General features: G+C 41.3%; 1 long non-coding RNA gene across 1 annotated transcript; it reads left to right on the top strand.

Annotated features, from left to right (window-relative positions):
• The first annotated feature begins 39581 nt into the window (after positions 1 to 39581).
• Positions 39582 to 66591, top strand: LOC130357815 (uncharacterized). The gene is made up of 3 exons (XR_008889285.1): positions 39582 to 39714; positions 63815 to 63851; positions 66224 to 66591. It is a non-coding gene; the product is annotated as an uncharacterized LOC130357815 (long non-coding RNA).
• The last annotated feature ends 5498 nt before the right edge of the window (positions 66592 to 72089 follow it).

The following is a 72089-nucleotide window of genomic DNA, read 5'->3' as shown; positions in this document are numbered from 1 at the left end:
CTTACCGTTCTTGTGATCATTTTGACACCATGGCTGAGATGCTGCATGGAGCCCCAGATCGAGGGAGATTATCAGTGGTTTTGTATTTCATCCATTTTCTAGTCATTTTGGTTTTGATGGGACTTTTTGTTAGGTTTTTATAAAAATTTTTAGAGTATACTAAGTGACCAAAAATAAACAATTTTGGACTATGATTTTTTTTTTTACATATATGCCATTGACCGTGAAGTTTAATTAACATTCAATATTTTTAGTCGGACATATACACACGCCGTGATGCCACATATGTTTATCTTTTATTATGTTTTTATATTTTTTTATATGGAATTTTTACTTTTATTAACCTTTTTTTTTTTTTAATACTTTAATAGTCCCCTTAGGGGACTTTTAGGAGGAATCATTAGATTCCTCATACAGATCAGTGAGGTTCCACATTGATTTATGTGATCTGCGCTCCATTGATAAAGCCTGGTCCTGCAAGGCTTTATCAATGCGAGAGTTGGGAACAGCAAGAAAGCAGAGTTAAGCCCTCTGGCTACCTCTGCAGTGTATGCCCCCTCCCCACTATCGTGCTGTGAGGGGGAGTGATCCACCCCACTGGACTACCAGGGAGTGCTTACAGGGTTCTTTAGATGCCGCTGTCAGCTTTCATAGCGGCGATCTAAAGGGTTAATAGCCGGCCGCAGCGATCACCGCATGATTAATGCCGGCCCTCAGCTACAAGAATAGTCGGGAGCCCACGTCATACCCCGTTAATCGCACAAAGACATGTATACACGTCCTTGGTCGTTAACCAGTTAAGGAGCTTAGCCACATGACCTGCAATTCATGTGCCTCACTGCACAGAAGAAGATAGAGATAAGTCTCATCATCCAGTCATCTCCAGAGCTGCAACATTTTACAACCAATTTTTAACGTTTATGGATGACTTTTTATTATGTCCATATTTTACCCAAAATCTGCCAAAAAATAAAGAACATGCTGCTTATTTGGCAGGTGAGAAAATTATGACCATTTGTTTTACTTTTGTTTTGCACTAATGGCTGATTTATCATTAATAACAGTGGAACATAAAATTATATTTAAAAAATCTGCAGATTATTTACACATTTTTAACCAGAAAAATTTTCTTTTTCGGCTTAATTAAAAAAAAATAAAAATGAAAAATGTTACTGTGTGTGAACTGAGCATGTCTGTATCTTTGGAATTTGATGCAGTCACTAAGGTACCTGTTTGTTTTCCGAGCATTACCCAATTTTAGAACATGTATAGTAGTAATTCTTTTTAACCTGTTGGGGACAAAGGACGTATGCATATGCCCTTGCGTCCTGGTACTTAAGGACGAAGGGTGTATCCATACGCCAGTGGGAATTTAGGTCCCCGCCGCGCGCCGGGCAGGGACCGGACCGGGGTGACTGCTGATATCTATCAGCAGGCACCCCATGCAAATGACCAGGGGGGTCATTAGACCCCCCCATGTCGGCGATCGGCGCAATTCGCAAGTTAATTCACACTTGCAATTTGCGCCGATTCCGGGTCATTACGAGTCCATGGTGACCCGGTGACCCGGAATAGAAGGGGGATCGCGGTTGTCTAAGACAACTACGATCCCCCTGAAGCGATAGGAGTGAGGTGGCAGGGGTGCCACCCCTCCTATCCCTGCTATTGGTGGTCTAGACTCGACCACCAATAGCAGATCGGGGGCGGAGGGGTTTACTTTCGTTTTCCCCGTCCTGCCCACCCACAATAGGCGGGCCAGAACGGGGAAAACGAAGAGGACCCCCCACATGTGACCCCATTTTGGAAACTACACCCCTCACAGAATTTAATAAGGGGTACAGTGAGCATTTACGCCCCACATGTGTCTGACAGATTTTTGGAACAGTGGTAAATACTCACTGCACCCCTTATTAAATTCTGTGAAGGGTGTAGTTTCGAAAATGGGGTCACATGTGGGGGTCCACTGTTCTGGCACCACATGGGGCTTTGTAAACGCATATGGCCCCTGACTACCATTCCAAACTAATTCTGTTTCCAAAAGCTCAATGGCGCTCCTCCTCTTCTGAGCATTGTATTTCGCCCGCAGAGCATTTTAAGTCCTAACATGGGGTATTTCCATACTCAGAAGAGTCGGGGTTACAAATTTTGGGGGGCATTCTCTCCCATAACCCTTTGTAAAAATTGTAAATTTGGGGAAGAAACTGCACTTTAGTGGAAAACATTTTTTTTTCATTTACACATCCGATTTTAACAAAAAGTCGTCAAACAACTGCGTGGTGTTAAGGCTCACTGGACCCCTTGTTAAGTGCCTTGAGGGGTGTAGTTTCCAAAATAGTATGTAATGTGGGGTTTTCTGCTGTTCTGGCACCATAGGGGCTTCCTAAATGTGACATACCCCCAAAAATCCATTTCAGCAAAATTCACTCCAAAATCCTATTGTTGCTCCTTCCCTTCTGAGCCCTCTGCTGCGTCCGCCGAACACTTGACATACACATATGAGGTATTTTCTTACTCGAGAGAAATTGGGTTACAAATTTTTTGGAGGCTTTTTCTCCTATTACAACTTGTAAAAATTCAAAAACTGGGTCTACAAGAACATGCGAGTGTAAAAAATGAAGATTTTGAATTTTCTCCTTCACTTTGCTGCTATTCCTGTGAAAAACACCTAAAGGGTAAACAAACTTACTGAATGTCATTTTGGATACTTTGAGGGGTGCAGTTTTTATAATTGTGTCATTTGTGGGGTATTTCTAATAGGAAGGCCCTTCAAATCCACTTCAAACCTGAACTGGTCCCTGAAAAATTCCGATTTTGAAAATGTGAAAAATTGGAAAATTGCTGCTGAACTTTGAAGCCCTCTGATGTCTTCCAAAAGTAAAAACATGTCAACTTTATGATGCAAATATAAAGTAGACATATTGTATTTGTGAATCAATATATAATTTATTTGGAATGTCTATTTTCCTTACAAGCAGAGAGCTTCAAAGTTAGAAAAATGAAAAATTTTCAAATTTTTCATCAAACTTTGGAATTTTTCACCAAGAAATGATGCAAGTATCGACAAAAATTTACCACTAACAAAAAGTAGAATATGTCACGAAAAAAACTATCTCGGAATCAAATTTATAAGTAAAAGCATCCCAGAGTTATTAATGCTTAAAGTGACAGTGGTCAGATTTGCAAAAAATGCTCCCGTCCTTAGGGTTATAATGGGCTCCGTCCCCAAGGGGTTAAACTAATCAAATAGATTTGATAATAACATTCTACATATTATTCTGTGAAATGGAGATTTTTATCTTATAATATTTTGAAAGCATTATAACTGATATGACATTGTGAACAAGAGAAGAGGTCCGAGAGGACAAGTTTTTATTAATGTTTAATGGGCTTTTCTATTTGAATTCTAAAATGGATTGGCAGGGAGTTTTGCCTAATTTATATGCAGTGCCTACCATTCCATGACTTTTCGTGTAAAAATAGAGAATCTGATTGATGTTACAGTCTATTTATTAAGAGTTGTCCATCAGAGCTGCTGACTTTCTCTCTGATTATTTTGGCTATGTAGCACTTCATGCGCCTGTTATTCTTAAATCCATAGCTATTTGCGGCCTTCTCACAAGTAGAAATAAATAAAAATATTACTCTATGCAATCATGTGTTTCTGATCTTGTCAAAGCCTCTCATTAGCATATTCCTTCTAAATCCTGAGGTAACCCAATTTTTTTGTTCCGTGGCCTAATCGTGAATAATAAAATTGGTTGCTTTAATGAATAATAATTAAAAAAACGCTTGCTTTAAGTATCCCACTGCTTTTTTATTCCACAAGTCTACTTAGATTGTAGAATATTGAAGGACAGATGTGTTCATCATCTATTTCAATATGGTTTTAGTTAACTTCACTTCACAATTTTTTTATTGTGCTTAATAATAAAAAGTAATTTCTGATGTCAGTGGATTAGGCCCTGAATTGACTCCATTAGATCTTCTGTTTATAAAATAGTCTGATAAATTTGCTGGCTTAATCCCTCAAAGACACAGCCCAATTTCTCCTTAGGAAACAGTCAGTTAACTTTTTAGCATTTTAGTTTTTTCCTTTTAAAATGCATAACTCTCCTATTTTTCCCATATGAGAACTTGATTTTTGCACAACCTATAGTACTTTGTAATGACACTTTTAATGTTACCATAAACTGTTCATCACAACCAAAAAATATTATTTGTTGGGGGAAATGGCAAAAAAATTTAATATTGGAGGGGTTATGTTTTTGCGGAGAGAACCTTACAATAAAAATAAAATGTAATCTTTATTATGTGGATTGTTACGCTTAAAATGAGGGCTCGCATTTAAAGGGGTACACCAGAGGAAAACCCATTCTTTAAAATCAACTGGTGCCAAAAAGTTTAACAGAATTGTTTAGTTTAACAGATTTGTAAATTACTTCTATTTAAAAATCTTAATTCTTCTAGTATTTATGAGCTGCTGTATGCTATAGCTGTATGCTATATGCTGTCTGACCACAGTGCTTTCTGCTGACACATCTGTCCATGTCAGGAACTGTCCAGAGCAGGAACAAATCCATATAGCAAACCTTTGCTGCTCTGAACAGTTCCTGACATGGACAAAGCTGTCTGCAGAGAGCACTGTGGTCAGACAGAAAAGAACTATACAACTTCCTCTGGAGCATACAGCAGATCATACATAATAGAAGTAATTTACAAATCCATTTATCTTTCTGGCACTAGTTGATTAGAAAAAAAAATTCCATCGGAGTACCCATGCCATTTTAATAGTTAGGGCATTTATGCATGTGGCAATATTAAATATTTTATTTAATTTTCTTTTACACTTTTTTGTAAAATGGGGAAAATTGATTTTTATTGGAGGACTTTTATTAGTAGTCAGACTATACAAGAAGATACCCAAAGCGGCATTGAGCAGGTATGCAGAGCTCCCGGCTGCCTTTTTCACTCATTCAACCCCTGCAATCGTGGTGGTGGTGGGGGGGGGGGGGGGCTGGATTCAACTAGTAAATACAAGCACCTCAACTGCTTTAGATGATGTGATCAGTATTGGAAGGATGTGTAATGTCTGTTTATTTGCTTTTGTATTGTTTTTGTGTGCATTCACGCACTAGTTTGTTCTGAGCAGTTTGCCATTCTCCCTGGATTGGGAATGGTTAATGCTCAGAATCAATGAGATCTCAAGTGTGTCTATTTTAACCAGAGTTATCCTGCATTCTAGTTGCTGGATATTGTACAATATACTCTGACAATGTCTGTTTGTGCATGCACTTTGTATTTATCTTGTTATAGTATCTGAGTTTTAGCCCTGGTCTTGTATTTTGAAATATATCCTGTTTTGAATCTTAAGAAATATCCTGTCTAGTATCCTGACCAGTGTTCCTCTACATTGTAGAGTTTGCTTTTTTTTTTGTATCCGTTTTCATGACGTTCATGTTTGTTATATGTGTCCAGTGTGAACAGTGTCCTATGTTACCTGATCAGTTTAGTGTTTTACCTTTCAGTTCTTCCATCCATCCCCTGCATCTTGGATTTTGCTGTATTCTAGTTGCATACCTAGTCTTGATCATTTTATCATGTCTGCTGTTTTTCTGATATCTGGTTTATGAACTGTTTGTTAATTCACTATATTCTGGCCTGTTAGTATTTGTATCCTGTTTTATAGATCTGGTTGTCAGGAAGTTTTCTGTTTCTGGTCTATGACCGACTATGTGTATTATTTGTATCTACGCCACTGCACTGTAGTGCAGGGAGGGACTGGCTCCAAGTTGTCGATCCACCGCTTAGGGTGTATGGGCAAGTAGGTAGGGAGAGTGTTTTTAGGTTCAGTTTAGGGCTCACTCTACCTGTCCCCCCAGTCGGTCATGAGAGGATGTTTTAGAAAGTGTGTTATAGCTATCATCTTAGCTGCCATGCATTTGATAGTACAGCATTGACAAGTTGCATAAGAAATCTGCCCCTACATCTCAGTTAGACCTTTGCAACACATTTCTCTGTTTAATGTTATAAAAGAAAATGCTTATATTGTAACTGGGAATAATTTGTTCTTTATGCATTGCATGTATAGTTAGTTTACATTTCTAAGAGCTTTTCATTTTATTGCTTTGGAATTTACATTAACGTATTAAGAAAAAATCATGTTTAAAGATAACTTGTCACATATACAGTACATCGTTATTTAGCCATGGCATTAGTATTTGATATAAGTGTGAAAGACAGTCAAAGAACCAATATTTAGTAACCAATTACCAGTTACTGATATAGAAACAACTACACCTGTTTTGAAAAAGTTTTAGGAAAACAAACTAAATTGCTCATTCTAAAATGGTGACAGTAAAAAGTAGCATATTTATAATTTACTTTTAGACAATATGAAATGATATTTATGTTGATTAAAGGGAATCTGTTGGATTATGTTCGTGATATAAACTGCAGACTTCTTCTCATAGGTAACAGGACAACAATATTTTACGTACCTTTGTAAGTGTTTGTTACAACTTCTAAAATTATAATTTTCTCCATAGGCTCAAGTGTCAAGGATGTGGGCCAAGCTGCTTAATTGATGCAGCATCACACCCCTTCTAGACTCCCCTCCCTGCCCTGGATTGATTGATGCCCAGGGCTCAGCTTACAGTGCTGAGCCCTATCTCAATATTCTATGTAATGCTGAAGCACTTAGTCTGATCGGCCACTCTTTCTTGACACTTAAAGGGGTACTCTACCCCTGGCATCTTATCCCCTATCCAAAGGATAGGGGATAAGATGTTAGATCGCCGCGGTCCCGCTGCTGGGGACCCCGGGGATCGCCGCTGCGGCACCCCGCCATCATTACTGCACAGAGCGAGTTCGCTCTGTGCGTAATGACGGGCGATACAGGGGCCGGAGCAGCGTGAGGTCATGGCTCCGCCCCTCATGACATCACGGCACGTCCCCTTAATGCAAGTCTATGGCAGGGGGCGTGGAGACTGTCACGCCCCCTCCCATAGACTTGTATTGACGGGGGCGGGCCGTGACATCACGAGGGGCGGAGCCGTGACGTAACGATGCTCCAGCCCCTGTATCGCCCGTCATTACGTGCAGAGCCATCTCGCTCTGCGCAGTAATGACAGCGGGGTGCTGCGGCAGCGATCTCCGGGGTCCCCAGCAGCGGGACCCCGGAGATCTCACATCTTATCCCCTATCCTTTGGATAGGGGATAAGATGTCTAGGGGCGGAATACCCCTTTAAGCCTGGGGAGAAAATAATCATTTCATTAGCTGTGGCAAAGCCATAGACACAAACATGATCAAGTATGCCAAGGTATGCTTTAAGGGGTATTCCGGCCTTAGACATCACGCCCCCTTCCATAGACATGGATAGAGGGGGTGTGACATGATGAGGGGAAGTGGCGTGACGTTGCGTCTCTGGAGCAGCATCCGGCACAAAATGCCAGATGCTGCACGGAGATTGTGAGGGGGTCCCAGAGGTGGTACCCCCGCAATCACACTTTGTATCCCCTACCCTTTGGATAGGGAATACAATGTCTAAGGCTGGAATTGTCATCCTGTCACCTATCTGATGAATTTTGCAGCTCATATAATAAAAATGAACTAACAGATTCTCTTAAAAGCTATATTATATAGTATTTAGGAATGCTAGTATTTTTACATGCAGTTACATAAGCAGTACCAAATTGCTGATCCATGTAGCATGCTTAGTGTATTATTCAATTTGTAAATATAAATCCAGACTTCAAAGAGAAAAATTGTGCCTTACACATATTACATTTTTAGCTTTCATTGTAACTTTTTAACAACTACAACAACAACAAGAACATTAAGAACATCAATACATTTGTTTTGCAAAATGATCTGGCTTTCAGCCATTTGTATGTGATCATATGTTAATATTCCTAGTATCTAGCAGATGGTGAGTAGCAAACCACAGCAAATGTACTTTCCTCTATTTAGTATTTTAATTTTGACCTAAATAAATCAGTTTATACTTAATTTTGGCATCTTTGGATGGACATAGTATAACCGTACATGCCTATTAAATTTTTTTCTCACCAATGTGCATTTTATAATAGATAGATAGAAAGATAGATAGATTGATAGATAAATAGATAGATAGATAGATAGATAGACAAATAGTGTAATGTCGGGCAGGGATAGGTACAGTTCTGAGATCACCCGTACCCATTTTCCCTGCCAATTTGAGTATTTGCCCTAAACAGACCCTAAACTGCACGACAGTCTCTGTTCTCCATAAGTGAAGGGGCATAACAAGGCCCAGAAGTAAGGAATCTGGTCAGAACAAAATGGGTTAATCTAAACACAAAGCAGGGTGCACAAACCAGCAAACAAACAGACAAACAAAGCAGAGTCAAACAGGCCAGAGTCAAAACCAGAAAGTAACACAGTACAAAAGCACTAAGCAAAAGGAAAGTCAAATGCATACAAGTGTCAAACCAGATAGACTACAAGGCACAGAATGACAGGCAAAACAATGGTCAATAATCAGGCAGGAGGTCAGAGAAATGTATAAGGCAAAAGCAGACAGAAAGCTGGAGACCCTTAATACAACAAACCCAAAAACATCTAATAGAACAAAAAAAGCACATGTAAAATCTTTTTGGGGGACATTTATCAAAGCATTTAGTAGTGTTTATTTTATTTTTTTTGCTTAACCCCTTAAGGACCGGAGGTTTTTCCGTTTTTGCATTTTCGTTTTTTGCTCCTTGCCTTTAAAAAATCATAACTCTTTCAAATTTACACCTAAAAATCCATATGATGGCTTATTTTTTGCGCCACCAATTCTACTTTGTAATGACGTCAGTCATTTTGCCCAAAAATCTATGGTGAAGCGGGAAAAAAAATCATTGTGCGACAAAATTGAAAAAAAAACGCTGTTTTGTAACTTTTGGGGGCTTCCGTTTCTACGTAGTACATTTTTCGGTAAAAATGATACCTGATATGTATTCTGTAGGTCCATACGATTAAAATGATACCCTACTTATATAGGTTTGATTTTGTCGGACTTTTGGAAAAAATCATAACTACATGCAGGAAAATTAATACGTTTAAAATTGTCATCTTCTGACCCCTATAACTTTTTTATTTTTCCGTGTATGGGGCGGTATGAGGGCTCATTTTTTGCGCCGTGATCTGAAGTTTTTAACGGTACCATTTTTGCATTGATAGGACTTATTGATCACTTTTTATTCATTTTTAAATGATATAAAAAGTGACCAAAAATGCACTATTTTGGACTTTGGAATTTTTTTGCGCGCACGCCATTGACCGAGCGGTTTAATTAATGATATATTTTTATAATTCGGACATTTCCGCACGCGGTGATACCACATATGTTTATTTTTATTTTTATTTACACTGTGTTTTTTTTTTTATTGGAAAAGGGGGGTGATTCAAACTTTTAATAGGGGAGGAGTTAAATGATCTTTATTCACTTTTTTTTTTCACTTTTTCTTTGCAGTGTTATAGGTCCCATAGGGACCTATAACACTGCACACACTGATCTTCTATGTTGATCACTGGTTTCTCATAAGAAACCAGTGATCAACGATTCTGCCGCATGACTGCTCATGCCTGGATCTCAGGCACTGAGCAGTCATTCGGCGATCGGACAGCGAGGAGGCAGGAAGGGGCCCTCCCGCTGTCCTGTCAGCTGTTCGGGATGCCGCGATTAGCCGCGGCTATCCCGAACAGCTCGACTGAGCTAGCCGGGAACTTTCACTTTCACTTTTAGCCGCGCGGCTCAGCTTTGAGCGCGCGGCTAAAGGGTTAATAGCGCGCGGCGCCGCGATCGGCGCTGCGCGCTATTAGTGGCGGGTCCCGGCTTCACTATGACGCCGGGCCCACCATGATATGACGCGGGGTTACTGTGTAACCCCGCGTTATATCAGAAGAGCAGGACCAATGACGTACCGGTACGTCATTGGTCCTTAAGGGGTTAAAATTGTTGCAAAAAAGTCGCACGTGCGCCTACACTCTTTTTTCTGCGACTTTTTGCTTGTTCAGTGTCCTAAGCAAAAATAAATAAATAAATCTTGCTTACCAAAGCAAAAAGAGATTTTTGACTTGCAGTGGTCAGAGATTTATCAAGTGCGAAAGTCGCAAAAAAGTTGCATCACATGAAAAAAGCTACTAAATTTACTCCAGCTGAGACATGGAGCAGAAAAAGCCTCTATCAAAGCAAAAAAAGAAAATTTGCTTACGTGAAAGATATTTATCAACAGGCTGAAAGCAGTTGATAAATAAGTCGCACATAAGCAAAAAAATTGTAAGAAAAAAATAACTAATAACTAAAAAAAGGAATACATAAGCAAGCATTTATAAATGTCCCCCTTTGACGATTTGTTGTGTTTGCAGTGACAACATAACATTTTACTGCAACTGGATGTGCACATTTATTCTAATGTTCTCAATTACTTTTAATCTGCATTAGATAGATAGATCGATAGATAGATAAATAGATAGATGCACACCTGACCTTCTTTAACCTTAACCCCTTATGAACCCAGCTATTCCATGTGCATGTAAGGCCGTCAAAGTAACTTTTTTTCTGACTTTAATGGCCGTTCTCTTTATGGGGTGCAACGGCAAACAACGGGTCTGCTCTCATTTACTATTATGGGGGCCTCCGGGACCCGTTATGAATAGCGGGAGAAAAAGACAACACATGCTGTAATTTTTCTCCCGCTATTCTGCAGCGGCCGTCACACTGCTGGGCACCAACGGCAGTGTGAAAGGGGCTTAAGATGATGCATAGACTTGGGGCCTCAGTAAAGTATGACAATTCTTACTCCAGTAATATTTTTATATACTATACTTTTTATAAAAACCCCATGCCATTAAGCATAACATGGTTTTGTTTCTCATTAAAGGGGTACTCCGGTAAAAACCTTTTTTTCTTTTAAAACAACTGGTGGCAGAAAGATAAACATATTTGTAAATTACTTATATTAAAAAATCTTAATCCTTCCAGTACTTATTAGCTGCTGAATGCTACAGAGGAAATTCCTTTCTTTTTGGAACACTGGTGACATCACGAGCACAGTGCTCTCTGCTGACATCTCTGTCCATTTTAGCAACCATGCATAGCAGTTGTATGCAAAGGGCAGCATGGTGGCTCAGTGGTTAGCACTGCTGCCTTGCAATGCTGGGTATTTGGGTTCAAATCCCACTAAGGACAATAATAAATAAAGCATTATTATTATTATAATAACATCAGCAGAGAGAACTGTGCTCGTGATGTCATCAGAGAGCATTCCAAAAAGAAAAGAATCTCCTCTGTAGTATTCAGCAGCTAATAAGTACAGGAAGGATTACGATTTTTTAATAGAAGTAATTTACAAATATGTTTAACTTTCTGCCACCAGTTGATTTAAAAGAAAAAAGGTTTTCACCGGAGTACCCCTTTAATTTCATAGTCTCTGCTAATAGAAATAGAATATGTGCTGATAGATTTTTAGATCATCATCAAGAGTGAATGTCAAATTTATACAAAGGGTTGGTTGCTAAATTGTGATACCTGCCAAGAAGAAATACTGTAAATAGTAAAATGATATTTATAGATCAATTAAAAAGCCTCATATAATGGCTCACATAAGATATAGAGGTTTTTAATTAACAGATTTCAATCATGTCTTCAACTGACAATGGAATAGATTAGCATATCATCATAAAGGGAGAGGGAGAGGAAGTAAGAAAAAGAGAGGGATGGATATGTTCACTTTCATGCATTTTATTTTTATCTTAGTGTTCAAACAGAGGGGTATGGTGAATCTAGAGGCAATGAAAACAACGTGTAAAAATGTTGCCATTATGTTTGTGGTGTCCCCGTACCGTATTGCATACCGTACCTTGGTTAGGGGTCCCCAAAGTCAGAGTTCCTAGTAACTGTGGGGTTCGGCTTCTTTAGTCATCCCCTAGTCACCCCTCAAATAGTTAATATATTTCTAAAATTAATGTAAATACTACATATAAAGTGTATACTTACCTTGCATAGCATCGCAGGGCCTGCGGGTCATGTGACTGTGGTTTAGTCTCTATGGTAGGTAAAAGGACCTTTGGAGGTTCATGGGTCATGTGATACCCACAATGCCTTGTAAAGCTGATTGACAGATGATGTGGACCAATCCTAAAACGGCCAGCCCCTGCCCATATAGGGGAGCTGCAGCCAATAGACGATCTCTTTTGCTCTTGTGCTCTTGTTCCTGAGCTGCAAAGCAAGCAGCATCATCTCTCTTGGTTTTCTGACGCTCCTACTGAGAAAATCTGCACAACTTTAAATCCAGCGGATCTGCGCATACTAAATCCTACTAAGCTAAGGAACTTACAAAAGTCCCAACCATACGTCAATCTCAGCTAAGCTGTACATAGACTTTGTTATAAAGACTGTTCCTATATTCGCATGTTACAGAAAATCTTCAGTGAAGTTTACGCAAGTTTTCAGCAAAGGTCTGGTTGTGGACAATACTTTATTCTACACCTCCCTATCGCATTTGGGAAGGTTGGCGATAGGCCAAGCCATTCAGCATTTAATCCACACCCTGGCATCACGACTGACAAGAGTTAATTATAACCATGATTTACCTCACAGCAACACCCCAACTGCCATACACCCCCCCCCCCCCAAGGCACCACATGTACACCAACATTCTTTTGGAGAAATGAGACAATAAATCATTGAATTGTGGCAAATAGGCTGCACAGCTTCTCTCTCTAAAAAATTACATTTGTGTCCCTCTCGAAAGGCAAAATTAATTCCTTCATTTTGGTTTTATACTGAGGGTCTCTAAGTGTAGATATTCAGTACTAAAGTATAAAAATGACTAAAGCTGCCAGCATGATTTTTTTTTGTCTACAAACACGTTTGAATGGCTTTTCTAGACTAGACATAGCAGATGTAATACAGAATGGTATGAAATGGTAAACTATGCTTTATCCTGTGAGGACTTTATCCTGAGATGTCCATTGAGGATTATGTGGATGATGAGGAGGAATGGTGGCAGGAGTCCATAATTGGATTTACTAGACACTGCACTAGTAACTCATACTAGAAGATGTTGGTCCCAGTGGGCTGTGAAACACTTGTACTGGCGCTGGTCATAGCTACTACTCTAAGTACTCCAAAGTGTTCTGCACACTGACAACAGCATGTTGCTTGTGTAAGGTGGCAAAAGCTTTTTTAAAGAAGTAATGGAAACTGGGTAGATGCCTAAAGGTGGTGGATTCAACCAGTTGGTACAGCAGCAATTGCTGTAAATTCAGCCGATGACAAGATATAAATTCTATTATAACGGACAAGATAGTGAAGGAACACAGTGATGATGACAACACTGAGACTGTACTGCCTGTAGATGTGGCCTGGCTACTAGACAGATTACAGGAAGTGGGGGTTGCAGCAGCAGCAGCAAGGTTTTGTTGACATTATGGGCCACTTCATGTGGTTAGGTAGGCTTGTGCCCTGGCCACACCTTACTTTCTGCTTGCAAATCAGGCACTTTGGGTGAGATTTATCAAAACCTGTGCAAAGGAAAAGTTGCCCAGTTACCAATAGCAACCGATCAGATTTATTCTTTCATTTTGCAGAGTGCTTGTTAAAAATTAAAGAAGTGAGCTGATTGGTTGCTATGGGCGACTGGGTAACTTTTACCTCTGGATGAGTTTTGATAAATCTCTCCATGTGTCTGTTTTTTTTTCCACAGCAGGGTACCATAAAAAGCTAGTATGTAAACCGCCAACTGATTGTGCCCCTTCTTTGACTGGCTTTTTTCTGGAACCTACAAATACATAAGCAGTGTAGCCATCACCTGCTCCTGAGCTGACATACCGGCAGGCCTATATCAGGGACATATTTTGTATGTTTTGGCCCTACTTTGGCTTGGCTCTTTATTTCTGACTGTGACACCATCACCCACCTGCTCTGTGCTCACTTCAGAGCAGTGAGGGTTGCTACTATCAGTAGCCAGACACTCACTGCTAATGGCAGATATCAGTGTTCCTGGCGCTGCCCATCATGAACATTTTAGAAGCTGGGATCAATGCCAATCATGGCATCTAAAGTGAAACTAAGAGTTGCTGGTAGCTCAATGCACTTCATTGCAACCTTGTGACGTGATTGTGAGGGTTTATTGAGCTAAAATGGCGGCAGAGGGTCCCCTTACCTACCTCTTGCTGCCAATCACTGAGTCAGTAATGCAGCCTGGCTTAGCCAGGCTGTATCAGTTTATTGGCGATCACACTGTGTAATGCTATGCCATAGGCATAGCATTATACGGTAAATGCAACCTAATGATTAATATAAAACTTCCCTATGGTAACTTCAAATGTGTGAAATAAAAGATAAAAACCCACTCAAAAATACAATCACCCCATTTTACAAAAAAATAAATAAAAAACAATTACCATATTTGGTATCACCGTGTGCATAATTGTCAAAATTATTAAAATCTAATGTGTACAATCCCACATGGTAAACTGTTAAAACATAAAAAATACCAATTTTTCATCGCATCATATATCAGCAAAAAAATATTCAAGAGCAATCAAAAAGTTCCATCAAAACAAAAATGATACTGATAAAAACTACAGATCACTGCACAAAAATTAAGCCCTCATACAACCCCACCTATGGAAAAAAAAATGTAAAGGGTTCAGAATTTTTTTTTATGAATACCAATTTTGTTAAAAAAGGTTACATATTTTAAAGTAGTTCAGTGATAGAAAATCAATATAAATTGGGTATCCTTTTAATTGAATTGACTTAGAGAATATGTAACTTTTACCATAAAATGCACTGCCAATTGCAGTATATTTTATGGTAAAATGAAAGGTGTCATTACAAAGCACAATTAGTTGTGCAAAAAACCCTCATATGGGTTTATAGGTGGAAAAATAACAGTTATACCTATTAAAAAGTTCCGGCACCAGCACGTCTATACCTGTCCTTGGTTCTCGTGGGTGCTGCGCAGTGCACCCACGAGATCGCGGCGGGCACTCGGCTGTAACAAACAGCCGGGACCCTGCAGCACTACCGGGAATGAAGTAAACTTTGGTCCAGGCAGTTTAACCCTTACAGCCGCGGTCGGAAGTTACAGCGAGCTGTAAGGAGTTTTGACAGAGGGATGGGGCTCCCTCTGTCTCTCTCCTGTACCACCCCGCAACTATCGCTGGGTGCTGCTGCTTACCTGGGCAGCCAGGGGTCTTTACTAGGACCCCCAGGTCTGCCCCCGGTTATTGCCTGTGAGGACGTGAGGACGTGCCAGAGTGTAAAACTAGCAGGCAGCATATATCTGCAATGCTTTGGAATACTAAGCATTCCAAAGCATTAAAAAAGTGTAAAAAAATAAAAATACATTTATTAAATAAATATAAATAAAAATAAAAATGTATGTGTAGGATCACACAAAGCACATCCGCAGCATATTACGTGCTGCGGATGCCCGCCGACAGTCACAATAATGAGCTCCCTGCTGCAGTTTGGTAGCTTTGTGTGTCCACTCATAGCGGCAGATTTCCCGCTGGCAGTCATGAGCGGACACACTGAGCTACCCAGCCACAGCAGTGATCTCGCCCTTGTGACTGCTGGGGGGCTTCCGCAGTGTGAAATATGCTGCGGATGCGCTCTATGTGACCCTACACTGCGTCCCATTCATACTGCGTTTCCACAGTGTTAGAGGTATCCGTCAGCATCATGTCAAAAAGAGTGATGCTGACGTATACTGTAGCTGCTCCATTCATTTCTGAATGAGACGGTACAATATACATTGGCATCTCTTTTACGGACACCTATACTGCAGAAACGCAGTATGAATGGGGACAATTCATACAATGATGCCCTGAAAGCCAAAGGGGGCTTCTCTCATTTGGGGTACTACCATGCGGCCAAGGAACCAAATATGGCCTAAGGGGGGTATTTCCAAACACGGGCCAAGCAGCTTAATAAAATATAGGGTGCATTTATTGCAATATCAGAAGTGATGTACAAAAATATGCCCCACAAATGATGCATTTTTGAAAAATTGCAAATTTCGAATTTTTAACACTGACTTTGTCATAATTCCTGCCAAAAAAACTATGGTGTTAAAATACTCACTATACCCCCTAGTGAATACCTTGAGGGGTCTAGTTTTTAAAATGGTCATTTGGGGGGGGGGGGGTGTTCCTACGTTCTACCACCTTCCAATTACTGCAAACCTTGCATAGCACATAAAAAAATATGTACTTTTCAAATTTTCTAAATTTCAAGTTAAATTGCTTCTAATTAATTTAAAATGTTAATTAAAAACAAAAAAAATGCTGTCAAAATAAAGTAGACATCTGAAAGTATAAGTTTCACAAACTATTTGTAAAGGAAGTATAAATATATGCAACCTATTAGTGTTAAAATAGCAAATAAAATCAAATTTTTTTTTAAATTTCATGATTTTTTGCATTGTAAAAAAAAAAAAATAGAAATTATATCGGCTTACTTTTCCTATGTACATGAAGGACAACTTGTGACAAAAAAACAATGTCAGAATTATCCTGATTGGCAAAACGTTTATACTCTAATAAAGACAGACATCCCCGATGTGAAAAAAACAAGCCTGGTCTTTCAGGGGCATACAGGTTTACTTGTGCTGTTCCTTAAGGGGTTAAATCAACTGGTGCCAGAAAGTTTAACAGATTTTTTAATGACTTCTATTAAAAAATATTTACCCTTCCAGTACTTTTTAGCAGCTGTATGCTAAAGAGGAAATTATTTTCTTTTTGAATTTCTTTTTTGTCTTGTCCACAATGCTCTCTGCTGATACCTCTGTCCATGTCAGGAACTGTCCAGAGCAGCATAGGTTTGCAATGGGGATTTTCTCCTGCTTTGGATAGTTCATGGTACGGGCATCAAAAAAGAAATTCAAAAAGAAAAGAACTTCTTTTTAATAGAAGTAATTTACAAATCTGTTTAACTTTCTGGCATCAGTTGATTTAAAAAAAATGTTTTCCATTGGTGTACCCCTTTAAGGCAGAAATGGGCTGCTTATTTAAACCCTTGGGGACGGAGCCCATTATAACCCTAAGGACGGGAGCATTTTTTGCAAATCAGGCCACTGTCACTTTAAGCATTAATAACTCTGGGATGCTTTTACTTTTCATTTTGATTCCGAGATTGTTTTTTTGTGACATATTCTACTTTATGTTAGTGGTAAATTTGTGTCAATACTTGCATCATTTCTTGGTGAAAAATTTCAAAATATGATGAAAAAATTAAAAATTTAGCATTTTTCTAACTTTGAAGCTCTCTGCTTGTAAGGGAAACAGACATTCCAAATAAATGATATACTGATTCACAAATACAATATGTCTACTTTATGTTTGCATCATAAAGTTGACATGTTTTTACTTTTGGAAGACATCAGAGGGCTTCAACGTTCAGAAGTAATTTTACAATTTTTCACAAAATTTCCAAAATCTGAATTTTTCAGGGACCAGTTCAGTTTTTAAGTGGATTTGAAGGGCCTTCATATTAGAAATACCCCATAAATTACACCATTATAAAAACTGCACCCCTCAAAGTATTCAAAATGACATTCAAAAAGTTTGTTAACCCTTTAGGTGTTTCACAGGAATAGCAGCAAAGTGAAGGAGAAAATTTTAAATCTTCATTTTTTACACTCGCATGTTCTTGTAGACCCAGTTTTTGAAACTTTACAAGGGGTAATAGGAGAAAAAGCCCCACAAAATTTGTAACCCAATTTCTCTCGAGTAGGGAAATACCTCATATGTGTATGTCAAGTGTTCGGCGGGCGCCGTAGAGGGCTCAGAAGGGAAGGAGCAACAACGGGATTTTGGAGAGTGAATTTTGCTGAAATGGTTTTTGGGGGCATGTCAAATTTAGGAAGCCCCTATCGTGCCAGAACAGCAAAAAAAAAAACGCCATGGCATACTATTTTAGAAACTAAACCCCTCAAGGCACTTAACAAGGGGTCCGGTGAGCCTTAACACCCCACAGGTGTTTGACGACTTTTCGTTAAATTCGGATATGTAAATGAAAAGAAAAAATTTTCACTAAAGTGCAGGTTTTTTTCCAAAATTTACCATTTCTACAAAGGGTAATGGGAGAAAAATCCCCCCAAAATTTGTAACGCAATTTCTCCCGAGTACGGAGATACCCCATATGTGGCCCTAAACTGTTGCCTTGAAATACGACAGGGCTCTGAAGTGAGAGAGCGCCATACGCATTTGAGGCCTAAATTAGGAATTTGCAATAGGGGTGGGCCCGGTTACAAGGATGGGGCTTGTCTCCACCAAAACCCTACAGCAGTGTTTCCCAAACAGGGTGCCACCAGCTGTTGCAAGCCTCCCAGCCTCCCAGGACAGTCTATGGCTGTCTGGCAACACTGGGAGTTGTGGTTTTGCAACAGCTGGAGGCGCCGTTTAGCAAACACTGCTGTATGAGATGTTTTTCATTTTTATTTCGGGGGGGGGGGGGTCGACGTGTAAGGGGGTGTATGTGTAGTGTTTAACTTTTTATTATTTGTTTTTGTAGTTTTGCAACAGCTGGAGGCCCCCTGGTAGGGAAACACTGACTTTTAGTATTTTTCTTTACCTGCTCTGGCCGGCCCGCGCCACGGGAGCTGACCAGAGCAGATAATCGCATGTTTTCCCGGGGGGGCGCATCGCTATATCGCATTGCTTTTGCGATATATCGTGCAGCCCAGCCGGCAACTCTGCAATTCTACCCCGAGCATGACTATCACCGTGACTATTACTGATCCTGGCAGGGAAAATTAACCCCAAGTCAGGCTCGGGATTACCGCTCAGGAGGTTAATGCAGGTACTACGGCACCCAGCATGGAGCAGTGTGCGCTCCATGTTGGGAGTAGTAATAACTGCAGTAAGGGCCAGATCACAGCGGATGTCACTCCTCCTGACACCTGCTGCAATCCTCCTGAAGTGACTGTGGGGATCAGCTGTTCTCACCGCTAGAGAGCCGGGAGAACAGCTGATCCTGAGCAATAAGATATACATTGTGTACCTATTGCCCAGCAAGAACTTACAGTGAGCCTGCAATGTGTATACAGTATACACATTGCTGGCTCACTCAATCCCTTGCTGAGCTGAGCGCTGTGCGCAAGCCCGGCAAGGAAAGAGTTAACTTACACTGCTGGACAGTGTAGGTTAACCCTTTGGGTGGTATACAGTATATACAGCTATCTACAGATAGCTGTATATAGTGTATACAGAAGATGAAGAAGTCCCCTTACCTCCCTCCAGTCTCCGCGGGTTTGTGTAGCTCCGCCCCTAGTGATGATGTCATTAGGGGGTGGAGCTACAGACGCGAGTCAGGCTAGTAAGGCTCTGTGAAGCTCTGTTCCCATTGTCCGTTTTGTATAATGTGAACAGACCCTTATGGCAGTGTCTTCCCAGATAGGGGAAGGCCAAAGGCTGTCTGGGCATGCTGGGAGCTGTAGTTTTGCACCAAATGGAGGTTCCCTGTTTGGGAAGACATTGCATAATGGGCGCTCTCCCCTGCGGAGAGCGCAAAAAATGTCCTAACCCATTTTTTTGTTTTTTTTTCCTTCTCCTTTCAGATCCGTGTATGCAGAGGATTACAACAGATTCGATGGATTCCAACGGATGAACTGGATTTTTTTTCTTTCAATAAAATGGTTAACGAGGGCTGTGAGCTGGAGTTTCCCTATCTGGAAAGACACTGCCAGAAGGGTCTGTTCACATTATACAAAACGGACAATGTGAACAGAGCTTCACAGAGCCTTACTAGCCTGACTCCCGTCTGTAGCTCCGCCCCTAATGATGTCATCACTAGGTGGTGGAGCTACACTGACCCGACGGGGACAGGGAGCGAGGAAGGTAAGTGGACCTCCTGTTCTGTATACACTATATACAGCTATCTATAGATAGCTGTATATTCTGTATACCGCTCAAAGGTGCTATAGGAGCAGGGAGTCCTGTCAGTCTAGTGGGGAACAAATTTGGCTGTTTCCACACACCAGGAAAAATGGCAGAAAAAACGCCAGAAAAACTGCCAAAATGCAGGAAAAATCTGTGGCAGTTTTTCTGGCGTTTTTTTAGGTGTACAAAAAAAGACAAGTGGAAACCTAGCCTAAGAATGCACTTTTTTCATGCAAGAAGCATATTCCTGGCATTGTGCCTGTAGCTTCCTACTCCTGCATCAACAAAACAGTTTTGCTATTCTTGTTAGACATGTGCAGAACCAAAAATTTAGTTTCTTTTCGTTTAGTTCGTTTTCGTTTTCAAAAATTTTCGGTTCTGTGAATATTCGGAATGCAGTTAATTCGTTATATTCGGTTTTCGGATGCATAGGCTAAAAATTTTTTTTCGTTTTTGGATGCATTCGTTGATAACATCGAATGCATTCGTTATTTGGATCTTTCATTATACCTGCAATATTCGTTAAATTTAGCATTCGTTACTAAACGAAGTGCACATTAGTTTCACTTACTGATCCTCTTTTGTAATAAATAGCAGGTGTTACCTTAGGATTCTTGTTGTTTTCACCTTTATTTGCAGTTTTCTCTGTGTAGGAAGGCAAGTTTTCCTCAGGTAAACCCAATGAAAAAAATCTAATTCATTCCTTACATTCAGTTTACTGATAACGAATGCATTCGTTATTCATTAACATGCATTATTCATTATGCGTTATTTAACTAATGCATTCGTTAACTGTATATTCGTATTATTTTTCAGAAATATTCGATTTTTTTTTTCATGCATTCGGATTGTAACGAACACCCGAAAACGGGAAATTTCGTTAAGTTTAGTATTCGTTCCGAAACGAATTGCACATGTCTAATTCTTGTCTGGTTAAGACTTCACTTATATTTTTGAATTATACAGCTGCCTATGGATGTGGATCAGTGTATTATCCTCTGATATTGACTCAATATTTGCTATTGACATTTGTACTGTGTAACATATATATTAAATAACCCTATTAGAGCTCATCTCAAAGATGAAGGAAAGAGCTGCAATAACTATCCAGCAATTACACGTGTGGCACTTTCTACTCTGTGGCAGAGGCATGTAAAGGCTATTTAAAGGGTACCTCTCATCAAAAAAACTTTTGATATATAATAGATTAATGTATACAGAATAACTTTACAATTGCATGTTATTAAAAAATATGCTTCTTTCTATTTAATTTTGCACTTTGAAGAAATGACCACTAGGGGTCTCCCTACCAGTCCTGGCAGCAAGCATCTCAGACTCATGCTGGAGTCCTAAACACTACTAGCTGCCAGTCTGCTTTGTTCACAAAGGAGAACACTCAGAGCTGCCAGCCTGCTTTGCTCACAGCCTGTTTGGCTGTGAACAAAGCAGGCTGACAGCTCTGAGTGTTTAGGACTCCAGCATGAGTCAGAAATGCTTGCTGACAGGACTGATCGGGAAAAATACAATAGAGAGAAGCATATTTTTCATTAACATGCTATTGGAAAGTTATTCAACATTCATTAATCTAAAATTTTTCAGAAGTTTATTTGATGAGAGGTACCCTTTAAAGGGGTACTCCGGTGGAAAACATTTATTTTGCTGACATGTTTGTTAATGTCAGGAACTGTCCAGAGCAGGAGCAAATCCCCATAGCAAAGCTCTCCTGCCCTTGATAGTTCCTGACATGAACAAACCTCTCCTGCCCTTGATAGTTCCTGACATGAACAAACCTCTCCTGCCCTGGATAGTTCCTGACATGAACAAACCTCTCCTGCTCTAGATAGCTCCTGACAGGTGTCAGCAGAGAGTACAGACAGAAAATAAATTCAGAAAGAAAAGAACTTCCTCTGGAGCATACAGCATCTGAAGGATTAAGATTTTTTAATAGAAGTAATTTACAAATCTGTTTAACTTTCTGGCACCAGTTTAAAAAAATTCCACTGGAGTACCCCTTTAAACTATTACCAAGAACAGCGCTTGTTACCAGGACGTGCACAACAGGCTTAATTTAGCCCTTAACTCTCTACATGGTTATAAAGGAACAACTGTTGTGTGCCTTTAGTGACTATTGCAATTTCTGCTTCTATTTTCACATGAAGAGAGAGAAACCTTTTAGTCTATTTATATATCTTTGTACCTGTAAAACAGTCAATGTCGAGATATACTGTATAACTAAACAAGAAGTATGCTATGTTAGCTTATAGCAAAAATATATTGATCAGAAAACAAAAGTATTGCTGGGGTTTAAAAATCTACAGTTTGTCAATATGTTGCTTCCTTGTGTGTTCTCACAGCATTCATCATTATTTTTTTTTAGCCTTCTGTCTGCTGTCATCTAGTCCATTAACTTGCAACCTGATTGCAGTCAGCAAAACAGTAAGGTGTTCTTTGTAGTCATCAGTTTCTATTAGCAATCATGGCGGATGCTTTGAAAGATGTCACATCATTATAGTGAAAATAAATCAAATGCTGTCTTTAAAATGACTATACACATATTTATAGAACTACTGCATTTCAGTAGGGAAAAATACATGATACATTAGTTATATTTCAGTAAATATTGTGAAAGATAGATTAGCCATGCATAGAAACTCTGTCACTCAAATAAATGATATTATTCTGATAAGAGTAAATGACAGTAAAATATATAGTACTATTTAAAGTTAGAAAAATACTCCACTACTGTACTCAAATAATACCCGAAAGCAATGGTTCACCTATCCTTACCCCTGCATGCTTTATCCTCCTGGTTTGTTTGAAAGGGTTATCAAAGGAGAAGGGGGAGGTTAAGAACAAAGACCATACTACAGTACATGAAAAAATAAATATGTACTTACCTCAAGTGTTCCCCCAGTTTATATGTGTCCTACTCGGGTCCCTGTGATCCTCTTACTGAGCGATTGCATGGCGCCTGGGCCCTTAGTAACACTGGGGCCCAGAATGTCTTACTGCCGCTCAGCCAATTACTGGCCACAGCAATGTTCTGCCTTGGCCAGTGATTAACTGAGAAGCAGTATGACACACTGGGCCCCAATGTTACTCTGGGCCCAAGCGCAACACTTTCACTTTTAGGAAGAGCTTTGATGCCTGGGAATGTAGCAGGGCACTGTGGGAGCACTGGAGGTAAGTACAGGTTTAAATATTATATTGTTTTGGAAAAAATGAACCCTCCCGCCAGATAATCCTTTTAAATGATTATTTCAAATAGCTATGTAGGTTGCAATGTTTATTCTCAAATGTATTTGGCAAAAATATAAAGAAAACTAACAATGTATGGGGAAGGACAGATGTTGATATCTACCTACAGGAATCAGGACATTTTTCAACACAAATAATGCTTGTGTGCAGTAAAATTTATTGCTAAAAGGTCTCTTAAAAACAACTAAAAATAGAAATCACTCATATTTTTGTAAATATTTTATTATATCTTTTCATGTGACATCACTGAAGAAATATATACAAAACCTTTGAGGGTAATCCCCCTCGGAATAAGCCCTTCTTTTGATAGCCCACTTATAAAAAAAAAAAAAAAATCTTTATTGATATACCTTAAAAAGAAACCAAATGTGTATTTATTATTAATGCCTATATGGGCTTTTAGATAATCTGAGCTATGTATAGAAGTACTCTCTCTTACCGTCTGCTGTTTAAAACATAGCAGACAGCCTCCCTGACGTTTTTGGCTTCAAGGGCTTGAGGCTAAACACTTTATTGTCATACACTATCATTTGGTTTCTTTTTAAGGCATATCAATAAAGATTTTTTTTATAAGGGGGAGTATCAAATAGAAGGGCTTATCCTGAAGGGGGTTACCCCAAGGATTTTGTATATATTATTAAGATGCCTGAACAATTTCTTGGGGATTTTTTGTCAATCACTGAAGAAATTACACCCTGCTCACCAGTAGTGATGCCACAGCCTGTATAACAGCGTTTAATGTTGTGTCTTCTTAAAGTAACTCAACACACAGCCATTAATGTCTAAACCCTGGAAACCAAAGTGAGTATGCCCCTAAGTAGTAATGTCGAATTAGCCATTTTCCTTCCTCGATGTCATGTGACCCATTAGTGTTACAATGTCTCAGGTGTAAAAGGGAAGCAGTTGTCCTAAATTTGGTGTTATCAATCTCATACTCTTTAATAATGATCAATGACACATCATGGCAAAGAACTCTATGAGGTTCTAAAAAAAACGAACTGTAACTCTAAATAAAGATGACCTAGGCTTTAGGAAGATTGCCAAGACCCTGAAATTGAGCTGCAGCATGAGAGGCAAGACCAAACAGTGGTCTTACAGGATGGGTTCTACTAGAATGGGCCTTGCTATGGTTGACCAAAGAAGTTGAATGGACATGCTAAGCTTCATTTCCAGTGGTTGTCTATGGGAAATTGAGTTGCAGCAGAGGTTGAAGGAGTGGTGATAATGGCAGTGGTGGTGGTGTGGGGGGGGGGGGGGATGGGGGGCTTGGGCATTTCAGCCTGTCTGTGCTCAAACCATATGCCACACACTGCATCCCATAAAGCACACAAACAGTTTGAGGGAACCATGAATGCCAACATGTACTTGCCATGCTAAAGCAGAACATGATTCCTTTCCTTCAGAGACTGGGACAGTATTTCAATATGCTAACGACCGCACGCACACCTCCAATATGACCACTGCCTTTCTAAGGAAATTAAGGGTAAAGGTGATGGATGGTCCAAGCTCTGGTGAATTCCATGCCCAAGCAGCCACACAGAATATTATCACTTTGGGCCCAAATTGCACATTTTCACATTAAACACTGTTATACAGGCTGTGCACCCACTGCGTTGCACACACACACACACACACACTCACACACACAAATATATATATATAAAAAAAAGTATATATATATATATATATATATATATATATATATATGTATATTGTGGGAAGTAGCTGCACAAATGGTAGGCAAACAAGAGAGATGTTGGTGCAAAAACAAAGGGGTTTATTAAAAGCAGAAGCTTAACATCAGCCGTTAAACTCAGAACAAACAAGTCCGTACATGACCATGTAGTGGTGGTTGTTCCTGGTGCAGAGACGTCAGCCTATCTCCGTCCTGATTCCCAGGGCCCCTTTGTGTGCTCCAGCTTGTAGCACAATGTGGAAGAAATGGCAAACAATAGTTTTGAAACATCTGGAAGGACACAGTTTGGAGACCACTATACAGTGGTATCCAAACATTAGCCCTCCAGATGTTGCAAAACTTCAACTCCAAGCATGCCGAGACTGTCCAGGCATGCTGAGAGTTGTAGTTTGGCAACATCTGGCCCTTCAGATGTTGCCAAACTACAACTCCAAGGAAGCGTGGGCAGTCTGGGCATGCTTGGAGTTTAAGTTTTGCAACATCTGGAGGGATACAGTTTGGACACCACTACACAGTGGTCTCCAAACTGCTCTCCTCCAGTTGGGGCATAATTACAACTCCCAACATGCCCTTCGGCTGTCTGGGTATGCTGGGAGTTGTAGTTTTGCAACAACTGGAGGCACACTGGTTGGGAAACATTGTCTGTTTCCTAACTCAGTGTTTCCCAACATGTGTGCCTCCAGCTGTTGCAAAACTCCCAGAGATGCTGTTAAGTAACAAACTCTCAGTGTTTGGCAACCTGTGTGCCTCCAGCTGTAGCATAACTACAACCCCAAGTATGCACGGACAGCCAAAGTGCATGCTGGGAGTTGTAGTTTTGCAACAGCTGGATGTTTGCCCCCCCCCCCCCCCCCATGTGCATGTGAATGTACAGGGTACATTCACATGGGCGGGGGTTTACAGTGAGTTTCTCGCTGGAAGTTTGAGATGCAGCAAATTTTCCGCTGCAGCTCAAATTCCAAGTGGGAAACTCGCTGTGGACCCCACTCATGTGAATATACTCTAAAAACACTACACTACACCTACACAAAATAAAGGCTAAAACACTGCACATACAGTACAGACCAAAAGTTTGGAAACACCTTGCCATTCAGAGTTTTCTTTATTTTCATGACTATGAAAATTGTAGATTCACACTGAAGGCATCAAAACTATGAATTAACACATGTGGAATTATATACATAACAAAAATGTGTGAAACAACTGAAAATATGTCATATTCTAGGTTCTTCAAAGTAGCCACCTTTTGCTTTGATTACTACTTTGCACACTCATTCTCTTGATGAGCTTCAAGAGGTAGTCACCTGAAATGGTCTTCCAACAGTCTTGAAGGAGTTCCCAGAGATGTTTAGCACTTGTTGGCCCTTTTGCCTTCACTCTGCGGTCCAGCTCACCCCAAACCATCTTGATTGGGTTCAGGTCCGGTGACTGTGGAGGCCAAGTCATCTGGTGCAGCACCCCATCACTCTCCTTCTTAGTCAAATAGCCCTTACACAGCCTGGAGGTGTGTTTGGGGTCATTGTCCTGTTGAAAAATAAATGATGGTCCAACTAAACGCAAACCCGATGGAATAGCATGCCGCTGCAAGATGCTGTGGTAGACATGCTGGTTCAGTATGCCTTCAATTTTGAATAAATCTCTAACAGTGTCAACAGCAAAGCACCCCCACACCATCACACCTCCTTTTCCACACCAGCACACCTGTGAAGTGAAAACCATTTCAGGTGACTACCTCTTAAAGCTCAACAAGAGAATGTCAAGAGTGTGCAAAGCAGTAATCAAAGCAAAAGGTGGATACTTTGAAGAACCTAGAATATGATATATTTTCAGTTGTTTCACACTTTTTTGCTATGTCTATTATTCTACATGTGTTAATTCATAGTTTTGATGCCTTCAATGTGAATCTACAATTTTCATAGTCATGAAAATAAAGAAAATTGAATGAGAAGGTGTGTCCAAACTTTTGGTCTGTACTGTACATATATCCCTACATATTTACCCCTCCCCCTCAATAAAAATGAAAAACGTCTCATAGGACTCTTTTTCCAAAAACTGAGCCTCTAGCTGTTGCAAAGCAAACTCCTTGTATTGCCGGACAGCCATTGACTGTCCAGGCATGCTGGGAGTTTAGCAACAGCTGGAGGCACCCTGTTTCAGAAACATTCCTGTAGTAATTCTTGCATCCTGGTCTGTCCCTATGCAAATCCCTAATTTAGGACTCATATGCGCATGTCGCTCCCTCACTTCGGAGCCCTGCCATATTTCAAGGCAAGAGTTTAGGGTTATGGGGTATCCCCGTACTCGTGAGAAATTGTCTAACAAATTTTGGTGGGCTTTTTCTCCTTTTACCCCTTATGAAAAGGTGAAGTTGGAGTCTACTCTAGCATGTTATTGTAATTTTTTTTTTAATTTTTTACACTAACATGCTGGTGTTGCCCAATACTTTTCATTTTCACAAAAGGTAAAAGGAGAAAAAGACCCCCAAAATTTGTAACACAATTTCTTCTGAGTATGGAAATACCCCATATGTGGATGTAAAATGCTCTGTGGGTGCACAACAAGGCTCAGGAGTGAGAGCAGCATGTACATTTGAGGTGATTTGCACAAGGGGGATTTGCACAAGGGTGGCAGATTGTTACAGCGGTTCTAAATGCAAAATGCAACAAAAAAAACTACCACATGTGACCCCATTTTGGAAACTACACCCCTCATGGAACATAACATTTTTTTTCACTAAAATGCTGGTGTTATCCCAAATTTTTCATTTTCACAAGAGGTAATAGGAAAGAAGCCCCCCAAAATGTGTTATACCATTTCTTCTGAGTATATAAATACCCCATATGTGGAGTTAAAGTGCTTTGCTGGCACATTACAATGCTCAGAAGAGAATACATTGGACTTTTGGAGAGTGTGTCTGAAATTGAAAGCCATGTGCATTTACAAAGCCCACATGGTGCCAGAACAGTGTCCCCCCCACTTGTGACCCCATTTTGGAAACTAAACCCCTCACAGATAGTAATAAGGGGTGCAGTGAGCATTTACACCCCACAGGTGTCTGACAGATTTTTGTAACATTGGTCGATGAAAATAAAAAATGTAATTTTTCATTTGCACAGCGCACTGTTCCAAAGATCTGTCAAACGCCAGTGGGGTGTAAATGCTCATAGCACCCCTTATTACATTCCGAGGTGTAGTTTCCAAAATGGGGTCAAATGTGTTCTGGTAGCATGTGGGTCTTGTAAACGCACATGGTCCCTAAATTCCAATCCAAATTATCTCTCCAAAACCTCAATGGCGCTCCTTCTATTCTGAGCACTGTAGTTCGCCCTCAGAGCACTTTACATCCACACATGGGGTATTTGCAAGAAATGTGGCAAAAATTTTGGAAGGCTTTTTCTCCTATAACCCCTTGTGATAATGAAAAATTTGGGGTAACACCAGCATTTTAGTGAAAAAAAATCTAATTTTTCATTTTCACGTCCAACTGTACCCCTTGTTACGTTCCTTGAGGGTTGGTATTTCCCAAATAGTGTGCCATGTGGGGCATTTTTTTTTTGCTGTTATGGCAACACAGTGACTTCCCCCAAAAAAACATTTAAGCAAAATTTGCTTTCCAAAAGCCAAATGTGACTCCTTCTCTTCCGAGCATTGTAGTTCACCCGCAGTGCACTTGATGTCCACACATGGGGTATTTCCATACTCTGAAGAGATGGGGTTAAAAATTTTGGGGGGCATTTTTTTCCTATTACCCCTTGTAAAAATGGAAAATTTTGGGTCTAAAAAGAACATGTTAATGTAAAAAAAAATGAAGATTTTGAATTTTTGCTACTAATCCTGTGAAACACCTAAAGGGTTAACACACTTACTGGATGTCATTTTGAATACCTTGAGGGGTGCAGTTTTTATAATGGGGTCATTTATGGGGTATTTGTAATATGAAGGCTCTTCAAATCCACTTAAAAACTGAACTGGTCCCTGAAAAATTCCAATTTAGAATTTTTTTGTGGAAAATTGCTGCTGAACTTTGAAGCCCTCTGATGTCTTGCAAAAGTAAAAACATATCAACTTTATGATGCAAACATAAAGTAGACATATTGTATATGTGAATCAATATATAATTTATTTGGTGTGTCTATTTTCCTTACATAGAGAGAGCTTCAAAGTTAGAAAGTGCTAAATTTTTCACCAAGAAATTATGAAAGTATCGGCAAAAATTTGCCAATTTGTTAAAGTAAAATATGTCATGAAAAAACAATCTTGGAATCAAATTCATAAGTAAAAGCATGCCAGAGTTATTAATGCTTAAATGGGCACTGTCAGATACAAAACGTTGATATGTTGTAAAGCATGTTGGATCTCACGGGTACTCTTTAAAGTGACAGTGGTTAGATGTGCAAAAAATGCTCTGGTCCTTAAGGTGAAAATGGTCTGGGTCCTTAAGGGGTTAAAGGTATTATTGATACACTGCACTATTCGCCGCTCTGTTCGGTGTGGAGGCTCCTTAGTTGAGCGTCGGACGCGGACTGGCACAGACTGGCGTCCGGCCTGATGCTAGCGGTGCCCTTTGGAGGATGCCCTGAGCAGTCATGGCTGGGGCTCTCTGTGTGGTAAAAGCGGTGATCTCCAGTAAGGTGTTGTGGCCGCGGTTTGGCACAGATGGCAGCCGGCCTCAGAGATAGTGATGTCTGCAACTAAATGTTATCAGATCGTGTGGATGCGCTGTGATGCCGGCATCCACTTGTGTCAGAGTCTTTTCAGTGCGCGGGCTGTTACAGTGGTATTGAAACAAGAGGGTTCCAGCTGTTGTGAGTGGTTAACCCCTTAAGGACTCAGCCCATTTTGGCCTTAAGGACTCAGACAATTAAATTTTTACGTTTTCATTTTTTCCTCCTCGCCTTCTAAAAATCATAACTCTTTTATATTTTCAGCCACAGACTAGTATGAGGGCTTGTTTTTTGCGCGACCAGTTGTCCTTTGTAATGACATCACTCATTATATCATAAAATGTATGGCGCAACCAAAAAACACTATTTTTGTGGGGAAATTAAAACGAAAAACGCAATTTTGCTAATTTTGGAAGGTTTCGTTTTCACGCCGTACAATTTATGGTAAAAATTACATGTGTTCTTTATTCTGATGGTCAATACGATTAAAATGATACCCATTATTATATACTTTTATATTATTGTTGCGCTTAAAAAAAATCACAAACTTTTTTCGTTCACGCCGTTCACCGTACGGGATCATTAACATTTTATTTTCATAGTTCGGACATTTACGCACGCGGCGATACCAAATATGTCTATAAAAAAATGTTTTTTACGCTTTTTGGGGGTAAAATAGGAAAAAACGGACGTTTTACTTTTTTATTGGGGGAGGGGATTTTTCACTTTTTTTTACTTTTACTTTGAAATTTTTTTACATTTTTTTTACACTTGAATAGTCCCCATAGGACCAATACCATGATTGCTAATACTGATCTGTTCTATGTATAGGACATAGAACAGATCAGTATTATCGGTCATCTTCTGCTCTGGTCTGCTCGATCACAGACCAGAGCAGGAGACGCCGGGAGCCGGACGGAGGAAGGAGAGGAGACCTCCGTGCGGCGTTATGAATGATCGGATCCCCGCAGCAGCGCTGCTCGTGATCCGATCATTCATTCAAATCGCGCACTGCCGCAGATGCCGGGATCTGTATTGATCCTGGCACCTGAGGGATTAATGGCGGACGCCCGCGAGATCGCGGGCGTCGGCCATTGCCGGCGGGTCCCTGGCTGTCCATGCATGCTGGGGTTTGAAGTTATGCAACAGCTGGAGGCACACTGGTTGCAAAACACAGAGTTTGTTACTTAACTAAGTGTTTCGCAACCAGTGTGCCTCCAGCTGTTGCAAAACTACAACTCCCTGCATGTACGGTCTATCAGTGCATGCTGGGAGTTATAGTTTGCAACAGCTGGAGGCACACTGGTTGCGAAACACCGTGTTAGGTAACAAACTTCACAACCAGTGTGCATTCAGCCGTTGCAAAAACGACAACTCTCAGCATGCAGCGACAACTGAGGGCATGCTGGGACTTGTAGTTATGCAACAGCTGGAGGCATACTACTAACACTCCCAGCATGCCCTTTGGCTGTCCGTGCATGCTGGGGGTTGTAGTTATGCAACCGCTGGAGGCACACTGGTTGCAAAACACTGAGTTTGTTACTTAACTCAGTGTTTCCCAAAAAGGGTGCCTCCAGCTGTTGAAAAACTACAACTCCCTGCATGCCCAGACCACCAAAAGACATGTTGGGAGTTAGTTTTGCAATATCTGGAGGGTCACAGTTTGGTGACCACTGTGCAGTGGTGTCCAAGCTGTAGCCCCTCAGATGTTGCAAAACTTCATCTCCAAGCATGCCCAGACTGTCAAGGCATGCTTGGAGTTGTAGTTCTGCAACATCTGAAGGGCCACATGTTACAGAACTACAACTCCCAGCATGCCTGGACTGTCTGGGCATGCTGGGAGTTGTAGTTTTGCAACATCTGTAAGAGCACAGTTTGGACACCACTGCACAGTGGTCTCCAAACTGTGGGCCTCCAGATGTTGCAAAACTACAACTCCCAGCATGGCCAGAAAGCCTTTGGCTGTCTGGGCTTGCTGGGAGTTGTAGTTTGGCAACTCCTGGAATGCAGCAGTGAAGATCACTTACCGCTGATCTTCACTGCTGTGTCCGCCGCTGCCTCCGCCGGTCCTGGGGTGTCTGTCCGGATACTGCCACGGGTCCCGACACGATCGCCGGTCCCGGGACATGATCGCTGGTCCCGGGACCATCCGCCATCTTCCCCCCGCTCTGCCCCGACATCCAGGGGCGGGGCAGAATGGAGATTTCACCTCTAACCTCCCGCCCCCCTCCTGTCATTGGTCGCTAGTCCTAACGACCAATGGCAGGGGTTTAGGAGCAAGGTGACAGCTGCCACCTCGCTCCTATCACTCAGGATGGATCGGAGCGGTCTCTGACTGCTCCGATCATCCATATTTTCCGGGCGATCGGATCACCAGAGACCCGATCAGCCCGGAACCCCGCAAGTCCTTGTCATTAGTCAGTGACTAACTGACTGACTAATGACAACGATCAGCAGCAGGGGACCAGTCTGATTGGTCCCCTGCTGCATAGTGTCATCGGTCAGCTGTCCAGAACAGCTGAGATGACGGTTCTAACACCATGCCAACGGACATGGTGATAGAAAATGTATTGGCTGTGTATACACGTCCATTTGTGGGAAGGGGTTCAGGGAAAGCATCAACTGGATTTACTTCACCTGTTGATTTACTTCACCTGTGGTATAAATAAAGTTTGTACAACATAATAGACATATTAGTACAGGATCTAATAGGACAGAAAGGGAAAGAAGTATGATGTAGACTAGTGTATTACACACACACACACATATATATATATATATATATATATATATATATATACATATGTGTGTGTGTGTGCATGATCATAATAACATAATTAGTCTGAAAAAAAGTTTTTTATTAATGACATTTTAATAAAAACATTTTTTATTTATTTAGTTTTTTATTAAAGAAATTTTAATAAAAAACTTTTTAATAACATTTTTAATAAAAAATGTTATTAAAGAAAATTAAATTAAATAGTATTTTTTTTAATTTTGTTTTTTATTAAAGAAATTTTTCTCAATACAAGAAAAGCAATTCGTTCATTCACTTTAGCACTACAGATGGAAGTAGCACATTGCGCTTTTGAATGTTACATGTAAAACACAGGGTATATCCACGTGTACATTACCATCATGTACATGAATTTACACAGAAAACAAAAATGAGGGAAAAATAAAAATAAAAGAGAAAAGATGGCCGAAGCCAACAGTTAAGAAAAGAGCCACAGAGTAATAAAGCACAGTTATCATAGCGTCTCAATCTGTCATCATTCCATAACTTTGTAAATCCAAAAGGTCATGGTCTACTTAGCGGGAATTACATGTCGATGTGTGGTCATTCAATGAAAATGTTTAAGCTAGAACAGGCTAACGAGTTCAAATGTCCTTACAATATATAGACGAGAACCAGCATTTCCATCTACGTTGGAAAAAATGATACGCCCCAGAGCCCCTCGCTATGATTTTCTCAAAAGAGTAGGTCATGTTAATTTTGTTAAACAAAATATCTAAGCTAGGAATAGTCACTGTTTTCCAGTTGCCCACTATAGTTATTTTTGCTAATATACATACAATACAGTAGAGATCTCTGAGATGGCGAGGAAGTACTTGAAAATTTAAGAATAATAATACCGCTTGCAGTTGCCAGGGAATATGGCTACCCATCAACTCTGTCAACAGTTTTCTACAGGAGGTCCAGAAGGGTCTAATCGCTGGGCATTCCCATAAAATGTGGTATAGGGTACCCCGGGAACCACAATTACGCCAGCAGTTATCTGGTACACCATCATAAATTTTAGCCAACCTATCTGGGTTATAAGACCACCTAAGTAGGGTCTCTAGTCCAGATTCCACATGCGATGAGCATTGAAAGGCTGTATGTAATGTCTTGAAAGCCTGTTTCCACTCTTCGCACGTGAAGGTTAGACCCAAGTCCCTCTCCCACATCCTTAGTGGATATATTTTAGTAAAGGTTTTTGTGTGCATTAGATTTGAATAAATAAGCTTTAACCCCTTAATCGGGGAAGACAGCTGAGTCAGTAAAAGGCTGTCCGCGGCTGTATCTGAGGGTGTCAATCCCTGTAAAAAGTGTTGAATTCTTAGAAATTTGTAAAAGTCATGTTTAGATAAATCATAGTTATCTCGAAAAAGCTGAAATTTCTGCAGAGATGTTGAAGTATATAGATCTCCTACTGTGATGACCTCCCTAGATATCCAATCTCTCAGCTCTATGTATGGGATCGAGGCTTGTAAGAGGGTCATCGGTATCTTTCCCCTGTCTAGAACCCTGGGAGTCTGCGAGTGTGTGACATAGTATACCCAGGCATCATATGAAGCCTTGACCAAAGGATTATTTAGTGGTGGCAGTGGTAGATTCCAAAAGGGTATGTATAATATATCTTTAACAGAGAAGGGGTGTACAAATTAGTTTTCTATTGTTACCCATGGAAGGTCCGTCCGGTTGCGCCGCCAATGCCTTGTCATTGTAACCAAAGTGGCAGTATAATAATGTTTTATATCGGGGGAACTCAAACCACCTGTAAATTTGGTTTTTGATAGAATGGCCCCGGATAGTCTGGGTTTACTCCCTGCCCAAACAAATGATGAGAGGATTCGTTGAGCTGAACGAAAGAAAGAGGGGGGAAGAGAGATAGGAAGAGTGCGGAAAAGATATGGTAGTTTAGGCAGAAGAAACATCTTAAAGTAGCTATTCTACCCACCCAAGATATGTCCGACTTAACAAAGTTATCAGCTTCGTTAGATAAGGAGCGCAGTAGGGGTTCATAGTTTTCTTTGTATAGAGTTTTATGTGGATATGATAACTTAATCCCTAAATATTTGAGATGCGTTGACTGCCAGTCAAACTTATAATGATTTTTGAGCTGGGTTAGCACCGTGTCGCTCAGGTTTATGGGAAGGGCTTGAGTTTTATTTTTGTTTAATTGATAATAAGAGAGCCCACCATAGGAGGTTATGTTGTCCATGACCGCCGGCAGCGACACAGAGGGATTAGTCAACATAAGAATGACGTCATCCGCGTACAACGATAAGACATGAGCCTTTTTCCCTATTGTGATACCCGTAATCGTGTTATCCAACCTGATCGCCTGTGCCAGCGGCTCCATGGACAAGATATTAGATAAGAGGGGACAGAGGGCATCCTTGTCTGGAGCCATTGGTGATAGAGAATGATTCAGAGAGTGAACCGTTCGCAAGTACCCTCGCTGACGGGTCCCATCTGTCCCATCTGTCCCATCTGTTGTAAAACCGAGAAGGCGAACGACTACCGGAGGCGATCGAACGCCTTCTTGGCGTCCAACGCCATCACCAAGGCAGATCCCCCCGTTTGTTCAAGATAGAAAAATATGTTAAGGAGTCTCCTCGTATTATCTGAGGTTTGGCGTCCCGCAATAAATCCAGACTGATCAGAGACTATCAATGATGGTAGGAATAGTGAAATGCGGGAGGCCAAAAGTTTCACAAACATTTTTATGTCCTGATTCAATAGCGATATAGGCCTAAAGTTTTGAGGTACATCAGGCGTTTTCCCCCGGTTTAGGGAGTGTTACTATGGTAGCTAACAAGTTTTCTGCCGGCAATACACCAGAGGCAGCTGCCTCTTGACAAAACGCACGTAAATGGGGGGTTAAAATGTCTTTAAGCTTGTTATAATAAGAGGAAATAAAACCATCAGGTCCCAGTGCTTTTTCAGATGGGAGTGATTGAATTACTTTTAATACCTCCCCACACGAGATCTCCTCATTGAGAGCCTTCAATTGATCGGCAGTCAGGCAAGGCAGACCAAGGCGAGCAAGATAAGTATTAGTAAGGTAATTAATGTCTGTGGGGGAGGTTATGGTATCTTTCAAATTATATAGTTGAGAATAAAAGACTTTAAAGCCGTTAGCAATGTCTTCAGAGGTATACAATTTTCGTTTGGTGAGGGGATGTAACAAATAAGGAATACAGGATTTTTGCTGGCATTTTTTCAATCGGTTGGCCAAAAGTTTGCCTGCCTTGTTATTTTGGGAATAGTATTTAGTTTGTAATTTCCTATAGTATTTTTCATAAGTCGATAACATAAGGCATTGTAAATCTCTCCTAAGCTCTACTACCTTTGAAGCTGCTTCATTAGAAGGATTAACCCTATTAGTTGTTTCTGCAATCTGCAATGAAGTCAGAACATCATCAATCTGCTTTTCCCTTTCCTTCTTTAGTATGGCTCCATATTTGATATAACTGCCTCTGAAAACTGCCTTATGGCAGTTCCATAAGATGATAGGGTTAGACACTGATCTTTCGTTGATCCTAAAGTATTCACCAATATCTCTTCTAAGATAGTCAGCGTACACAGGGTGGGACCACAAAAAAGGGTTGCTCTTCCATGAGTAGGCAGGCTTGGATGATGCATTGTCTGACTGTTAGGTCACCGCCGCGTGATCCGACCATTTAATCTAGTCTATCTTAGATTGCTCTGATTTACACAAGAGTGATCTATCTAAGAGGAACATGTCTATTCGGGTAAATATGTTATGGACACCAGAGTGAAAGGTGTAATCTTTTTCTGAGTCATGTTGTATCCTCCATACATCGTACAGATCCTCTTCCTGTAAGATAGAAGAAAGGCTAGCAGAAGGAAAGCGAGAAAGAGAGGTACTATCAAGGACAGGGTCAGAGATCATGTTAAAATCTCTGCACACTATCAGGGAACCCCAGACTGATCCACGAATCTTACCAAGCAAACGTTTTAGAAATCTGATTTGACCCTTATTGGGGGCATACACTGATATCAATGTTAGATGGGTGGCATTGATAGTACACTGGAGAATGACATACCTTCCATTTTTGTCTGAGATACAGTCTTGTAAGGAAAAGGCGACAGTATTTTTTGATAGCGATGGCGACCCCTATGGACTTCCTGCTGTAATGGGGATGAAAAATATGTGAGAAAGCAGAATGTTTCAAACGCTCAGCATCTTTGGATAGTAGGTGAGTCTCTTGTGTGCAGAGAATGTCGCACTTCAAGGACTGAGCCTCCCTCCACAGATGGGACCTTCTATGTGGGGCATTCAAACCATTTACATTAAGGCTAGCAATTGTTATGGCCATTTATGAACCATGTGAGATGCTATAAAAAATAGTTGCAATACATATATCAATGGGGGACAGAACGCACCTCCCAGCCAGCATGCGTCTGTCTGGATGTTGTAGACCATGTACCAAAGACCCGTACATTTTTTGGCTCTAGAAAAAAAGTTAAACAGCACACAAACCAGTACAGTTGTCAGTAACCATAACAGAACCAATAGTGAAAATGGTGTCATGTCTCCAGAGGAGACAACCAAGGTTGGCCGGGGGTCAGAGTCCACTCTGATACCAGAGACTCTGAACACGCAGTCAGAACCTGCCACAGAAATATGAGCAAATGATGTCACCAGATTAGCGATCACGCTGTCGACCAGTCTTTATTCCTCCTAGACGGGTGAGTAAGTGGCCACGGCCCAGACGGTGGAATTTAGTAGAGTAATTCCTTCTTCCAAAGATTTAACCACATGTGTAGAGTCATCCTTTCTGACAAGCAGACGAACAGGAAAGCCCCATTGATATGCAATATTTGCTGACCGCAAAGCAGTAGTAATGGGAAGCAAGTTTCGACGGGCTTGTAAGGTTGCGGCTGAAAGATCTGCGTATACTGAAACATGGTGGTAAGGAGCCTGTAGGCCATCATTACATCTGGCAAATTCTAGTAATTTCTCGTTGGTTGTGAAAAAAATGTATACTGGCCAATACATCCCTTGGAACCGAGTCGTCCAGATGTTTAGGTTTTGGGACCCTATGGGCCCTATCTATTTCCAACTCTTGTGGGCTGCAGGACGGAAGAACAGCTTTTAATAAATCTTTGACATAAACAGGTATTTCAGAGGGAGATACAGTTTCAGGTTTACCTCTCAGTTTAACATTGTTCCTCCTACTCCTATCTTCCAAATCTGCAACTTTTGCTTTTAAGTAGGAGATTTCGGTTTCCATAGCATTATGGGAGTCAATTAGATCATTGTGTGAGTCTGCAAACTCACCAAACTTATTTTCAATGTTGTCAATACGGCCTCCCATATCATGAATGGAGGTCCGTAAGGGGCTAACTATTCTTTGCATGTCCTGTAAGAAGGTACTACGCAGCATAATCAGCATCTCCTTCATTGCTGTGTCTGTGAGAGACTGATCGTTCACTGTAATGGTGGCCAGGGGGTCAGTTCCTTCATCTAGCTCTGCAGTGTCCTTTTCCCAGCAGTCTGTCCTGTTACCCGCTGGTATTGTGGAAATGTGTGCTTTATGTCTAACTGGGCTGGTGGAGGGGGAGTCAGCAAGATGGTCCAGAACCAGCCCCAAGTGAGGAACAGGCGCTGCGTGGTCTCAAAGATCCCCCTGCCTCCTCACTCCCTGTGGCAGAGGGATCGATCGTTCCGAACTGTACCTTAACCACTGCTGCAGGCAAGTGGAGCCCGGAGTCCGATTTAGACCTGCGGCGGGCAGTCGCATGCGAAGAGGCGCTTCCTCCATCTCTCAGGGAGTTGTTACCTCGCGGCCGAGTGCTGTGCGCGCGGTCAGCGCCATTTTGTATCGGGGCCTTGCGCGGCTGGAAACCGAATCGTGCCAGAGAGCCACGGCGAACCCGCTTCTTTCTGCATCTAGGCATGCTCGGGTTTTTGGAGAGCAGGTCAGAGGAGGAATCCGTGCTGTTTGCAGGGTGACTTGCAGTAATTTCGTCGCTTCTAGAGGAGTCTGTAGCAGAGCTCCTCTAAAGCGCATCCATCCGCTCTGGCAGCCAGGCCACGCCCTCTAAATGAAATAGTATTAAATATGTGTGATACATATGTATAGTGCTGTGGTTAGGAAGTGTGGGTAAATAAATGAAAATAATGATAGTAAAGATAGAAATTAAAATAATAATGATGATGAATGAAGGTATCAAGAATAAAAATAAAGATAATAATGCTGAAAATGAATAAATAAAAGTGATGTGAATTCAAGTAGAGGAAAGAGACATGGTCGCACATCCACATTTTGTTTTTTGATCTACTTGCTTCTCAGCATAAATTCAAAAACAGTTTGTTAGTATACATTTTGATCAAAAAGTTCAAGCCCACTCGTCACGTCAAGGCCACCTATTAAGAATGGGTCCCTAATGTCCCTAGCATAAAATGGCACAGCACTGGGTGGCGACCACCACCGCCGCAACACCAGTGCCCACAGGGGGAACGACCCACTGGCATAGAAATAATATTAATGATGATAGAAGTAAATTAAAAAAAAATATATATAAATATATATATATATATATATATATATATATATATATATATATATATATACACACATACATATAATAATAATAAAAATAAAATAATAAAAAATATAAAATAAAAAAAACTAAATAAAATTAAAAATAAATGAAAATACAAATAAATAAAAATAAAAATGAAATTAATATGGTGTCATATTGACTGTAACAATGATAATACAACTAACAATATGAAAATTGCGAATAGATATGGAAATCGCTATATATAAGAATTAGTTAGATGAACATAGATATGATCAATGAAAAGCTTGAGTGGGATCAGCCACAGGATCCATCATTGCGTCAGTTGACGACCTGCCGGTGACGTATAAAGGGGAAGAGTCCAACCACAAATAGATTAAAGAAAACCAAACACTTCTAATTCAGCAATAAGCCCTCTAGGTATTAGCGTATCGAATTCAAACATTTTCTTAGCTTCGACCCTTGACATTGGTGAAATCATTGGTGTAGTCTCCTCCTCTCCAGCACCTCTTGACACTCTGGATGGCTACAAAGAAAAGGGTTTTGGTTATGATGTTCCATAAAGTGGAGGGATAAAGGATGTGTTTTAATTCCTTTTTAATATTGAATATATGTTCTGATATATATGTATTTTTAGTTGCCTCTTAGTGCGGCCTAAATACTGTTAACTGAATTTACACTGACTCATGTAGAAGACTCCTTTGCTGTGACAGTTAAGACATTCAGATATTTTATGTATTCAATTGTTTGTCATAGATGACATTTCGGTTATTTTTCTAGGTAAATCTGTAACTTTGCAGCTGGAACAAGAGCCGCATCTGTGGAATCTCTTCGTCTGTAGCCATGTTGAAGGTGAGTGGAAGAAGAATGGATTTTTTTTTTTTTTTTTGTGAGAGCGACTATAATTCCCAGATTTGGTGTTTTGTATAAACAATTGGTGGGTTGATGGGAATATCCTGTCCAATCAATATATCTTTCTTTAAAAAGTGCCAGTACTTTTTTATGATAGTTTCTATTTGTTTATAATTTTTGTTAAAATGTAAAACTATTTTGAGGTCCTGGCTCTGTGTTACTGGCTCCTCAGAGTCAGGGACAAAAAAGGATGATCTGTCTATTTTATGTACTTTATCAATTGATTGGGCTAAGACATTCTGAGGATAATCCTTCTCCAGGAACTATTCTGTAAGTGAATGTTTCTTCTTCAAATTGTGAATCGACAGTGCAGTTTCTTTTGAGCCTGCAATATTGTCCCATAAGAACATTTAGAAGCCATCTTGGTAGGTTGCAGCTGTTAAAACGGAGAAAACTATTTTTTGAGACTGGTTTGTAGTATGTACTACAGATAAGTCTGGGAGGTTTTGCAGTAATTAAAGTGACCGCGGGCTGTAAGTGTTAAGACAGAGGGAGCTCCCTCTGTTACCCCTGCAGCACCCCGCAGTGCGATCGTGGAGTGCTGTGTGTAATCCCCGGTGGGCGGGGACCTGCGTTACTGCTGGGACAGAAGAAAACTTCGGTCCCTGCAGCTTAACGCGGAAGCGACCGCGAGCTGTAAGGAGTTTTGACAGAGGGAGGGGGCTCCCTCTGTCTCTCTCCTGTAGCACCCCACAACGATCACGGGGTGCTGCTTCATACCTGGGCAGCCGGTAGTCTTTACTAGGACCCCCAGGTCTGCCCCTGTTATTGCCTGTGAGGACGTGCCAAAGGCACGTCCTCATATGCTGCCTGCTAGTGTAAAACTAGCAGGCAACATATAACTGCAATGCTTTGGAATACTAAGTATTCCAAAGCATAAAAAAAGTGAAAAAAATATAAAATAAATTAAAGTGTAACAGCAATAAGTATAAAAAAAAGTGTAAAAAATTAAATAAAAATACATTTATTAAATAAATATCGTGATCGGCAAAACGTTACCAGAGTTATTCTCTAATAAAGACAGACATCCCCGATTTGAAAAAACAGGCCTGGTCTTTCAGGGGCGTCCAGTTTTTTTTTTTGTATTGGTCCTTAAGGGGTTAAGCGTACTGGATCGCATTGTCCTCCCCTCATAAGTGCATACCACATACGTACATCTAAGTGTTGTACTATTTTGTTCCTTTTAAAGTCTTAAGGGCCTAGATACTGTGAAAGGTCAGCCAAAAGTACACAACTGCTGGTGTTGTAGACAAATACTGTTTTAAGCGTAGTGAAGCGTATTGTACTCCCCTCATATACACACTCAGTATGTCAGGCAGAGAAGTGCCAGGACGTGCACAGAAGAAAGGTAGAGGCAAAAGTTTATCAGGCAGAGGTCGCAGCAGACTAGGGGCGAGTGGCAGCAGGAGTCGCAGCAAGAGGCTTGAGCTCCCGGTATCAGCTAGCGGTTGTATCTCGACCAGCAACCTATCTGCCATCATCAATTGGTTAGCACAGTCATCCACTTAATCACAAGTGATATCTGACACCTCCAGTCAACAGTCAGTGGGTTCCTCAGACACAAGCATCAGTTGGCATGGCTTGGGAGCCATCCCTGTCCTCCCATTGCCTCGGTCCTATGCTGTTCCCTCCCCCACAGAAGTATCTTATGCTGTGGGTTAAGCTCCACTATTTAGTGAGGACAATAAACTAGAGGAAAGTCAGCAGCTACTGTCTAGCCAAGAAGTGGAGGAGATATCTCCCGCTTCCTCCACTAGGTGAGCAAGTAGTAATAAGGAGAGTGGTGTGGGATGTGGTGTTGCGAGTGTTCAGGCTCCTGAAGCAGACACTGTTGAGGAACCTGAGGAGGACATCAGTGACGTGCAGACACAACTTGCTGATGATTAAGCCGATCGCACTTGGGAGCCGGGTGCAGAAGTGGCTTCATCATCATCAGGAGAAGAGGGTTGCAGGTTGCCCGTGAGGCAGCAGCTGAGCCAGCAAGGTGGTAGCATGGTTGGCAGTCAGCATGGTGGCAGAAGTGGAAAGTCTGGAGACAAACGTGCCCGGGGTAGACCACCTGCTTCTCGGCAGCCTACCTTCCCGGGAGTCGGCGCCTGTTTCAGCCAGCCAAGGCTCCACCACTTCAGACGAAGGGAGCTGTGTGTTATACCCATCTTCTGTTGGTCCAGGTGCTCCTGCTACTCCTACTTCAAGTCAGTCATTCAGCCAGCAATCCATCGGTGAAGCCATGTCCAAGAGACAATAGTATGCCCCCACTCATCCAATGACGCAGAAGCATAATATGCTCCTGTCCAAGTTGCTGGTGATGTAGTCCCTCCCTCTTCAAGTGGTAGACTCTGCACCTTTCAGAGAACTGATGGCTTGTTCCAAGCCGAGGTGAAGAGTTCCAAGCCGTCATTTCTTTGCAAAGAAGGCAGTACCAGTCCTGTACAATTTTGTGGAACAGAAGGTGGGCCAGTCCTTTTGCCTGTCGGTGTGTACCAAAGTGCACAGCAGCGCCGACATGTGGAGCTGTAACTAAGGTCAGGCACAATACATGTCCTTTATGGTCCATTGGGTGAATGTGGTTCCTGCACAGACACAGCAGCAACTAGAACAGGTAACGCCACTTCCGCCTCCATGCTTTCAGGCCATTAGACATCCGCCTCCTCATCCTCCACCATGTCCTCAGCCTCCACTGCACGGACAAGTATCAGTGCCCCTACAGCATACCATGTGTGCAGGGCACGGTGGTGTCACCCTGTTCTTCACATGGTTTGCCTTGGCAAACGGAGTTATACAGGGGAGGAACTGCTAAAAATCATTCATCAAGAAATCGAATCATGGCTTACTCCACGAAAACTGGAAATGGAAACCATGGTGACCGACAATGGGAAGAACATCTTGTCTGCGCTGCGACAAGAAAGCCTGAGACATGTGCCCTGCATGGCACATGTGTTCAATCTGGTTGTCAAGCGGTTCCTGATGTGTTCTTCCCCATCTGCAAGACATCCTAACAATGAGAAGGAAACTTTGCGTGCACTTCAGCCACTTGTACACCGCAAAGCACACCCTCCTTGAGCTGCAGCATCAAAACGGTATCCCCCAAAATAGTCTGATTTGTGACGTTTCCACACATTGGAACTCCACCCTCCATATGTTGGACCAACTATACTTACAGCGAAAAGCCATCACTGATTTATTGATGATCCCAGCGGATAGGGGGACTCCCCTGTGTAACTTCAATGTCAACCAGTAGCAGCTCATATGTGACACCTGCCGTTTGCTCAGGCCTTTTGAGGAAGCCACATTATTAGTCAGTCGCCAAGATTATGGGATGAACAACGTCATTCCACTACTTAATTTACTACAACACGTGTTGGAAATGATGGCTGGTCAGGGCACTGGAGACATGGCACCTACATCTCACGGCCACATGAGCCCTTTGGGGGCTGAACTGGAGGAGGAGAAGGAGGGGGAGGGGCACAGAGGAGCACAGTTTAAGTTTCACAGGCTTATCTAGTCATCTGACAGGAGAGGAGGAACAGGAGCAACTAGAGGAGCTAGAGGATTATGAGGAATGCTAGACAGAGGACCCAGACACACCCTGGCAGTATGCAGTGGAGATGGAGACTGGGAGTCCCTCCGAATTACTTGCACAAATGGCACAATGCATGCTCACTTGCTTGCGTAGTGACCGCCGAATTGTCACCATTCGGCAGCCGGATGACTTCTGACTCTGCACCTTATTGGACCCTCGCTACCTTCACAAAATGGGGGCCATTTTTACACTGAGGGGGATGATAAACTGACCTACTACAGAGACATCCTACATAGTCAGTTGGCCAATGCCTATCTGTGCCATCGTCCATCCTCTCGCAGGTCTGACTCAGTGACTCAGGGGCCCTCTGCACTCACCTTCCACTGCCATGGCTGCTGGGGACGGGGGGGGGGGGGGGGGTGGCAGAAGCAGTACAAGCTCCATCAGCAGCAGCCTGTGTCTACAGTCGCTGATGAGTAGCTTTCTTCACCCGCATAGTGAAGCAACTCATCAGCAGCAGTAGACTTGGAGCAGGACCTGAACCAGCAGGTGGTGGCATACCTTGACATGACCATGCCAACATGTCAAGATCCACTGGACTTCTAGGCAGCCAAACTTGATTTGTGGCCACAACTAGTAGAGTTTGCCATCAAAGCTGATGTTTAGTGCAGCGGGGGCAATATTAACCCCAAGAAGAACTCGTCTGTCCACGAAAAATGTGGAGAGACTGACCTTTGTGAAGATGAATCAGGCATGGATCAGCCAGGATTCCCACCCACCAATGCCTGATGCATCAGAGTAGATTGACCATGGTGCCACACCAACACTTCACAAATATGGATAGTGCAAAATCTGTTTAAGGTGCTGCTCCCTAGTTACAGACATTCCTGGAGGTGGAAAGGTGTAAGGCCCTACTCTCGCATTATTAATTCCCTTCTTGGCAAGTGTTACTTGCCCTAAAAAGGGCAGTCCCACACAGGAACCTCTCCATATTTCCACCCACAAACACTGCCATTTTCCAGGGTTTTTAGTAAAAAAATCGGGAGAGTTTCCTGTGTGGGTCCGCCCTTTTTAGGGCAAGTAACACTTGCCAAGAAGGGAATTAATAGGTCAAGAGTAGGGCCTTACAGGGGAATTTTTTACCCCACCTGCTACAATGGACAATTGTTCCCTTCCACCTTTCCAGGGAAAATGTTTCTCGTCTTAAAAAGTGTGGCCCCACACAGCAACATCTCCATATTTCCACCTAAAAACCCTGGGAAATGGCAGTGTTTGCCAAGAACGGAATTAATAATGTGAGAGTAGAGCCTTACAGGGGAAGTTTTTACCCCCACCAGTTACAATGGATCATATGTTGTTCCCTTACACCTTTTAGAGGTCTTTGCATCACATCAATACTTGGTGATGTAGGTGGCACATAGTGTTTTTTGCACACCTTGCCTATTGTTTGATTTAAAAAAAATTGTGGGTACATAACTTTCAATAATATTCATAGGATAAAATATACATTTTTATTTAAAATCTACATTTTACGGGGGCGTGGCTTGGCTCGCCGAGGATGCACAGCGTGGCGTGAGAGCTACGGCAGGGCCGACAGCATCTAGGGCACAATCCTCTACTATGGGAGGCAGGAGAAGCCACAGGTCTAAGAAAACTACAGCCCCTGCACACGGAGAACAACCGGGCAGCATTGCAATCTATTTCGCTGCCGCACACGCCTTACCTCCACCATCGCGGCCCACTCCTGAATGGCAGCCATCTTCTCTGGGCCCAGGTCCTTCTCTTCCGACCGGCTCCGTGATGTCATCAGGAGAGCTCGCCATGGAGACCCCTCACCTGCTGCAACAGCCGCCGCTGACCGACCGCACACCCAGGTCACAGACACATCCCGCTCCAGGACCGGACACTGCCTGCGGCACCTCACTGCCATCACTCAACCCTACAGAGAGGAGATGCAGGTATGAGAAGGAAGGGACAACTGCAACCCCGTCACTACCTCCCGATCCACAGCTCAAAAGCGGTAACTTCCAGGAACCGCAGCCCTCAGCTATGACTGCCCCCCCCCTCACCTCCCCAGACCTCACTGATGGGACCTGATACCCAGCGAGCTATACAGCAGAGCCAGCCAGCAACTCTACCACAGAGAGCCACATGTATGGCCCCTGCAGGCCCCTCCTTGCCGCCATTGCTGGGCCCTGATGCTCCCACCTATCCTTACATGCTCCTCTCCTTGCTGGCACCCCCTTCTCATAATCCTACTGCAATTTCCTCTTATGCCTCTGCAGTGACGGCAACACTGCCACCACCTACTGAGAAAAGGCAAAGGGAGCCAGCTCCTCCTCATCAGCACCCTGCACCCATCGGCTCTGCTTCTGGCCAAAGGGGACCCCAGTCCGCCAACACCCCACCTTCTGCACCAGTCCAGGGCCCTCCGGCCCGTGATGTGATGGACTGGTCGGTGGATATGGAATATGACTCTGCAGAGGGCTCACAGGATTCTGTGGGAGCCAGTCCGCCAGCCCAAAAAACCTTATTCAAGATGCCTCGCAAACTGAACCCCTCGGGTATCTCGAGACAAGATTACTCCTCATCTGAGTATACCCCGACTGAATCAGGGAGGTCTCATCGCCGCCCGTGGGTTTCAAAACGCTCGCCTGCTCTACCTGTCACACTGCTGGGTACCTCTCTACCTTCACCTGAGGCGGCCACCAACACCAACACCAACACCAACAAAAACTTTCCTGAGTTTCAGGCGTTGCTGGCCCTGTCACCAACTAAAAATGACCTACTGTCCTTATCCTCAGACCTCCGAAAGGCATGCGCCAGGACTTGCATCCAGTAAAAGAAGATGTCTCCCAACTAAAGCACAAGTGCAAGTGCAAGATTTAGAGGAATGTTGCTCCTCCACCACTGCCCAAGTACATTCCCTGAATGATAACACGTATCTACATCAATCCTCCATGCTAGATCACCTGGACAATTTAGATAACAGAAACAGGAGGGACAACATAAGAATTAAAGGCCTCCCGGAGTCAGTCCTTCCGCAGAATCTACCTGACACCCTACTGAAGATTTTTAATGAACTCATCCAAAAAAAAAAACAACTCCAAAATTGAGCTAGATAGGGAACAACGGGCCCTCAAACCCAAAAACCCTGATCCAGCAAAACCACGCGATGTTATCTGTCGAGTTCACCATTACCTGCTGAAAGAGGAAATTATGCGCAAAGCAAGAAACTTGAACCACCTGACCTATAACGGATCCGCCATACACTTTTATACAGACCTCTCTTTCAGGACCATCAAGCTGAGGGCGACTCTTAACTGCCCTCTTTATGAGGACCTAATAACTTATCATATATCAAGGCCCTGTAGCTTTGACCTATTGTTTGTTTGAATGCTTTGTTTTGCACTTCAGACCATTACTATGGCATTGTCCTTCCTGGACGACCCTTGCACGTTTACCCCCACTAGTGCTGTGATTGGGCTGGACCCAATCCTCACTCTGACCCTTAAGGTCCCTCTACTTAGACCCCTAGCTCCCATTCCCTTATGGAAGCCCTTCTCCTTTCCGGACTCTTCATATACCCCTCTCTTTCTCACTACTCTGCTTACCTTCTGCTTGTTTTCCAGGACTGTACATCCTCCACCTCTACTAGCCTGCGGACTGGATGCGCCGGACCACTGTGAAGCGCCTGGTGAGAGATTTACATACCCCACACATCAACATGGCAGCTGACATTAGGCTTACCACCCTGAATGTTCAGGGTTTCAATACCCCGGAGAAGCGAGCACAGCTACTCTATACTTTTCACAAAAAAAAAAAAAAAAACACACATAGTGGCCCTTCAAGAAACACATTTCAAGACAGGACATGTCCCCAACATCCCTGCCAAGTACTATGCCTCCTTGGTCCACAGTACCAACCCTAACTCCAGATATCCAAGGGGGTTTCCCTCGCCTTCCACAAATCCCTGCCCATCAAATTACTCTCTTCAGTCCCAGACCCACAAGCTAGATTTGTTTTTGTCAACTGTGAAATCTCCAATCACCCCCTTACCATCGCATCCATATATGCCCCTAATAGAAACCAAATCTCCTTCCTAATGCGGACCCTGAAGACATTAACAGCCTTTGCCACTGGCCCGATCCTCCTCTGTGGAGACTTTAATCTTCCCCTGTTTCCCAGACTTGACACATCCGCCTTACTATCCCACAATAAGCTGAAGGCTCTCAGAAAGATGTTACACTCTATGCAGCTCAGTGATACGTGGAGATCCTACCACCCGCATACAAAAGATTACTCATTCTACTCCTTTCCATGTCACACTTATAGTCGAATAGACTACATATTTTGCCCCCATCACCTGTTGCCAGCTGTCACCTCAACATCAATAAGCCTAAGAATACTTTCTGATCACGCTCCAGTCACCTGCACGCTGGCGCTTCCCTCTCTGTCAAGACCCCTATCCAATTGGAGGCTCAATGAGTCTTTACTCAGAAATCAATTGTGCCTTCAAGAACTCAAGTCTTCCATCCAGAACTTTATAGGAGATCATACTTCTGATGACTCCCCTCCATTGACGAAATGGGAGGCACTGAAATGTGTCCTTAGTGGTGTATTGATCAAGCACGGTTCTCGACTGAAGAGAGAGGCGTCAGCAAGACTCTCCAACCTTTACCGCACATTACAGGCCTTAGAATCGCAACATAAACAGTCCCAACTAGACTCAGTGATGCGTGAACTCATCCACACACGCAGTGAAATTCTTGAACACCTCTCCTCACAACACAGACATTATAGACAGGTAACGGGCCACATTTCTATGAATAGAGCAATAAATCTGACAGACTCCTGGCCTCAGCTCTCAAGAACAAGAATTCCTCTTTATTCGTATCCTCTGTCAAGTCCAAAACGGGTACATTGTGCACCCTGACACCAGATATTCTAGAAGCCTTTAGGCATTAGTATGTCTCCCTATACAACCAACAGCGCCCTCAAACCTCTTCCCCGGCCGACTCTTCATCTGTCTCACTGCCCCAATACATAGCTAATACAGCCCTACCGAGTCTAGACCAATCCACCATACAATCCTTGGAATCCCCATTCACGCCTGAGGAATTGGAGGCGGCCATCTCAACCATGCCCCCTGGCAAGAGTCCTGGGCCTGATGGTTACATGGCCAAATTTTATAAACTACTCCGAACTGACCTTTCCGGGTGCTCTTGGCCGCCTTCAATTGCATATCCGTGGACTCGCCACCCTCCCCCTCCTTCCTGCGGGCATTTGTGACCGGCATACCAAAGGAGGGTAAGGACCCATTACTATGTTCTAGCTATCACCCTATATCTCTCATCAATACGGACACAAAACTATTTGCTAAACTCCTAGCCAACAGACTCTCCCCACACATGGGCTCCCTAGTCCACTAGGACAAAGTAGGTTTTATACCAAATAGAGAGGCGAGAGACAACACCCTGCACACTTTTTCCCTGATACATCATGCTCACAGGACTAATACTCCGATGTTTCTCCTCTCACTAGATGCCGAAAAGGCTTTTGACCAGGTGGACTGGGGATTCCTCTCTGCTACACTATCACAGATAGGGTTAGGTAGGGGAATGATATCTAGAATAATGGCTTTATATTGTAGACCACAGGCCCAAATTAGAGTCAAATGTCGTTTGTCCCGCCCCTTGGATAGTCACAATGGTACCCGCCAGGGATGCCCCTTATCTCCTCTCTTGTTCGTACTCTGCATGGAGCACTTGCTGACAGCTATCAGACAGCAACCTGACATCAGGGGTGTATCCCTGGGGACGCGCCATAGCAAATGTGCAGCTTTCGCGGACGACCTACTGCTATATCTGTCTTCACCGCTCACCTCTCTCCCCTCCCTCCTACAAACAATTTGACAATACTCCTACTATAGCAACTACTAACTGAATCCTTCCAAATGCGAGGCCCTTAACATCTCCCTCCCGACGTCCATAGTAACCCATCTCCGCTCTTCCTACCCCTTTAATTGGCAAGCCTCCTCACTTACCTATCTGGGTATACAAGTTCCCTCTAAATTGTCGGACACGTACCGCCTTAACTTCCCGCCCCTACTACATGCACTGAAACAAGATCTAGCTAGGTGGGAGAGAAAAGACTTCTCCTGGCTGGGAAGAGTCAATATCTTCAAAATGAATATTCTTCCCCAATTACTATACCTCTTCTCCGTATGCCTCGCTCTTTTTTTGGAGAAGTCTCTTCCCTCCAGAAGGACTTTATCTGGGCAGGTAAACACTCCACCCTCCATCACGAACTGGTTGTAGGAAGTGTTTTACATCCACAGAATGGAGGAACTAACAGCCGACACATAAAATCAACAATCTCGATACCTAGCAACGTGGCACCCGTGGGCTACCTTCCTTAACTCCCGGGACTTTCTTAATTTACACTTATCCCAGTGAATCCCCTCACTCCCTCTCTCGTGTGCCACGACTTATTTCCGTTCTCTTCTTAGACCTCAATGCTCGAACCTCCACATTCGCGATAGTTGTGCTTGGGGATACAGTACAAAATTATGCTATTGGGGAATTCTAACCCCCCCACACACACACACTTTACGTTGTTTTGGATCTCTGTCTTACTAGATCTCTGTCTTTGTATTACTAGATGTATACATATTTGAAAAACCTTTTCAATAAATTTTGACTTTGGAAAAAAAAATACATTTTACATATTGCATATCCTCAATATTTACTTGTGTACACTGTGAGAAGGTGAAAGGTATCCTGGTGGATGGGCGATATGTGTCACCAAGGCTCTTGGCTTAGGTAAAGTAAGAGCCGGTATTCATTCAGTGTCTGTGCTGTGATGCAGACTGACACTATGGCCATAGTATGGCTGGATGGCCAATGCGGGACAGCTCTTACTGGGAATGACCAAGTGCAGGGTGGGGGTCATTCCCCACAATCCAGGCCACCTTTTGTTGGCCTTAAAGGCAACCTGTTTCACCAGCTGAGGGGGATTTGCAACTCACACTACCAGAGAGAGCTAAGAGCGCAGTTCTTACATACTTTTAATATCACCGAAAAAACAGTAACACTTAACTTTTAATGTATATAGCTTAAAAGGGATCCAAAAAATAGGTCCCGAACCATCAATTACAAAACTAACAAAGAAAAAAGACCAAGCTTAATAACAAAAAAAGTGTCACCACTGTAATCACATGATAAAAGCCTAATAATACACATCAAGATCAGTGATTTTAATAGTCTGCAACTCACTACAATACTATATTCACTCAATATTATTATTAATAATAAAACAATAAAAGTTAAATTTAAGGGGTGGGGATTCAATAAAGTATTTTTTTATGACCCTGGGAATCCCAGGTTCAAAGAATGTATGATTGATTTGACCTTTATCCATCCTAATGTTCTTTTTTTTTTTTTGCAGTAATATCATATATGAGTTGACACTGGTTGACATTGAAGTAATCATCGGTGATGGCTTTTCTCTGTTTGTATAGTCGCAAATCAGACTATGTTGGAGGATGCCATTCTGAGCATGCAGCTCAAGGAGGGTGTGCTTTGCGGTGTACGAGTGGCTGAAGTGCATGCAAAGTTTTTTTCCCATTGTTAGGATGTCTTGCAGATTGGGGGAACACTTCAGGAACCGCTCGTCAACCAGATTGAACACATGTGGCATGCAGGGCGCATGGCTCAGGCTTCCTTGTCACAGCACAGACAAGATGTTCTTCCCATTGTCGGTCACCATGGTTCCCATTTCCAGTTTTCGTGGAGTAAGCCATGAATCGATTTCCTTATGAATGACTTCGCCAAGGCAAACTATGTGAAAACAGGGTGACACCGCCGTGCCCAGTGCCCATTGTCCTCTTGACAAAGCTGCGTTTAGCGGTGAAACATGTCGTGGGGAGCTGAGGATTGATTTGAAGCACAGTGTACACTCCTATCCCGCATTGCACACTGCAGGTGCATATGGGGTATACAGATAACAGTATTAGGTGGCCAGATAGGCACCATACTAACATACAGTTAGTTATAATGGAGTGGTGAACACTGGAGTTTTAATCTTTTATTTTTGTGTGAATTATAATAATAAAGATTTAGCGTTATATGTAGGAAATAGGGTATTTTTGGATCACTTAGGTGATCTATAGGTTTATATTGTTGTGCGTACCCGCCATATATATTGGTCTCTAGTATATTGAACCGCCGTGCCCTGCACACATGGTATGCTGGAGGTGCACGGAGCTGAGACTTGTCTGTACAGTGAAGGCTTAGGACACTGTGGAGGATGAGGAGGCGGAGTCGCACACTGTCACAGGACCAACAGCTTGAGAGCGTGGAGGCGGAAACAGCGAGACCTTTCCAAGTTGCTGTTGTGGCTGTGCAGGAAACACGTTCACCCAGTGAGCCTTAAAGGACATGTATTGTCCTTGACCGTAGTTACAGCTCTACACATCGGCACTGCCGTGCACTTTGGTATACACCGACAGGCTCAAGGACTGGCCCAACTTCTGTCCCACAAAATTGTGCAGGACTGGTACTGCCTTCTTTGCAAAGAAATGATGACTTCGGATTCTCCACCTACCTCAGCTCGGCAAAAGCCATCAGTTTTCTGAAAGGTGCAGAGTCCACCATTTGAAAAGGGAGGGACTGCAGCACCAGCAGCTTGGACAGGAGTGCATTCAACTTCTGCGCCGTTGGATGAGTGGGCGCCTACTGTTGTCTCTTGGACATGGCTTAGCCGATGGATTGCTGATGGAATGACTGACTCAAAGTAGAAGGAGCATCTGGAGCGACAAAAGATGGGTATAACACACAGCTCCCTTCAGCTGAGGTGATGGAGCCTTGGCTGGCTGAAACAGGGAGCGGCGTGCAACTGGGTGATGCAGCAGGCTGGACCACCACATCAGAGCCACGGTTCTCCCAGGCCGCTTTATGGTGACTCTGCATATGTTGACACAGGGCCATGGTGCCAACATTGGGACCCTGGCCACGCTTCACCTTGTGCAAACACATCTTGCATGTGGCCATATTAACCTTCTCAGGATGCTTGATGAAAAACTGCTGCTCCGCGGAGTAGCTGATTTTCCCACCAACAGTCCGCACTCATTGACTGCTACTGCTGCCGACTCGAGGTACCCGTTTCACTACCTCTCGGGAAGGTAGGCTGCCGCAAAGCAGGTGGTCTCCCCCGGGCACGTTTGTCTCCAGACTTTCCACTTCGGCCACCTTGCTGACTGCCAACCATGTTACCATCTTGCTGGCTCAGCTGCTGCCTCATGGGCAACCTGCAACCCTCTTCTCCTGATGATAATGAAGCCCCTTCTGTAACAGGCTCCCAAATGCGATCGGCTTCCTCCTCAGGTTCCTCAATAGTGTCTGCTTGTGGAGCCTGAACACTTGCAACACCACCTCCCACGCCACTGACATTTGTAACAAATTTGGATTCATCAGATTCAATTTTCTCATCCCTTACACGTGTATATTCATTTTTTGACCTACCATTGTTCTCTATGATTGTCCTTACCTACTGTAGGATGCAGATCCATTGATATCACCTTTTTGTCGTTCCTTGATTTCCTTCTTGTTATACATACAATTCTCCCATTTTAATTGCATTTGATACATTTTTTCCTTTCCTTTTTCTGTGTTAATTCTTAGCAAAATATTGCAATAAAAAAAAAAATAGTCCTATGAAAGTGTTGCAAAATAGAAGTGAAAAACCAAGAAATGAATGAATATTACTTACATTCACATCACTTACATTGCATTATGCTGACTTAGTGAAAAACGTCAGAGGCAAAAAGATCCAAAGATATGCTTCCAAGAATGCAATGCTATGTCCTACAAAGAATTACAACTGATTATTATCTTGCCTGTGTTAGTGAAAGAAGCTTTACTTGGATGCCTTAAAATAATAACTTTTTCATAGAGCAATGGAGGACAAAATTAATATAAGCAAGCAAATTACATTTGATATTTTGGATCTCTTGAAACCGGATTAACAAATAAATTGCACAGGTAACTTGAAAGCACATTTGTTACACTTAGTTTAATGTGAAATATATATGTCCAGTGGGATGATACATGTAAACTTGGCAGATGTGTCAAGTAACATTTTTTATAATAGTCATATACAATTAAGATTAAAGATTTAGCTCACCTTCTCTAAAGCATTTAGTCTTAAAGTATTTAACCAGAAGGTAACACCTGCCTGAAAATAGTCTTTCCAGATGGTGAGATGTATCCCTATTAATGAAATGGAAAAAAAACTATTTCCTGAACATCAGGTAGCTTTTACTTATGTAATTGCTAATTACCAGTTAATTTATGTGTAAGCAATTAATTAGCTTGCAAAAGTTTAACTTACCAATTAGAGAAAAATGTTCATAGATTAAGGAAATTTGGCATTATAATTGCCTAGTAATGTACACAATTAAAGGAAATAAGCAATTAACTACTCATGTTTCTTAGGGTCTGGAAAGGGGTAGAATTACTTTAATAATTGCATTCAAATTATAGTTCTTAGCCTGAACTTAAAGTAATTGGAAATATTGTACAATATAATAAAAGCACCTTGAGATTTAAGTAAAACTTCTTATAATTGGTGCTAAAAAAAATTATTTTCAAAATTAAAACAGAATCATTCTATCTTCAAAAATGGTTACAGTTGGCTGTTTTTGAAATAATTGTTGACTTTTTTTGACACAATTCATATTTTTTTAAAGAACCCTTCGAATTATTTAAAGTAGTTTTTTCTAAAACATATTGAACCTCTAAGACATGAAATTGATATGGTATCCATAATTGATAACAGTAAGATCTGTTTTCGATCTTTCCTTTAAGGGGTACTCTGTCCATAGACATCTTATCCCCTATCCAAAGGATAGGGGATAAGATGTCTGATCGCGGGGGTCCCGTCGCTGGGAACCCCAGCGATCTTTCCTGCTGCACCCCTGTCATCTGGTGCACGGAGCGAGCTTCGCTCCGTGCCTGATGACTGGCGATGAAGGGGCCAGAGGATCGTAATTTCACGGCCCCACCCCCTCATGCCATCACGCCTCGCCCCTCAATGGAAGCCTATGGCAGGGGTGTGATGGCCATCACATCCCCTCCCATAGACTTTTATTGAGGGGCGGGGCGTGACAGCATGAGGGGGTGTGATGTCACAATCCTCCAGCCCTTGCATCGTCAGTCATATTGCTAAGCTCGCTCCGTGCACCAGGTAACAGGGGTGCTGCAGGAGAGGTTTCCAGCGGCAGGACCCCCATCATCAGACATCTTATCCCCTATTTTCTGGATAGGGGAAAAGATGTCTAAGGAAGGAGTACCCCTTTAACCTGCTGGGGACCACGGGCGTATGCGTGCTTACGCCGCTAGCCGGACGGGGATCGGAACAGGATGCCTGCTGAAATCATTCAGCAGGCATCCCGTGCAAATGCCTGGGGGGGGGGGGGGTCCTGAGACCGCAAATCACCGATCAATTCAGATCGGCGATTTGCAACTTTTCCAAGCTGATCGGGTCTCTGATGACCCAATAGCCTGGAAAACAGGGATGATCGGAGCTGTCAGAGACAGCCACGATCATCCTAGAGGATAGGAGCGAGGTGGCTGTTTGTCACCTCCTCCTATCCCCTGCGATTGGCCGATGCAGACAATCGGCAAGTTGGATGTCGGGGGAGAGCCCCTGGATGTTGGGGGAGAGCAGGGGAAGATGGCGGCGGAGTGCGGGGGCCGTTGCGGGGACCGCCGGTTACCTGGGTTCACGCGGCGACTGAGGACCAAGGGCTGTCTGACAGGAGGCGCAGGCAAGTGGAGGCGGCGGAGGCGGCGGCTTCCTAGATACAGCTGTGAAGATCGTCATAAAGTGATCTTCACTGCTGTATCTGGGAGTTTTAAAACTTCAACTTCCAGCATGCCCAGACAGCTTTTGGCTGTCTGGGCATGCTGGGAGTTGCAGTTTTGCACCATCTGGACGGCTACAGTTCTGAGACCACTGTCCTTCCAGATGTTGCAAAACTACAACTTTCAGCATGCCCAGACTGTCCAGCATGCCCATGCTGGGAGCTGTAGTTCTGTAACATCTGGCCCTTCAGATGTTGCCGAACTACAACTCCAAGCATGTCTGGGCAGTCTGGGCATGCTTGGAGTTAAAGTCTTGCAACATCTGGAAGGGCACTGTTTGGAGACCACTATGAAGTGGTCTCCAAACTGTTCTCCAGTTGTTGCATAAGTACAACTTCCAACATGTCCTTCAGCTGTCTGGGCATGCTGGGAGATATAGTATTGCAACAACTGGAGGCGCACTAGTTGGGAAACATTTTCTGTTTCCTAACTCAGTGTTTCCCAACCTATGTGCCTCCTGCTGTTGCAAAACAGACCGCGCTGACAGACTATGCATGCTGGGAGTTGTAATTTTTCAACAGCAAGAGGCACATGGGTTGGGAAACACTGAGTTAGGAAACAGACAGTGGTGCAGAAACACTGCGGTAGTCTGTTACCTAACTCAGTGGTTCCCAATCCCCACCAGTGTGCCTCCAGCTGTTGCATAACTACAACTCCCAGCATGCATGGTCTGCATGCTGGGAGATGTAGTTTTGCTCCCCCACGTGAATGTACAGGGTATATTCATGCGGGCGGGTTTAGAGTAAGTCTCCCGCTTCAAGTTTGAGATGCGGCTAATTTTCTGCTGCTGCGGGAAACTCACTGTAAATTTCTGCCGGTGTGAATGTACCCTAAAAACACTACGCTTCACTACACTAACCCTAAATAAAGAGTAAAAACACTACATATACACTACCCCCTTACACTGTCGCCACCCCCGCCCAATAAAAATAAAAAACATCTTGTACGCCAGTTTTTTTCAGAATGGAGCCTCCAGCTGTTGCAAAATAACAACTCCCAGTATTGCCAGACAGCCATTACTGTCCATGCATGTTGGGAGTTTTGCAACAGCTGGAGGCACCCTGTTAGGGGAAAACTGGCGTACAGTATTTTTGGTGGAGGAGGCAAGTGTAACGCTTTCATCCGGGTACACCCCTATGAAAATCCCTAATTTAGGCCTCAAATGCGCTTGGCGCTCTCTCATTTTAGAGCCCTGTCGTATTTCAAGGCAACAGTGTAGGACCACATATGGGGTATCTCCGTACTCTGGAGAAATTGCGCTACAAATTTTGGGAGGGCTTTTTCTCTTTTTGCTCCTTATGAAAAGGTAAAGTTGGGTACAGAAGCATGGTAGTGTAAAAATTTTTTTTTTTTTTTACTCTAACATGCTGGTGTTTTCCCATTCTTTTCATTTTCATAAAAGGTAAAAGGAAAAAAGACCCCCAAAATTTGTAACACAATTTCTCCCAAGTAGGGAAATACCCCATATGTAGACGTAAAATGCTCTTCGGGCGCACAACAAGGCTCAGGAGTGAGAGAGCTCCATGTACATTTGAGGCCTAAACTGGTGATTTGCACAGGGTGGCTAACAAGGGATACAGTGAGTATTTACACCCCAACAGATTTTTAAAACAGTGGTCCATGAAAATGAAGAATATAATTTTTCATTTGCACAGCCCACTGTTACAAAGATCTGTCAAATGCCAGTGGGGGTGTAAATGCTCACTGCACCCCTTGTTATGTTCCTTGAGGGGGTAGTATCCCAAATAGTGTGCCATGTGGGGTGTTTTTTGTTGTTCTGGCACCATGGTGGCTTCCTACATGTGACATGTCCCCCAAAAAACCATTTCACCAAAATTCGCTTTCCAAAAGCCCAATGTTGCTCCTTCCCTTGTGAGCCCTCCAGTGCCCCCGCAAATCACTTTACATCCACATATGAGGTATTTCCTAACTCGAGAGAAATGGGGTTTCAAATTTTGGGAGTAAATGAAGAAAGGTAGTCCAGCAGTCCCTTAAAAACATAGATCCTTTATTGAACTTGTTCTTTAAAAATACAGAGCACACACCATGCACCTTCACCTGGTCAGCAAACTACTCCTATGGACGCGTTTCGAACGCATGCTCGTTCTTGATTGCCACACCACCTGTGTGTTCCTCACCTCTTAAATGCTGAGTTCAAGAGGGAGGAGCACTTACTTCAAGAAGACTTATATAAACACCCTTCGTGTACCTTAAAACTTCTTACAAGAACAGGTTATATTTAAAACTTACTATTGCATGAATAAAGTCTTTATTGTCTGTTTCCGCTCGGTTTGTTTGTGAATCAAACTGTTGGGTTGCATGTATTCTACACCGACAGCGGAATCAGCAATAAACACATAATGTGTACTGGTTCTGAGAAATCATTGCGATTACATTCTTGAAAGTTCCACATTAGATGTTAAAGAAATTAATAATCAAGACAGTGTTGTAGACACATTAACTACTGGAACATAAAATGGCAGCTTCAAGTATGTTCAATGGGAAATATTTTCAGTAATGTAACATTAGTTCCTTCCATATGTTCAAACCGTGCGGTATTCTGGTGCGCAGAGTGTACTGCCAGAAGGCTTCACGGTTGAACAATTTTCTTTGTATGTCACCACCTCTTGTGGGCTTCTTAACTTTCTCAATGCCATATGCTACAAAATTCTTTATGTTTCCATTGTGAGCCTGTGCAAAATGTATGGATGCACCCGATTTGTTTCTATTACTTTTTACTTTGACCGCATCATATAAATGCTCGTGGATCCTAATCTTTAATGGACGTGAAGTGCATCCCACATATTTTAGGCTACAAGCAGTACATTCAATTGCATATACGACATTTGTCGCATTGCAATTTATGTACTGCTTAATGTCATATCTATGGTTTTCTGTACTATCAGCAAAATCTTTGCACACCTTGGCAACATCACATATTTTGCACCGATTTGCTCCACACTTAAAAAAACCTTTGTTTCTTAGCCACGTGTTCACACATTGAGTTTCTGAAATAACTAGGCTGGGGGATAAACTATCTTTTAAAGTACAAGCCTTTTTTGGCACCACTGCCACTCCATTTGCAGAAAGACCTGCCAAAATTTCATCCTCCTTTAGGAGGTACAAATTTTTGTAAATTAAACCACGGATGTTTTTGAAGTCTGAATTGTATGTGATTGCAAGTACTGGTCTTTGTGTTCTGTTATGCTTTGTATTGCACGTTGTTTTCTTTTGATTTGTCACAAGATTTTCTCGGCTTTTGTTTTGGCCAATTTTCATGGCTCTATTGAATTGTTTGTGACTGTAGCCCCTTTTTATGAGCCTGTCCTTTAGTTGTTTTGCCTCTTCCAGGAATGTGGAATGTGATGTACAATTACGTTTCAACCTAGTAAGTTCTCCAACTGGAATGGCTCTTATGGTTTTTATGGGATGGTTGCTATTAGCCCGTAAAATGGTGTTTCCTGATATGGGTTTGCGATATGTGGAACTATGTATATGTATTGTCTGTCCTGGTATACCTGTGAGCTGTAAATCCAGAAAATTAACTGTGACTAAATCAACTTGCTGTGTGAACCTTAGATTGAACTGGTTGTCGTTCAAATATTCCATGTACAGTGGAATGGAAGACATATCTCCTCTCCAAATAAGGAGAAGGTCATCTATGAATCTTCCATACCACTGTACATGGGTGGCAAAAGGATTGTGACTAGAGAAGATAGTGATTTCTTCCCAGTAGGACATTGTGAGGTTAGCCAATGAGGGGGAATGTCTCGCCCCCATTGACACCCCACTGCTCTGAATGTAAAATTGACTGTCAAAACTGAAAAAATGATGTGACATTAAAAACCATGTGACCTGTTTAATAAATTCACATAAATCACTTGTGTAGTTGCTGTGACAATCTAGGTGGTGTTCTAAGGCTCTCATGGCTACCGGCCAGGGTATGCAAGTATATAACGATACAACGTCACAGGTGAGCCAACACCACCCAGACTGCCACTGCAAATCACTCAAATATGCAATACATCTCTGGAGTCTTGCAGGTACCCCGGTACACGGCGGACAAGTGGCTGAAGCATTTGGTCCAGCCAAAGAGATAATCTCTCTAACAAGGACCCCCGGCTGGACACAATGGGGCGCATCGGGGGTGGCAACACCCCCTTATGCGTTTTAGGTAAGGTGTACAGGATAGGCATGACAGGACTATCACCCAAAAGATACTCTTTTTCTCTCTCAATAAGCACATTTAAAGCTACTCCCTCACTTAGGAGGATGTTTAACTCCTTGGTAAATTTGGCAGTTGGATCTGCACCTAATTTACCATATGTTTGATCATCAGATAGCATTTCTTGTATTTGTGTTATGTAATCCTTTTTGTTCATAACAGTTACCATACCCCCCTTATCTGACATTCGAATGACAATCGATTTGTCTTCTTGGAGGTCTTTTAAAGCTAATCTGTGTGCTTTACTTAAATTATTGTGCTTATGACTGTTCGTGTTTAGTTCTGTTTGTAAGTCCGTAAGTTCTCTTTCTATGGCCTCTTGGAATTTGTCCATTCCCTCTGTTCTCGCCTGTACCGGATAAAAATACAATATACAATACAATATAAATAAAAATTTTGGGATGTTTGTTTTTCTCAATGTCCCTTGTTTGCTCTTTGTTTTCCATGTTGAGATCCTCAAGTGCCTTTAGTGCCAACTGTTCTGAAAACATTAGTGTGGAATATGAGTTGCTGGTTCGTTGGTCCTGTACCATGTTTGGTTCCTCTTCTGGATTGTGAAAATGAAGTTTGACTGCTAAGTTCCGGACGAATTTATTTATTTCTGTTAGAGTGTGAAAGACATCAAACTTATTGGTTGGTGCAAAATTAAAACCAAGGGCTAATATTTCGACGTGTTCTGGACTTAAATCCTTTGATGACAGATTTAGGATGCTGCTTTTTTCACCCTGCTCCGGGTCTGCAGCGTTTGCTCCACGGTTTCTCCCTCTATGTTTTCGTCCGGCCCTTCTGTTTTTTTTTCCTCTTTTGTCCTTCCAGTTTTTTGATTTGTGTTGATAAGAGGTATTTCTTTTGGGTTGTGACGTTGAACTTTTTGAGCCTGTGCTTTCCGCATCATCTGTATCTACCTCTGTAGAGCTGAAGGTCACTTTGGGATGATTACGTGGCTTCCTCCTAAAGGAGGATGACATTTTGGCAGGTGTGGCAGTGGTGCCAAAAAAGGCTTGTACTTTAAAAGATAGTTTATCCCCCAGCCTAGTTATTTCAGAAACTCAATGTGTGAACACGTGGCTAAGAAACAAAGGTTTTTTTAAGTGTGGAGCAAATCGTTGCAAATGATGTGATATTGCCAAGGTGTGCAAAGATTTTGCTGATAGTACAGAAAACCATAGATATGACATTAAGCAGCACATAAATTGCAATGTGACAAATGTTGTATATGCAATTGAATGTGCTGCTTGTAGCCTAAATGTGGGATGCACTTCACGTCCATTAAAGATTACCAGAATACCGCACGGTTTGAACATACGGAAGGAATTAATGTTACATTACTGAAAATATTTCCCATTGAACATACTTGAAGTTGCCATTTTATGTTCCAGTAGTTAATGTGTCTACAGCACTGTCTTGATTATTAATTTCTTTAACATCTAATGTGGAACTTTCAAGAATGTCATCGCAATGATTTCTCAGAACCAGTACACATTATGCGTTTATTGCTGATTCCGCTGTCGGTGTAGAATACATGCAACTCAACAGTTTGATTCACAAACAAACCGAGCGGAAACAGACAATAAAGACTTTTTTCATGCAATAGTAAGTTTTAAATATAACCTGTTCTTGTAAGAAGTTTTAAGGTACACTAAGGGTGTTTATATAAGCCTTCTTGAAGTAAGTGCTCCTCCCTCTTGAACTCAGCATTTAAGAGGTGAGGAACACACAGGTGGTGTGGTGATCAAGAACGTGCATGCGTTCGAAACGCGTCCATAGGAGTAGTTTGCTGACCAAGTGAAGGTGCACGGTGTGTGCTCTGTATTTTTAAATAACAAGTTCAATAAAGGATCTACGTTTTTAAGGGACTGCTGGACTACCTTTCTTTATTTACTCACAAGTACCAAGCCTGGCCGGGCTCGAGTCCTTGCAGACCGTGGAGGAGATGAGCTGAGAGAACTTTATTTCTTAATCTTTCAAATTTTGGGGACATTTTCACCTATTACCCCTTGTGAAAATGAAAAATTTGGGGTAACATCAGCATTTTAGTGAAAAAAATAAAATTTTTCATTTTCACGTCCAACTTTATTGAAAATCCGTCAAACATCTGTGAGTTTGGGTGTAGTTTCCCAAATAGTATGCCATGTGGGGTGTTTTTTCGCTGTTCTGGCACCGTAGGGGCTTCCTATATGCAACATGCCCCCAAAAACCATTTCAGCAAAATTCGCTCTCCAAAATCCCATTCTCACTCCTTCTCTTCTGAGCCCACTATTGCACCCACAGAGCACTTTACATCCACATATGAGTTATTTTCTTACTTAAGAGAAATTGGGTTACACATTTTGGGGGGATTTTTCTCCTTTTACCCCTTGTAAAAATAAGAAAATATGGGTCTACAAGAACATGTTAGTGTAAAAAATGAAGATTTTGACTTTTTGCCTCCACTTTGCTGCTATTCCTGTGAAACACCTAAAGGGTTAACAAACTTTCTGAATGCCATTTTGAATACGTTGAGGGGTGCAGTTTTCATAATGGGGTCCATCATAGGGTATTTCTAACATAAAGACCCTCAAATTCAGATTTTGAAATTTACTTGAAAAATGGAAAAATTGCTGCTGAGCTTTGAAGCCCTCTGATGTCTTCAAAAAGTAAAAACATGTCAACTCTATGATGCCAACATAAAGTAAACATATTGTATATGTGAATCAATATATCATTTATTTGGTATGTCTATTTTCCTTACAAGCAGAGAGCTTCAAAGTTATAAAAATGCAAAATGTTCAAATTTTTGATGAAATTTGGGAATTTTTCACCAAGAAATGATGCAAGTATCAATGAAAATTTACTACTAACATAAAGTAGAATATGTCACGAAAAAACTATCTCTGAATCAAATTCAGTAGTACAAGCATCCCAGAGTTATTAAGGTTTAAAGTGACAGTGGTCAGAATTGCAAAAAATTCTCTCGTCCTTAGGGTCAACATGGGCTCGGTCCCCAAGCGGTTAAGTCCCTTTACGCTAAGTCCTTGTTGCTAAGCTTGTGCCAAGCGTGACATGAAGTGGTAAAAAGTTAAAACATTTTGTGGAAAACAGGGTTGAGTTCAAAATTTGCCACTTTGTAACTTCAGTAAACTGGTGTGCCTTCTTTATAATTTATTCCCTTAGTTAACTCGTCATTAATTCATGTATATGTCTGTTTTTGTTGGCTAACTAGTCATGTGGGTGGTTCCACTCAGTACTGCATATATACAAGTTAGCTGTCAATCACTGAGTAGGACCGCCCACATGACTACTTATCCCAGAATTAGCAGACATTTACATGAATTAATTGCAATTTATTCTTAACCTTCACCACAAAATTGTATATCAATCTGCTAAGTACCTTCTGCTCTATAAGATGATGCCTGCAGACTGGATTACATTTTCATGGTGACATGTTCCCACAACATATTGGTAAAATGTGGTGATTTATGGTAACAGAAATTTCTGAACACAGCCCAAAAATCATACTTTCTGATAATTATATTTTATTTGAATATGCTAAAGGGGCTGTAAAATTAGTAGTGTCTGTACCTGTGTTTGATCTGTACCTATGTGATTTTTGCCCAGATGTTTACTTTTAACAGCATACAAAATGAGTGTCGTCTCAGGTTTTCCCAGGTTTCAGTGCATCCAGAGACATTACATCAATAGTCAAGTGTTCAAATGGAACCTGTCTGCTTTAATGGGTGAAGCGTCTGGTGGATGGGGGAGGGATATCATTCTCCACAGGGCTTCAGCTGTACTGCAATGAGTAAGGCGGCAGATGTGTGGGAAGAAGAAAAAGGACCTCACACTTAAAAACAAGGCATCCTTGGACTTGTAATTGGAGGAAGGGAACTCCAATAGGAAATAGGCATTTCATAAAAAGAAATTAGCAGTGTTATAGTGGACTCACAACACCATTTAGCCCGAAAACAAGCACAGATCTTGCGACAGAGGATTCTCAAATTAAAAGATCTTTTGATTAAAACATCACTGATACCTCTCATGTTTTTAGAGTTCTCCATATATAGACAGTGTGTGTATATATATATATATATATATATATATATATATATATATGTATATATATAAGAAGATATAGCAAAAAGTAGCACACCTTATAGAAAATATCTCTGGTGCAAGCAACCAAATGGACCCTGGTCCCTGGTCCCCAATGTAGAAGGCAAAAAGCGGCTGCAGCACACAAAATAAGTGAAAAAATGGTGGTAGCTTTAATCCATTATAAATACAGATGCATACATATACATATGTAACTTTTTTTTTACTTATTTTTCTTTGTATTTCTATAGGTTAATGTTTATTTATTTGTTTTCGTTTTTATTTTTCTTGCAGGCTAGATTATACTTGCTGCATCCAGCACCACAAAATTGTAAGTATCTGTCTAATCTCTTATCTAATGATAAGAAATTTTATACATGTTCAGATCTAGCAAAATTAGATTGTACAACTTTACAGCTGGTAAAGAAGCAAATAATGGCAGCTATATTGCAAACTGTGACTTTCCTATGTATCTAAACCTCTCACATTTTTATAAATATTTTACAACACTGAAAGAAATGACAGTCTGCTGCAATGTAAAGTAGTGAAAGTACAGCCTGTATAACTTAACACACAGACATTTATGTCTAAATCTTGGTAACAATAGTTAGTATACATGTGAAAGTGGAAATGTCCAAATTGGGCCCAATCAGCCATTTTTTCTTCCCAATGTCATGTGACTCATAAGTGTTACAAGGTTTCAGTTGTGAATGGGAGTAGGTGTCTTACAATTAGTGTAATTGCTCTCATACTCTCTAATACTGGTCACTGGAAGTTCAATATGGCACCTAATGGCAATAAACTGATAAATATCACCAAGATTCTCAGAAGATTGCCTTATGTCCTATGGTTTAATGAGACCAAGATAAACATATTTGATTCAAATAGTGTCAAGCATGTGTAGCAACAACTAAGTGAGGAGTACAGAGACATTTGTGTCTTTCCTACAGTCAAGCATGGTGGTGGCGGTGTCATGGCTGCACGAGTTCTGCTGATACTAGGGAGCCATAGTTCATTGAGGGAACTACAACTGGCCTCATGTACTGTGACATACTGAAGCAGAGCATGATCCCTTTCCTTTGGAGACCGGGCTGCAGGGCAATATTTAAATATGATAGCAACCCCACACACATTCAAGATGACCACTGCTTTGCTAAAGTTGAGGGTAAAGGTTACAGACTGGCCAAGCATGTCTCAAGACATTAACCCTATTGAGCCTCTGTTGGGCATCCTGAGATGGAAGGTGGGAGAGATCAAGGTCAACAACCACCAGGAAGAGGACTCCAATGGCAACCTTTGAAACTCTGGTGAACTCCATGCCCAAGAAGCTTAAGCAGTACTGGAAAATGATGGTGGTCACACAAAATATTGACATTTTGCATCCAAATTGGACATTTATACTTGGTGTTTATTCACTTTTGTTGCCCAGGTTTAGACATTATTGGCTGTGTGTTGAGTTATTTTAAGTGGACAGCAAAAGTAACGACTGTTATACAGGCTATGCACTCACCATTTCTTCATGTGTCATTTCTTCAGTGTTGTCACATGAATAGATATAATAAAACATTTACAAAAATGTGAGAGGTGTACTTAGGTATGTGAGATAATTTGCTTTAATACTGTTTATACACAAAACCACATCAAGAGAGCTTAGTCCAGTGGTCTTTGTATGCAACAGAAATACAGGCTGGTGCAGTCTACTTCCTAAATAGCTCTCAGGTGACACATTGGAATATGTTTTAATGACTATATTTAAGCAGTTTATTGTAAATATGAATACATTTTTTATAAACACAATGTTTAAAATGTACAATGTAAGTATTCCAAGGTCTATTCTACCTCTATACTGTGTTTTCTCAATATAGCATATACTCTTTTGTTCATTTGGTGTGTTTCTATGTTGCATCTTGAGACAGTGCCGCTAATGGAAAATTGGTGATAGACAAGTATTTGTGATGTACTCGTATACTTTTAACTGGTAAACCATAGTCTATAGGGTAAAGTTATATAATAGTTATATAATAATATAATAGTTATAATAGTTATAATAATATAATATAATAGTTATAATAATATAATAGTTATATAATAAAAGTTATATGTTATATAATACAGTTATAGAAATATTGTGTGACAGTAGGTGTTGTAATATCAAGTCCCTTGCCAGTCATTGGGGATTTATGTACGTTTACTTGTATTTTGTTTTCTATATCCTTTTTATTTTTTTTATTTTTTTTTAGAAATGGGGTAGTTTGGTTTTCTAATCTTGTTTATAAATACATAATGTTTTTAAGAAAAAATGGCTAATTGTTGAGTATGAGTTGACTTTTTAGACTACGTTCAGATGAAATGTTTTAATAGGTACATCCAATGACCCACTAAATTATTGTGGATTACAGCTAAGGGACACAAAAGGTGATAACATCTTTTTCAGTAATTGGTTTTCTGTGTATTCCCTTTGCTCAGCAGTTAAAAATACATCAACAAATATTTAGTTACTTTATTGCAGATTTCTTGTTATATGATATTATATGTATACCAATTTTGTATTTGTTCAGTTACATGATTCTCAATAAGATTTGAAGACAATTGTCATATTGTTACTTAAAAACTTGATTAACAAAACGTTTTATTTCTTTTACAATATATTTAAAAAATTTTAAAACATTAATGATAATCTGACCAACTCTCCATTTTACTTAGAAAAACATGAAAAAAAGGAGTGTGTCTGCTAGGGAAAGGGGGGGAAGGAGGTTCTTCTGAAAAAAAAGTGTGTCCTCTGCATTTTCGAAAAATACTAACATATTTGATAATGTTCTCACATAAAATATGTGGGATTTGAGCTCTGAAAAACCCGGACAGCTCAGAGCAGTTGCAAAAAAAGAGAAACATAGGGAAAAGCACCGAATTAGGAAAAACCATTGAAAAACACCTGTCAGGAAAAAAACTCAAAAAGAAACCTACAATCCTCTCTTAGTAAATCAGGGCAAATAATGTTTTAGAATGCAAAATTTATTGTTCTATATCCTCTACAATTTTGATTGAAGTCTGTTGATTGATTTCTGAATAAAAAAAAAAAATGTGTACTTACTACTTCATAGAAAGGGAAATATGTTTATATGCTGCCTACTTAGAACAAGGTTCATATGATAGTGACATGCTATTCCTGGGGCTTTTTGTTGTAGACCATTGTTCACATATTCAGAATCAACTGTTTTAATGAGCATATTATGTTTGTCTTTTTTGTTTTTGTTTTTTATATAATAGATTTATAGAAAAGTAACATGTGTGAGTAATCATTTGGATGCGTTTCACTGGGGTTGTTGCACAGTATTAGTATTAGCATGCATTTTTTAGTTTAATTGCTGCCTATGACTAAGCTCCTCTAAGGATCAAGCACATAAGCCTATTACCTGCTATTTATGTGATTACTTTTATCTGAATAAGTAAAACATTTGCCTTTATAAAGAATCTGCACTGGACCTTCTCCATTTGCTATTTACTGTTTTTATACCGACTTGTTTTAGGGTTGATACATAGCTTTAGAGAAGTTGAAGTAATGTTCAAATGTTTTATGCTATCAAGTATTTATTCAGTTTGGACCACTATGGTGGAGTTATTTTGACACTAAGCCGAGAAAATTTGAATCCAGTCTGAAGAACCAAACCAGAGAGGCATAAGAAATTTCCGAGGTTTAGAGGTACAATAGAAATGCAAAACATAATGCATACAAACATTATACTGATAATTTACTATTACAGTATTTTCTATTCAAAACCAATAATCCTACTTAATAAATATGCCTCTATTTCATCAACATAATTGTGTAATCAAGTACAAATAACAAATAGATACCTTGTCAAAATATAGTATCTCAACAACGAGTCAGATGTTCAAAAATATAACATTATTTTATGACGATATATCTGTCATGTAGAACATACCAATTCATGCGCCACCTAAAACATGCAATTATGAAAGCATAGAAAGATTTTTAAAAGTCTGCCTTTATAGATTAACACAATACAAAATGTAACAATCACATGACATAAGGACGTGACTGCACTACACAAAGGATATAAGCATAAGGACATATGTATGTCATAGATTGGTTTCCCTTTGTGGGCTACTGGAAAGCCACTGAATTATTGTCCCAGCTTGTCCTTTTCACAGCCATCTCCTGTCTGTTTGGGGTGGCCAGATGTGGCTGTAAAAGCTGGAAGCAGCCAAAGTGGGGAAGTTTGTGTAACTCACATTGACTTTAATGTGCCAATCAGCTAAATGTAAACCAGCCTGTCTCCTGTATTGAGCAGTAATACCACACTCTCTCTCACTTTAACTATAAGTCCACTGGCTGTCACTTTGTAATGCTTTATTTTACAAACACTGAGTTCATAACTAACTTCAAATGTCCCTTTTACACTTGTTTTTTTCCCCTTAGCTCCCTGGCTTGCTCCTTAGTAGCTATAGGACAGGCCAACTCTCTGTAAAAATCAATTTGTTCTTACCTCCTAATGTTGTGGTGCAGTTTTTAGTGCCTCGATGCACACTATCACACCTTAAATTGCAGGATTGTTCCCACTGATGGTGACACCTCCTATGATAAGCTGCTATCAAGAAAACCTAATTTCCTCATAGTGTCCGCTCTTCATTTTCTTTATCACAAGTCCATACAACGGTGGTGTCATAGGCAAACAGACTCTGGAGGGCAAAAAGCTTTGGAGTACAAACATGGTGTAAAAATGCAGAAATATTAATGAACATACAGTCATATATGAACAAATTTACTTAAGATGGGTAGCAATAGAGTTTAAGTATACATTCTGTTACAAAAGTTATACTATTTTCAAATTCATTAAAATCCACTGTAAACATTCAAAGAATGTATTCCATAAATTTCGAACAACCTAGTAAAAGGAATGCAAGACGTGTCTAGAGAAGACAAAGAAAATAGGTAAATGTTTCCCAGCAGTTTTACTATTTCTCATCTATAAATGTAACAGATGATTATAATTTACCATATTAGCTTTGGCAGATTTCCTTTCATCACTAATAAAGCGAGATGATTCCCCCATTAGCCATTAAGAATGATGTTCTGTCTGCAAATGGATTAAGCATTTAGACATATTTAATTGCTTACCAACAGCCACAGCACAGTTGAAAAATCATCTTATAGTTTTAAAATGATAAATTCAGTAATGATTCATTTTGGAATATTTAAAAAAAAAAAGGCTCTACATGTCGACTTCTTGCAATCTGTATGTGGCAATACCATTGTCCTGAAAGTGTGAACAACAATGTTTAGGTAGGGGGTAAAGTGTATGTCAAAGTAACATCCACATGGACATCTTTAGGGTGTGCCTTATTCCCATAATGCATCTTAATGCCATCCTATTTCACTGGGAAGTGATGCACTCACACTATCCCATATGCATGATGTAAAAAAATGATTTAATTTTTTTCCATTGTTTTATGGTCCAACCCTGACACTCACACAAACACTGTGAATGTTTTTAATGTGTGACAAGCCAATGTTTACAGCCAGTGTTGCCCTAGGCACTTGGACTCAGTACACCCCATAGGGTGATTCAACAGGCATTATTTTTTATTTCTATTTGAAAAATGGGTTAATGAGATGTGTTTTTATTTTAATAATTTTTTTGAACCTTGCGTAGTTGTCTTGTCTATACATAATAGAAAGCATTCATTACTAAGCAAGAGCTTAGTGTTGGTCTATAAAATGGCTAGCGATAAACCCCATTATTACCTTGATATCTGCTGGCACCAGGCCCAGGGGAGTAAAAGAATAAAGTCTAAAACTGGGTGGTAGCAGGTTGTTTATCTAAGATTGGAAATGGAATTAAATGCCCCTTGCCACCCTTGCAAAACATGGCTGTTTCTGATTGGCTTTGTACCTTGCTGGTTATGAGGCGGGGGGCACACATTTGTTGTCCCAGTACCCCTGCTCTCAGTGAGTATTGGGTTACTAAGCGGAAAGTAAGTTAAAAACAAAAGAAGAACTTTACTGAAACAAAACACACCTGGTTTTTTCCTTTCTAAACAAAGAAAAAAGTTAAAAAAAATAAATACAGAAAAACCTTTCTTTCCTCTCCCCTCTAGAATCGCCTGTGCTTACTGCCATGGCATAAATCTACAAACTTTCTGAGTCTATGTGCGAAAACCCAGTGGTGATCAACAGTTTTCAGCAAACCAACGCTGTGTACAGCAGCATTGGCTTGCTGTGTAGTGTGAGAAAATAATCCCCATGGTCGGGAAATCTATTAAAAGTAATATAAACAATATAAAGTAAAATCCTATACTAACAAAACAAGTTCTCTCAAACCAAACCTTTTGTTGACATTTGTCAAAAGTGATTAAACCAAATATTTGAAAAGTTTGCTTATCTTTTGCTTTGACTGATTGGTCCATGTTAAATAACTTTTATTATTTGATAAATGCATAAAAAGGTATGTACACACACTCATAGTATTGAAGAAAGTATTTGTTTTTAGGTTTTTGGTAGCTTATGCTTCTGGAGAAAAGGAGGAAAAAGTCACTTTGGATATTATTAATAAAGCTTGGAAATTGTTTAAATTAGCACTCTAAGGCTAAGTTCAGACTACAGAATTTCCGCCTGCAATTCCGCTTTGAAATTGCAGGGGGAAATTCCACTTGATAAAATGTATAGTGAACGGAATTTGTGAGCGGAATTTGTGAACGGAAAATCCGCTTTGAAATTGCCGCTTGAAGAACGGCGTTGCTCTTTCTTCAGGTGGAAATACTCGCGGAACACATTGCAGTCTATTGGAGACTGCAGTGTCCGCGCTGGCCGCACTCGGAATCTCCGGGCGGAAGCTTTTTCATATGATGTTGGAATGAGTTGAAATGCAAATGTACTAGAGAGGGGTTCACAGGGAGATAGCAATGAAAATAACAATAAAATTACCATATCAAATCACAATAGTATTGATATGGTGGCATCCTGGGATAACTTGTTTAATAAGTATTAAATGTATAAATTGGTGATAAGAAAATCGAATGGTTAAAATCAATGAATTCTACAAAATACCTAAATGCTCAACAATTATTATCTGTTGACTTGCTGAATTCGCTATATTTACTTGTAACAGAATTAAGGAACAAACACAGACAACGTTCTGTAAAATCTATGTTTCAGGATACAGGTGGTCCACTATTCCAGAGCACATATCTGCTCAGAACTGCTTGTGGTTTGATACTTTAAGCATAAACATTTGATTTCATTTGAGGGTTGCCCCCCCCCCTTTTGTTTTAAGTCATATTCAAATATTTGCTTCCTAAATAAAGCTAGAGCATGGTTTGATTTACAACCTTGTGTATGTGTGGTCATTCAGTGTAACCTCAGACTGGTCTTATTAATTTGAAACCACATCTGAGATCAATACCTGAGATATTTCTCTGTCAAATTGGTGCCAAAACCCGGGACTGGAACCGCTAAGAGTGCGGACCCTCAGACCAAAGGGAGGGGACTCCCTGGACTGCCACTTTAAGCAAATCGGAAACACACTGCAGTAAGTTGAACCCTTGAGTTCAACCTTCCTTTGCACCAAGGCTGGCCTCCAGGGGACTCCCTTAGGACTGAGGTAAGCATAATATTTATATATCTCCAGTCCTATATTGTATAGTGAACAACCAGGTTCTCAGTGTGGTGTTGTGCTATTTAATTTGTTGTTCTGCTTTTCTCCTCTTCTATTCTACCTTATGGGTATTTGAAGACTCTTGAAATAATTGTGATTGTTTATACTATCTTTTTGATACTGGGATTCATTGGAGTTGTGTTGATAGAGACACGGAGTGTTGTAGCCAGTGGAGACAGCCCCAACCCAAGGAAGGCCCAAGGAAGGCAGGGAATAAAACGTGTGAAGAAACACATATAGCAAGTAATACCATAATCTGACTATGGGGAATTTATGTGGTAATTGCTCGCTGAACATTGATGAATATACTCCCTGTGATATAGTTCGGGAGAGGGAAGGGGTGGAGGTGGTTAAGAGAATGAGAAAAGTGTTCAAACAAGCAGGAATTCCGTCAGACGGCAGACTGCATGTAGAAGAATGGGAAGATTTTGCACAAACAAGAGAGGATGGGTACGAGATCAGGATATGGTGGAACATGTAGCCACGTGGCAAAAGGTTTCAAGATAGATAAAGAGATTGGGAAAATGTGATGTGGAGGACATTTACCGCAATGGTCAATATGTATATAAAATTAGCAAAAAAAAGTGTGTGAAGATCACGCAGTCAAATTGAATCCAAAAATGCCTGTAGCTACTAGCCCAACAGCGCCTCCACCCAATGCTGGTCCTGGCTCAGGATGGACATGCTGGAATTGTGGTGAACAAAATCTGGACTGGCAAGATACGTGTGCAGCATGTGGAGCTCCTAAACACAAGTCAGCTACACTAAAAGCACTAGGAAATAGCAGCCCATTCTGTGCTCTCCGTAGACAGATTTATCTGGATCTTACTTATCTAAGAACCCTTAAGCAGTAAGGGGGGGGGGGGGCATCATCAGACGCAGCAGAGGATGAA

Source organism: Hyla sarda, chromosome 1 (genome assembly GCF_029499605.1).
Source record: "Hyla sarda isolate aHylSar1 chromosome 1, aHylSar1.hap1, whole genome shotgun sequence".
Classification (NCBI taxonomy): domain Eukaryota; kingdom Metazoa; phylum Chordata; class Amphibia; order Anura; family Hylidae; genus Hyla; species Hyla sarda.
Note: the sequence above shows the minus strand (reverse complement) of the source record. Positions and strands in the feature narration are given on the sequence as shown.